General features: G+C 43.9%; 1 protein-coding gene across 1 annotated transcript; it reads left to right on the forward strand.

Moving 5' to 3' along the window:
- Window positions 1-29943: 29943 nt before the first annotated feature.
- LOC311004474 (uncharacterized protein) lies at window positions 29944-33295 on the forward strand. The gene is made up of 4 exons (XM_083996547.1): window positions 29944-30307; window positions 30880-31045; window positions 31134-31249; window positions 31949-33295. Exons 1-4 carry the CDS (start codon window positions 30155-30157, stop codon window positions 32762-32764), a joined length of 1251 nt encoding a protein of 416 aa, XP_083852673.1. The 5' UTR covers window positions 29944-30154; the 3' UTR covers window positions 32765-33295.
- Window positions 33296-72089: the final 38794 nt, after the last annotated feature.

Below are 72089 nucleotides of genomic sequence, written 5' to 3' on the forward strand. Positions count from 1 at the left end.
CTGCTAATACTCCAAGAGCCCACGTAAAAACCAGTGCGCGCTCAAAGGAAGAGTCGTACTATCCGCCAAAATACATACTACGTCCCCTCACCCGTGCAAATTATCTTTAATTAATAGTTCATTTAATTATCCAACCCTAGTAAAGGTAAAGGGTAAAGGTACTTTATTTGTCACATACTGTATACAGCTAGTACAGTGAAATTATTTCTCTGCATTTAACCCATCCCTGAGGAGCAGGTAGTCCATAGTGTTAGGGCCATATGTGGCACCCTGGTCATTTGAATCAGTTTATTTATTTATGTAGACGGACACACACACACCTGATTCAGGCTGGACTAAAACAACCACCTTACGCCAGTAGATGGCGGTTGGTTGCTGCGGGCCCCCATTGTGGCAACAGTGTATCAGCTGAGAGGAAGTCCAGCCGCGACCCGCAACAGAGTAACATAGTAGATTGAGCTACAACTAAGTGTATGTGTCGATCTGTTTGTCTTTTCAGGTGAGTCTAACGTTAGTCTACACAAGCACCCATATGTTTAGATGTTTTCTGTGTATTCGCTATTTTCTGTTTAATCGCGGTTGTGTTCGTTACTGTGTTTACTCGTTAAATGTGTTAAATGTAGTGAGAGTTCGGTAGCGGCGGTTAGCGACCGTTGTTATGTTGTTAGTATGTTGTCAATATGTCGACACAGTAAATGTATAGTCTTTACGTGCTAACATAATATTGTGTTTATTGTTTACACAGTTGTTTTGTACATGGTCGCTGCCGCTGCTGCCGGGCTGCTGCCGTTGTCGTGGCAACAGTGTATCAGCTGAGAGGAAGTCCAGCTGCAACCCGCAACAGAGTAGCCTAGTACTGAGCTACAACTAAGTGTAGGCTATGTGTCTATCTGTTTTCTTTTCAGACTGCTGTAAATAATAAATACAGAGTGTGTTACACATACCAGGGAAAGTACACTCTACTCACTGTAGAGCAGTGGTTTCCAACCTTTTCTGGCTCGTGACCCCTTTTTGACATCACAAATTTCTGGCGACCCCATCGATCAAGATGCACCAGCTCAGATATTTCTATATGCTGCAACTAGATTTAAATTCGAGAAAGTGAAAGTATAGAATACAGTTGTTTAGGATTGTGTGTGGTGTTTTAATCATAATTTTAAAAAGAATAATTAGTTTAAAAAATATTTTTATCAATTACTAGACATTTCAGGCGACCCCATTTGAATTCCAGGCGACCCCAAGGTTGAAAAACACTGCTGTAGAGTAAGGACACCTCTCATGAAGAGTGATCCCACCATGTATGACACCCACACATTGCTGTACAGAGTAAGGATGAGAAAATAGCACCTGACATGTGGTTTCTGTGTAATTAAATAATAAAAAATATTTAATAACTCTTTCACTTAGTCATTATTGTCCATTTAAATATGTAGGCCCTACATTAGGCCTATTACATTACTGCATTATTTGTGTTTTGTCCTGGGATGACACTATGTACAAGATTTCCATGGATGCGCATTTGAAAGAGGTAGGCTTTGTTTGTATTCCAGCCAGACTGTTATGAGCCAATTAGATCAATTTCTCAAAATATTCTTCTTCCAAATCCAAACCATAAAGCTTGCCTGCTGACACGTAGCCTACACAAGACTCTCACAACTGCAAAGAGCTTAAAGCATTTGTTTATTTGGCACAGTACAACACTTAAAAAAAAGAAAAGAGGAAGAAAACAGACAGCTGTTGCTATCATTTATTTTGTTTAAATGGGCGAATGCTCAGCTGTCAGAAATGAAAAGCTTGCCTCATTGTCATATTTGGCTGTGATCACTTTTTTGTAGGCTATTCCTCACAGCTCTCCATTAAATCAACCTGCTCCTCCCGACTGAAATGAAGTGATCACAGGCGCAGCTCATCACCGCCATGACACCAGTTGGGTCTGTCTGGGGATTTAGTTTTTGTTGAGCCGCATCATGAACACAGAACCTGGCTGTGTTGGCCATCATCCGCCGTGGTAGCACTGAGGTCTACTATTCATGTAAAAACTGCACCACCCTGTGGCTAAACAACTGCACTTAAGTCATAAGTTCTCATTTTCAAAATCATTCAAGACAGTCTGGCTGCAGACCTGCACTGTCAGGACACCTAGTCTTGACTCACTGGGTGATGGGAACTTCTGCTGGTGACTTCTTAATTTAGGCAGGGAACGTAAAGCCTTGCTAATAGTAACGTTTTTCCACAGTAAGTGCATTCACACACTCGGCTAAAATTATAATTATAGGCCTAACACGTTCTTCCAAACAACCAGCGGTTTTAGTTTCACAGAAGTAAAAAAAATGTGAACCATATGGTGCAGAAAGAGGACGGTAGTCTATAATATACGCTAAGAAGTTAGCACCAGCACGCTAAACTATTATTTTGACGGTTTTACACTTCACTTCCGCTTCCGGTCTGGCCGCCGTCATATCATAGCCTATTCATTAAAAAAAAGAAACGAAAAACGAAAAACTAATTTGCAAAAACCAAATTTCGGCCGTTATTTGGTTTTGTTTTTTCCGTTTTCTCGTCTTTTGATGCTGGCCACACACACGACACACACCGACCATGGAGGAGTCTGGAGAAGTCTCGGTTTACATTTTATCACCGTGGCATTAATTAAACCGTAAAATAAATTAACGTTGACGTTGTGAACGGAGCAACAGGTGTTGGACATCAGCCGCGATGAGACACTGTTGACAGACACACACACATACAGCATAAACATAGGCGGCGCCAGGGGGGGGGCTAGCAGGTGCTATAGCTCCCCCTAGTGGTGGCATAGCACCCCCACAGCACCCCCATGAAATCAAATAAAAATTAATTAAATACAATATATTTTTAAGACATTTTATCCCATGTGCTTTGTATCTAATTTCTGCCTGAAAACGAATAAAATAAAATAAATTGTAAATAAATTATATTGTGTCAGGAGTCACGTATTTCCGTCAGCACCATTTTACGACAATGCCATGTTTGGCTAGTAGCTATAGCTTGATATGTCGGCTGAAAAATGAAGCGTTTCCTGATCCCAAACAAAAGAATTCGGGCTAGTTCGCCAATAAGTGGCCCCAGAGAAATTAATAATAACATACCGGACCAGCCTCTCGACAGCAACAACTTTGTGGAATCCGACGGCACCGCGATATCAGATGGCCCTTCTGCTCGTCCGCCTAGCTTGGAGGATCCAGTTACCGCGGCGGCGGTTACTGATGTGGAGAAAGACACCGTCATGGATTTGAGCGGCAGCGGTGAGTCGGAGGGGGAGTCGTCTACCGCTGGTCCCAGCTCGGCGCCCGGGTTGCCACCGCTGGGGGACGGGGACCCACCGCTGGGGGACGGAGAGCCACCACCGGGGGACGGGGAGCTAACGCCGGCGGCCGGGAAGCTAACGCCGGCGGCCGGGAAGCTAACGCCCGGAGGCGGGGAGCTTATGCCCGCTGATGCTGACAGCACGGCTTGTGGACTGCATGATCTCAGCCAAAATCCGGATGAAGGACCGCGACGCCCTGTACGCAGGTTCCCAAAACAGACATTTGGTACTCAGCGAAGGAGTTTTAATCGTGCATGGTATGAACAATATGGCTGGATTGAGTATTCAGTTACGAAGGACGCAGCGTTCTGCTTCTCTTGCCGGCACTTCCTCCCGGCGGCAAGTGGATTTCGTTCAGAAACTGCTTTTACTGCGTCTGGTTTCCAGAATTGGCGCAAAGCACATGAGTGTTTCAAAGCCCATAACGTAAGTGCTGCACATAAAAATTCAATGCAGGCATGGTCTGAGTTTAAACAGAGGAAGCAGGATGGCTCCAAAATCACCAAAATGTTGGGTGAAGAGCATTCAAAACTGGTACAAGAAAACCGGGAGTATATGAAGGCAGTGGTGGAAAGCTTACGATACACAGCATGCCAGGGTATTGCTCAAAGAGGCCACAGGGAGGATGATCAGGCTGATAACAAAGGCAACTTTCTTGAACTCCTCAATGTTATTGCTATGTTTGACAAAAAAGTTGCAAATAAGATATCAAAAAACCCATTAAATGCAAAATATACCCACCATGAAATACAAAACGAGATATTTAATATCATGGCTGACATGGTGAGGAAGCAAATTAGTGACGAAATAAAAGAGGCGGGGCATTTTGCCATAATGGTGGATGAGAGCAAGGATATTAGCAAGAAGGAGCAAATATCTGTAGTTATTCGCTATCTGCACAACGAAACTGTGCTTGAGGAGTTTCTTCATTTTACACCAGCAGACGGGTTGGACCAGCAGACTCCCTCCTGACAAGTATTAAAATGACACTTAGCCAATGCAACATTGATGTAAATAGCTGCATTGGTCAGTGCTACGATGGAGCAGCTGTGATGGCGCCGGCGGGGTGTAACAACGGGGTGCAAGAAAAGTTCAGAAAGGAGGTGCCACAAGCTCTATATGTTCACTGCCACGCACACCGGTTAAATTTGGTCCTGGTTGATTGTGTGAGAAATGTGCAGCCTGCAGCTGAGTTTTTTGACATAGTGCAAATGTTATACAATTTTTTTTCTGGCTCAGTGGTACATGACATGTTCTTAAAAAAGCAGAAAGAACTTGATCCATCGGGACATGTTGAGTTGAAAAAACTATCTGAAACACGATGGGCTTGTCAGTACTCCGCATTGTGTGCTATTAAAAAGACGCTCCCAGCAATCCAGGCTACACTTCAGAAGGTCATAGCCCAGACAAATGCGAAAAGAAAGGCTGAGGCCAGGGCTTTGCACGGGCTAATAGATGAACAGTTTGTGTTAAACCTCACTTTATTTGAAGATGTGTTCCGGGTGACCAAGTTTGCCTCAGACCAGTTACAAGCACCCAACCTTGATATCTCATCTGCAAGAGATCTGGTTCAGTCAGTCATTACAACGCTCCTGGAAAAACGGTCGGAAGAGGTGTGGGGCAACATAAAAGACAAGGCAAAACATCTGTGCGAAAAGGCTGACATAGCACTGCAGAGCCGTCTACCATACAGGAGAGGTGATCGGCAACAATCCAGCCGTTTAATGGACTTTGTGGTTGAGGCCCCCATAAACCGTGGAAGTACATCAGATGGGTTACGCACAAACTTTTTTTATCCTGTAATTGACAGGCTGGTCAATGAACTGAGGAAACGCTTCTCCACAGATGCGGGCGACGTGCTGTCAGGGGTCTCGGCTCTAAACCCAAAGCACAGATCTTTTTTGGACCAGCGGTGCTTATTGACTATGGCGCAGAACTATGGCATCACTGAGGATAACTTAAATGCAGAGTTGCATCAAGTCCGACGTCTTCTCGAAAGGAAATCAGAACAGGGACACTCTGTTACCACCACTTTGGAACTTTTAACACTCATGGCACCATACAAGGATGCGTTTCCGGACTTGTACAAACTCCTCTGTATATCCCTGACGCTTCCCGTTACATCTGCTTCCTGTGAGCGATCGTTCTCCTGTCTCCGCCGTTTAAAAACCTATCTGAGGAGCACTAGCGGAGATGCTCGAAGCAGCAACCTTGGGCTTTTGGCAATCAACATTAAAAGGGCACGAGCCCTGAACATTGATAAGATCATCGACACATTTGCTCTTGGACATAACAACCGTCGCATTGTACTCCTGTAAATGAAAGTGTTTTGTTTTTTTTATTCCCATGGCGATGAGTTGCCTGTTGTGAATGATTAAGCATGTCATGTATTGGGTTTACATTTACAAGTTTTTATCTCTCATGGTGGCACAATGGTTTTGACCATTATTTGATGGACCCATATGGTTGTGTAAAGAGTAAAAAGCGGAAGTAGATAATAAGGGGAGACTGTTTGATTCCAGTTCCATTTTGGGAAGTGATGGAAGATAACACAGGTTTAATGTCTAGTGGTGGTAATCTAGATTTATTCTGTGGACAGACACACACACACACACACACACACACACACACACACACACACACACACACACACACACACACACACACACACACACACACACACACATAATAAATGCAGGTTCCATCTGTTAGCATGGTATTGATTGTGCAAGAGATATAGGGTGAACATGTATCTAGACTACACACACATCTGACCTTATCTGGCAGGACATAGTTCTTCCTCCAATACAACAGCAAATTGATTGTTTTGATGTTTCATTCTTAAAAGTTAAACATTGTTTTTATATTGCTGCAATATGGATGATATCAGATCAAATAAGATCTAAATCAACACTACTGTAATATTCAATTGATATATGTTTTTTCCCAGGTTGGATGGTTAATTATTTTCATACTGATGCCAGAAAATAGGACATACACAACCCATGTGAATAGATAAAGTGATGATGATGATGATTATTTGATGGACCCATATGGTTGTGTTCACACTGTCCTGCAGTTGTGTTTTAAGATAGTGGTCAATGCCTCATTCTGCGTGTTCTGTTACATGTGAAAAAAATATGAGTTACTTTTTCATGTGCATGTCAAGTGTCTTTCTCATCTGATGGTGGCTGACTAAATCGTTTTTTTCTGGTTGTGCTAACCTATAGCCTTTGAATCCAATCTGACAGATTGAACAGCAATATTTCTTTTCAATAAAAAAGAATGTAATTGAAATCCTGTTGTTTCTCGATCTGTGCATAAAAGGTTTGGCTTTTGTATTGAGTGAATGTCAGACAGTGGCATAGCAATACAGTTCTGGAACAAATTTAAATAATTTTAACGTTGCATATCCACTACTGTTTATGTGTGTGCAAATACTGTATTTCTAGGAGCACCCCCAGTCAATGTTTGAGCACACCCATAGCACCTGCAGTCAAATTTTTCTGGTGCCGCCCCTGAGCATAAATTATGTATCAAGCTTAAATTACTGAAAAATATGAGTTTTACAGGAGTAGTAATGTAAAACAGTCCGGTTTCACGTCAGTAAATGCAGTCATTACGAGGCGATCTCATCAATTAAAATGTTACGTTTAAGAATACGAGTTGACAAGAGACTAACAGACATTAAATATCATAAAGTTAAATTAACTCGATGTGACCAAACGAAACTCACCTTTGAGCGGTGTTTTCCACTTTTCTGAGTGATTTTTGCGCCGGACAGCGTCTCATTAGTTTCAGGCATCCTCGGTCCCGAGACACACACGACCGCGCACTGCGAGTGCACGGACAGCTGTGACGTCACGGTTTTTCTGGCCGTTAGAAAACATTTTGACGGATAAAAAGTCCATGACTTAAAAATATGGAATACAAAGATTAGTAATTAATGGTGGTTACAGCTGCAGGTGTCCTGTGAACAGTTTTACAGGCTTCTCTTTTCTCTTTTTGGGCCCCATGCGATTTTTTGTTGCAATACCACGAGTGGCCACTGGGAAAAATCGGCGTGCCTGCTGAGAGCATAGACAGGGGGCCTGCAACTGCTCCCTTGGGTAACTTATGGCGCATTTCCACTAGCACGGTTCGGCTCGGTACGGCACGGCTCGGCACGGCTCGGCTCGGTTTGGTTGTGTTTCCATTACAACTGAGTATCACTAGTGCCGCCGTGACGTCATTTACACGGCGCCGAGCAACGCTCCAAACTCTGTAAATATATAACTTTAGCAACATTTGAATCATTTTCAGGCGAGAAAGTAGTCGTTTAGATCCCCAACATGTTGAAAATCTGACAAAATACCAGCTGTTTACAATTTTGTTTCAACGAAGTCGGCGTTACTAAAGCTAGCCGTAGTGAGCAACGCACTTCCGGTTATTTTCACAAAATAAAATACCCGTTGCCTTTTATCATAAGGAAAGCCATTACGATAGAATTGGTGCTTTTACTTTGTAAACAGGAAGTGAACCTACCCTCGCTGTAGCTAGCTTTAAACCGCCGTTTTGACTGCTCTCGTCCCGTTGACGGCATTTTAACCGTTCAATATGCCTTACCGGAGAGTCTTGCCAGCTCTGAGTTCATTGTAAAACATTTATTTATTGATGTAAATGTGGTGTTTTCTGTGCGTTCAGACCCCAAGGCAGTGCTGCTCTTCTTTCTAACCACAAACAAACTGCTGCTACAGCCACAATTGTTAGATTTCATCAATGAGACCAACATTTAAGAGTTTAACCGGCCGGTGGTAAACCTCTAAAAGCCATCGGGTAAGTTAATTAGCGGTCGTTTTCTCCTCGGGGTGACGGTGGTAGGCTGGCCGGCGGAGCACGTCAGGAGCCGGGCTGCTGCCTCTGTGATGTCGCGGTCGCTGCTCGGACCTGGAGCTTCACTTCTCCGAAAAACATCGGGGCAAACTTCTAAACAGCCGTCGTTTGGATAAACTAACCGCACATGGGGATCTAAACAGTTACTTTCTCGCATGAAAAAATATTAAAACTTAATAAAGTCACGTAATAACAGAGCCAGTCTCAATAAATTCTCTGGTAATAACAGGCTTCAGGCTTCAGCAGGAACATTTCTGTTGTCGGTCGTCGCTTCCAGTGACGACACTCATCGGCCAATCAGTGGAAGGCAGTCGGCTGACGTCACGTTTTAGTAACGCTTCGGCTCGCTTGGAACCAGGGCTGAGGTGATACCAAAAATGTACCCGGTTGCAGGTACTGCGTGCTAGTGGAAACACGCAATAGCGCGCCGAGCCGTGCCGTACCGAGCCGAACCGTGCTAGTGGAAATGCGCCATTAGTCACCAGGTAACAAATCGTGCGAGATTTGGACGGACCAGGAAGAGGAGCTTCCGCTGCAAACAAGCTTGAAATATAGACTTACTTAATTTTTTTCGGAACAATTTCGCATTTCGGGGCTTCAATACAAGACGGACATTACATATGAGCACTATGGAGGTATTTGGATGTTTTTTGGTGTGTCTTTTTGTTAGAAAAGTGGTATCCATTTGCAACCGTTAGCCTATATGGACATGCGCTGCTGCACGGAGGACTCTGAAACTTCTCTCAGCCCTTATTCGACATGAGGGTGAGTAGATAATGAGTGAAATTTCAATTTTGAGTGAACTATCCCTTTCACCACTGCGCCACGTACCGCCCCCCTGATCATGCAGGTTTGGTTTTCAGCAACAATGTGGAAGGCAGAGAGCCTCCACTCTTTCTGCAACAAGTTACAAGTCATTTACGTATCTGACATCACAATTAGTCCGGGGTCTGGCTGCAGACCTCCACTGTCAGGACGCTTCCTTGCAGACCTCCACTGTGAGGCCACCTCCACTGTGGGGACGGAAGTGATTCGAAGCTTTTCAAAATAAAAGCGAATAAACCGGAAGCATGTATTTGTGAAGTTTTTTTTTTATTTAAACATGAAGAATAGGAGAAAGTGGTCAATAATGGCAGGGTTTCCTCTACATGTAATTGATCGTGGCCCTCCGCCACGGCAAAATAAAAGCCGCCACACCTTCAGAATGATGATTTTTATTTTATTTTTTATGTTAAAACAATGTAAAGCAGGGTTTCCACAACCAGTTACCATTTCCTACTTTGCACCCCTTCCCACTACACAGTTACAACTTTCGACTCATGCTTTTCAATCACAGTTGAGTTCTTTATTTCCTCCTCATTAAAAACGAAACTTATCAACGAGCGCATCCAGCGTTATACCATTAATTAACGACTCTGTGGCGGCCGGGGGACAAGCGCTTTGCCCCTCAGCTGTGTGTGTGTGTTCATCTCTCGCGCTCGGTTTCGATTAATAAACACAAATAGGCTACAAACGTACACACATTGGCCTCATGTGTTTGTCATTCCCGGTGTTTTATTTTGAAAATTGACTGGATTCTCTCGTGTTCCCCCCCCCCCCCCGAACAGACTACCCTCGCCTGATGGGCTGTGTGTGTGTGTGTGTGTGTGTGTGTGTGTGTGTGTGTGTGTGTGTGTGTGTGTGTGTGTGTGTGTGTGTGTGTGTGTGTGTGTGTGACGGAGGTCCGCGGGTGGTTAGTACTCGAGTTAAACTCACTCACCCTTAAAATACGTGGTAACAATATGCAGAGTGCCCGTTGAGCTTTTGGCGAAATGGTTAGCATCGTCGCGGTTCGAAACCCGTTCAGGGCAAGGCACAGAACAATTGATATATACTTCATTTTTTGGGGCTATAATGTACCGTAGGTAAATATAATTTAAAAGCGAGTATACCAGGAGGAACCTGTATATTTTCTAGTTTCCCACATACTTTATGGGGCTTAATAATGTAATATGATTTATGTGTTCAATCAACTTCCGTCCCCACAGTGGAGGTGGCCTTGTCAGTGCCCGATCCGTACCCGGAACACGATCCGTTCCAGGACATGCGCACTCCCCCCTTCTTTTAGTTTACGGCAGACACCGCGGATATGGATGAAAACAGAGACGTTCTATGAGGAAAAACACAAGCACGTCGCAACGAATTCCCCTCTGTTCTATTTCTGATTAAATTAAATGTAATGTAGACCGATCAGTTAATTGTAAAACATTTATTTATTGATGTAAATGTGGTGATTTCTGCACATACAGACAGCAGCAAGTCAGCACTGCTCCTCTGACCAGCTCCTCCTGAAGCTTCACTTTTCATTTACACAAACTAATCAATGAGACCATAAATTAATCTGCTCGCTTTCTCCACCGGCATGACGACGTCTGGGTGACCGGTCAATCACCTCAGCCGGCCGGCTGCTGCCATCTGAGATGAGCCGAGCAGAGAGCTAACGTTAGCTCCCGGTGGCTACTCCCAGCTATGCTCCCAGCTCTGCTCCCAGCTAGCTCTGCACTTCTCCCAAAACCGGAGAAAACTTCCAAACAGACGTCAGTTGGATAAACTGACCACAGATTAGGACTCTAAACTGTGACTTTCTCGCATGAAAAAATATTTAAAATTAATAAAGTGACGTTTTAACAACGCTACGGCTGACTTTTAGCTGCTCTACTGCTAGGCTATTGTAACCAATTTTAGGAGTGTAAAAGTGAATTACAGTATAATAAGAAGTTGGACTAACGATAAGACCTGGACCAGAATCAGAAAAGACTAAATTCGAGAGGAGCCACTGTATTGAGCAACAATAATGAGGCAGACACAAGAGTAACAATTGAGTAGCCACTCTTATATTTTTACAGTGGGCAAAGTGATTGGTTTGGTTTGTACAGAATACCAAAATATTAACCCAAACAGTAAGAAAAATAAAAAAGTAGTGTGCACACTAAAACCAAAAATTGTCCGTTGGGGCCCTTAAAATAAAAAAGGAGTTGTTGCAGGTTTATTGTTGTAGAGTTTTTGCAAGTTCACCTGATTCCAAGGTTCCTAAGTGTATTATTTGTGTGAATGAGTGTGTACGTGGATATCTCCTCGGTGCTGATCCTTCTTCAGGGTAGTTGGCTCGCCATCTGTTACAGCAGGAAGTTGTCCTGAACCTCAGACTCTTCAGTCCTCCTATAAAAAACCTGACCTGTAGACAGTAGGGCTGTCAATCTTCCCCCCAAATCAGGTTCGAATTTCTAACCCATCTTATGTTAAATATTCGACTAACATTCGAATTTTTAATATGTTTTTTTTTATTTATTTTTAACCTCATTATAGAGGGGGGGGGGGGGGCAGCGATGACGGTGGCGACAACGACACAGCAGAACGCAGAACAATCCTGCATTGGAGCTGTCCATGGTTACTTAACCAAAAGTCTCTTGAAGTGTTAAACAAAGAGAACTATGGACTGTGGAAGTTTGAATAGCAAAAATACATAAGTTATCTTGACGTGAACCATATGTTGCGGTATATATTTAAAAAAAAAAAAAAAAAAAAGGATAGTTGATTCGGTGGAAACCCGGCTTCACAGGCGGGGGCGGCGTCCCCCCACTCCCCCCTCCTCGCGGGGGCTGCAGGGAGGGCACAGAGTAGTGGTGCAACAGATCACAGCTGATCCGTGATCAGCACACAAGTCCGCGGATCGATCGATTTAAAAAAAAAATGTGTGCGTGTAGTGTGGGGACACATACGCGCACCGTGGCGGCCGAATGAACGGGCAATTTAAAAAACTCTGCTCGTATATTTGAAGCTGCAGCTTTACCTTGTGCACAACAACAACTGCATTTTGTTTTATCAACATGTGTACTACTCTGAACGTCGCGACGCACCACGTTAATTTGCCTCGTTAACGTTCGAACGTCAGTTTCCACCTTCGAATGTTCTCATTTTGACTAACATTCGAATTGTATTCGAATAGCGAAGTTCGTTCTGACAGCCCTAGTAGACAGGGTCACACAATACATTCAACACTATCCATTCACAGATGCATCATTAGGGATATCAGATGTTAAAAGATGCACACCATTACATCTAGTAAATCTGACATAAATCTTCATCTCTATTCAATTCTCAAATCTCTATCTTAGTTTTTGTTGTACAACGTTCAATCTTAAGTGTATCATTTATGAGAACTAAATATTAAAGTGCTCACACATTTACCTGTTCATGTGAACAGTTTCAATAATACTTATGGTAAGTAACCATTAACATACAAAATACCATTAATCATAACCATATCAGAACCATGTGCAAATAACATAACAGTAGGCTACACATTTTGAGTTAGACTCAGAGGTATTAAAAATTGTGCTTAGTTTACTCTTACACTATAGGCCTATTCATGTCCGAGATCTGCACCAAAAATTACCCTCTCGTTGCTTTAAACTCAGTTGGAATAACATAAATGTCTTCAATAAATTGCATAGTACAAAATAAACTATTGTTCTACATTAATCACATTCACAACATATCAAATTACTCTTTTTTCCCTTTTTAAATTGGCATAAGGAAAATAAAACACTTCCCCTTTAATTATATTCACATCAGCATAAAATAATAACCACAATGTGCATATATGTTCAGAACTATTGCACCATTATTCATTTCAATTTACTCTTATAATCTTAATATCACCACTGCTTTCTTTCAGCACACGGAAAAACAAGAGGGAAATAGCACCAGAGCAGCTAGAAAGCACATTTCTCACCGTTGCTCTGTGTATCAAGGTGGAGCACGCCGATGCCGAACCTCGTAGCAGCTCTCCGGATGAAAGGCAAGCAGTTAGCCTGTTAAGCACAGAGCTAGCATTAGCATGGACGACGACGGTAAGCATCAACAAGCTGTTTTCTCATTGGATAATTAACTCGTCTTACCGACGTAACTCTCCTTCGTTCAGTCACTTGGCTCCGGACCTCCACTGGGTAAGTGCTCTGACTCTCTCTTTTTCCTTTTTCACAGGTAAACTCCGGGTTTTTCTCCTGTTTTTCTCTTCTCCTCTTCTCCTTAGCACGCAGCTGCCCTCTCTTCTCTGGCTGGGATCCGAAAAGACTGGAAGAGCAACGCGACTGCACTTCCTCTCCGAGCCGACAGGCTGAGCGTGGCCTGCGTAGCCTCTGATTGGCTGCTGAGAACTAGGTACCCCACGTGGGAACATGCGAGTTGAGCGGTGCATTCAAATGCAGTAGGAAAATTAACACTTTGCCGATGCAAAATAAATAAAGATAATTAAAATAAACAGTCTCTCTTCTTTTATTGTACTAAGTTAACTGTGTGTTTCTTACACCTGGTTACACCCTCCCCTCCTGAACTTATGCACGTCCCTGTACATAGTAGACAGTTAAAGGATAATTATTCGAGGGGTCAGGGCAGGGGGTTGGACAGATTCTTCTCTTATGACTTCTTCCCAAGCTGTGGACAGTCATTGAAAGAATGATTTCACTGCTGTGATCAAAGGGCTTCCTAGCTCTGTATAATCAAGCCGTCGTGGTGGTTGACGGTTTCTCTCCGATCTCCTGACAGAATCATTTGTATCTGTGTTCTCCTCTGTATCCATTGGGATTGTTCCATCCTTTTCACCTGTTTCTTCCTTTCTTTCCTCAGGTTCTGCTCCTTTAAGATAATCCTCCTCAACTGGAAGTTGCTCTCCTTGGATTCCTGGATTATCATCCTCAGGTAAGTGATTTTGAAGCAAGGTTGGTTCATCGGCTTGTTCGGTTGGTGTGACTCTATCGGTGGGTAAGTACTCAGTATCACTCTGATTAGAGTTGAACTCGATGAACATCAAAGGACCATCTGAAGTACTATTGGACATATCAGGTAAGTTGTCAAAATCGGGTTGGGTGTCAAGATCGGTTGGATTGTCAAGTTCAGGTGGATTGTCAAAATCAAGTAAATTGTCAACATCTGGTGGGTTGTCATCATTTTGAGCATTTACAGGACTCTCGACAGGACAAGGGCCTGGAGGTTCAGTATGCTGAGTGTCTTGGACATCGGGCATGGGCAGATCCGGGTGCACAGGAATCTCACTGACCATGGGGACAGGGGAACTTAACCAAACAGGAATGAGTACATCATCCTCTTCATCTGAGGAATTCTCTTCCTCTACCGCAGGGTTTGCACGAGTTCCTGGCCTGCGTGGTACCGGCTTTGGTACAGGCTCACTGTTTTCCTCCACAGGTAGGTACCCGCGCGGCAGCAACAGGTCCCTGTGTAGCGTCCTTAGGGGACCATCGCTGTTTTCAGGTTTAACAGTGTAGACAGGGAGAGTGCCTGCTCTTCTCACCACCACATGGACAGTGGGTTCCCATTTGTCTGAGATCTTGTGTTTTCCCCGGATGCGGACATTCCTGACTAATACTCGATCTCCAGGTTCCAGGTCTGAGGCGGTAACATGTTTATCAAACCTTGTTTTGTTCTTGAGAGCGATCTTTGCAGCCTTCTCCGTGGCTATCTTGTAGCTCTCTTTGAGACGTGACTTGAGGTTTTGCACATAGTCAGAGTGGGATGAGTGTTGACCCTCTGGTACTGGCAACTTGAAAGCAAGGTCAACTGGCAGGCGAGGTTGGCGCCCGGACATCAGTTCGTACGGGGTGAAACCAGTTACCTCGTTCCTGGTGCAATTGTAGGCGTGGACCAGGGGTCTCACATGATCACGCCAACTGGACTTGTCTTGATTTTGGAGAGTGCCCAACATATCAAGCAGGGTACGATTAAATCGTTCCACGGGGTTGCCCCTAGGATGGTATGGGGTCGTCCTCACCTTGTGGATTCCAGCCACCTGACAGAGTTCCCTGATCGTGCGGGACTCGAAGTCTGGACCCTGGTCACTATGTAACTTCTCCGGGATACCATAGTGTACCATAAAGTTTTCCCACAGACACTTTGCTACTGTGCGGGCCTTTTGATTCGGTGTTGGGATGGCAACCGCAAATTTAGTGAAGTGATCTGTGATCACCAGTATATCCTTGGTTCCACTTTTGTCAGCCTCCAGGGACAGGTAGTCCATACAGAGGAGCTCAAGAGGTCGAGTGGTCCTAATGTTGACCAAGGGGGCTGCTCTTTCAGGTCGTGACTTCCTCCGCACGCACCTGCCACAGGTCCTCACTTTCCTTTCCACATCCATGACCATCTTCGGCCAATAGAATCTGGTCCTTACAAGGTCCAGTGTCTGGTCGACTCCCATGTGGCCCATATGGTCGTGCAGACTGGTGAGGACTGTGTCGCGGAGCTCAGCTGGAAGAACAAGCTGGTAAGTTGTCTGTGGCCCCACTTGGCGTCGCCGAAACAGGATGTCGTTATGGAGCTCGCGACGATTGAGTTCTCGGAGGAGGAGTGGGAGATCAGGAAGTTGGGTGCGCAAGGTGGGAGGTGGTGTGTCCCCATGTTCGATCTGGGCGATGACATGCTTTATGCATTGGTCAGCTCTTTGTTTAGCTGCTATCTCGGCTTCAGTGAGATGGGGGACGGTTGGAAGACCTCCAAACTGTTCTTCTTGTCCATAGCTGTCGGGCACCGCACTGGGAGACATGGCAAGAACCTCCACTAAAGCAACACGATCTGTATCTCCCTCTCTCTCACCATCAGGACTGACACTGTAGGTGAGCTGTCTCTCGCAGATTGCTTTCACAACAGACTGATCAACTGCATTGATGTTGTTTGGATCCGAGAGGTGATCTTGTGTAAACTGCTGTATACGTTCTCTCTCTTTTTGTGATTTCAGATCGTCTGCTAGCATCCCATGTGGTCTGCGTGATAATCCATCCGCATCTCCGTTCTGCCGTCCTGGACGATAGAGGAGTTTGAAGGAGAATGTGGACAGCGCTGCTAGCCACCGATAGCTGGTCGCGTCAAGTTTGGCCGTTGTCAGGATGTAAGTCAGCGGATTGCTATCCGTTACAACGGTGAAGTGGTTGCCGTACAGATAGTCGCTGAACTTTTCGGTGACCGACCACTTGAGCGCCAGGAACTCTAGCTTGTGCGCTGGATAGCGGCTCTCACTTCTTGACAGCCCTCTACTGGCGTAGCCTATGACTCTGAGCTGGCTCTCTTGCTCCTGATATAACACAGCACCGAGCCCGGTGGTACTGGCGTCGGTGTGCAGTATATAGGGTTTCTGGGGGTCAGCAAAGGCTAGTACAGGGGCTGTAGTGAGGCTCTGGATGACTGCCTCGAAGGCTTGCTGGCAAGCTGGCGTCCAGCGCCCCCCGAAGGGCTCTTTTGGGTCATGGTATTGGTTTGTTTTCTGTCTTATGTCTGTTAGTTTCACTTTCGATTTCTTGTGGAGAGGTGGGTAGCCGGAGGTTAAGCTGTGGAGGGGCTTTACGATGCTGGAGTAACCCTTAACGAACCTCCTGTAGTACCCAGCGAAACCGAGGAAGGATTTCAGCTCCCGTAGGGTCTGGGGGACAGGCCATGTCTTCAGGGCTGAAATCTTTTCAGGATCTGTCTGAACGCCACTTCTGGAGACTACATGACCCAGATAACGGACTGATGTCTGGAAGAAGACACATTTTTCTGGGGATAACTTCAACCCAAACTCTTTGAGACGAGTTAGCACTCTCATGAGTCTTTCTTCGTGCTCCTCAAGGGTTCTGGAGAAAACTATGACGTCATCAAGGAAGACCAACGCATCTTTCAAATGCATATCCCCCATGCACCGTTCCATTAACCTTTGGAACGTGCTGGGGGCATTCGTCACTCCTTGAGGCATTCTGTTGAACTCCCAGAATCCGAGCGGACACACGAAGGCCGTCTTCGGTTTGTCTGCCTCTTCAACCTCGATCTGGTAGTACCCCGACTTAAGGTCGAGAACTGAGAACCACTGAGAACCATTGAGGGTTGTAGGCGTCCTTTATAGTCTGGAGGTTTAGACGCCTATAATCGATGCACAACCGGACTTGGCCGTTCTTTTTCCGGACTACCACTATGGGTGATGCAAATGGTGACTCTGACTCCCTGATAACTCCCGTATCTCTTTAATGTGCCTGCGGACAGCTTCAATGTCCTGTGGGTGGATTGGTCGGGCACGCAATTTGAAGGGACTTTCATCTGAGAGTTTTATGTGGTGTCGCACCTGGTCCGTCCGGCCAAAATCCAGGTCATGATGTGCAAACACGTCAGCCATGTTGTTGAGCTGCTGAGTGATGCGTTGCTTCCATTTGAGTGGGACTGGGGAATCAGCGAAATTGTAATTCAAGGTAGGTTCTTGAGATGACTGGGTCTCTGGAGGTCTCTGGAGAGATTCTGATTGCTTGGCTATGCTGTGTTCCTTTAATAGGATGGTCTGATAAGCACTAACCTCTGCAATAGTACACTTAGCAGGAATGACGATGTCATGGTCAGACTCATTGCTTATGACGACTGGCAGCTTATGGGGTCGTAGCTGGGGGAAATCAACTAGACCAGCTTTTACTAGCAGGCCACCTGGCAAGGGGGATGATGATGGGTACTCAATGACAACGGATTTCTCATCCCGAAGACTGCTGACAAGAGCGACTCCCTCCACCACTACAGTTTCGCCAGCTGGAATGACTTGAGGCGTCTTGTCTTGCATCTTTACTACCCCCTGGTGGTTGTTGCTTGCCTGCTTCCGTCTTAACTCAATGACCTTGAAAACTACTTTGTAGCCATGTGGGAGGGGCTGGCGATTGGTTAAGTCAGTCTCTGAGTAAATGTCAAACAGTACGTCTAAGGTGTTTGTACCTATGAGCATGAGGGACTGTGAAGTGTCAGGAACTACTAAGGCAAGTGTGTTTACATCTATTGGAGCTCCTATGAAGTCTTTTGGAAAGGTTATGGTCATTTCTATATAGCCAAAGTAAGGCACTAGCTGGCCATTTGCGCCTTCCACTTCTAAGAGGTCATGAAGCGGCTTAATCTTCTGCTCTGAAAGGTGCTGCTTGTAAAATGACTCAGGTACGGTGGTAACTTGTGAGCCTGAGTCAAGAAGACAGTTGACCTCTTCACCTCTCACAGTCACTTGGGCTGTGCTCTTGATACCAACCAGCCGTTTGGGGAGTCGAAACGGTTGGTCATGCTTTGAATGATGTAAGCTGGAACATGTTTGAGCTTTAATGTTCTCTGTATGTGTAATGTCTTTGTTGATTTCAACGGGAGGTTTGTCTTCATTTTTTACGTCTGAGGGACGTTGTTGACTCTCCTCAGCCCCTGTTTGTCCCACAACAGGAACTGTTAGTCGTTTAAAGGTAAGTCTGAATCATTTTGTGCTTCCCACTGGCGCTGTTTTTTCTCCAACTGCTTCTTCTTTTCTGCCACTAGGTTGGGGTTTGCGGGGTCGGTGCAGCAGGGGGCGATGTGCCCGTCTTCGCCGCAGTTAAAACAGTACCAGGGCTTGGGTTTGTATGTCTGTTTCTTTTTGGTTTGTCTTTGCATGTCTGTATCATTTGGCTTCGACATCCTGCTCTGTTGCTTCCCTACAGATCCCTTGCTGCTAGCTCCTTTGGTGTTTTTCTGTGACATGAATGTAGTTAGTTGACTTTGCAGACTCACCACTTGCTTTCTCAGATCCTCAATAGCACTGATGCTGCTCTCATCTTTCTCCTCTGGTTCACAAACATATGCGCCGTGGAACTGCACCTGAGCTCTTTGCTTTGTGATGCCAATATGTTTTTTCATACGACAGGATTTTGCTTGCTGTCGGTCTTCTTCGGAGCGAATCATTAGCAAGAGGTCTGAGAATTGGGGTGGGCTGCTCTTCTTTTGCTCCAGTTGCAGGGCGCTGAGCAAGGTGTTATCCCAACATCCCCTGCAGAACTGCTTAATAAGATGTTTGTCTACTTCTTCATGTGTAACTCCCCCCCTTTTTGTTGCTCTGTTTAAGGTTAACTGGAGCCGATGAAGATAAGTGGATGATTTCTCACCTGGGTCTTGGAGGGTGTTCAGGAATTGAGCGAAGAGCTCCTCTCCATCTTCCACAGTACCGAAGGCTAAGTTAACTGTGTGTTTCTTACACCTGGTTACACTATCAGTTAGCATAGCTTTGAAGCTAATGCCGTAAAACGGCGCATGCGCAGAAGCGCTGGAACGGATTGTGTTCCGGGTACGGATCGGGCACCAGCCCCCCTGTAATCCTCTCAGCAGACACGCCGATTTTTCCCAGTGGCCACCCGTGGTACTGCAACAAAAAATCCCATGTGGCCCAGAAAGGATTTTTCCTATAGACCGCAATAGTAAAAGAGAAGCCTGTAAAACTGTTCACAGGACACTTCCAGATGTAACCTCCGTTAATTACTTGTATTCTATATTTTTAAGTCATGGACTTTTTATCCGTCAAAATGTTTTCTAACGGCCAGAAAAGCCACAGAAAAGTCTCATTTCTGGCTGTGACGTCACGGCTGTGTCCGTGCACCAGCAGTGCGCGGTCGTGTGTGTCTCGGGACCGAGGATGCCTGAAACTAATTAGACGCTGTCCGGCGCTAAAATCACTCAGAAGAGTGGAAAACACGGCTCAAAGGTGAGTTTTTGTTTGGTCACATCGAGTTAATTTAACTTTATGATAGTTAATGTCTGTTATTATTCTCGTCAACTCGTATTTTTAAACGTAACGTTTTAATTGATGAGATCGCCTCGTAATGACTGCATTTACTGACGTGAAACCGGACTGTTTTACATTACTTTCCCTGTAAAACCCATATTTTTCAGTAATTTTAGCTTGATACATAATTTATGCTGTATGTGTTTGTGTGTGTCTCATCGCGGCTGATCAACACCTGTTGCTCTGTTCACAACGTCCACATTCATTTATTTTTACGGCTTAAAGCAGAAGTGAGTGATCCGGTCGTTTTCGCTAATGCTGCGTTCCAGGCAGGCTTTTGAAATCGTAAATTACAGCTTCAAGCAGGCCAGCTGACAGTCTTGGCTGGGCCCGGGACAAGATAATGTTAGATGGGCCCCCCCCCCTCTCCATCTCGCCTCCTTTCCTCCGGCTCCTTTCCTTCCTCTCCTCCTGCTCTGTCTTCCTCTCCTCTGTTTCCCTCTCCTGTCTTCCTCTGATTTCTCCCTCCCCTCTTCCTCTCCTCTGTCTTCATCTCCTGTCTTCTTCTCCTCTTCAAAAGAAAACAGCAAACATGGTAGGCAAAATAAGGCCTTTTTTGAGCTGCTATATGTTAACCAGTCCCTATCATTTTTTTCCCGTCCATTGTGGGATGTGGAATATGTCAAATATTTTGGAAATTCCCTGCCCTCTGCATCTGCCGGCAATTCCTTTGCCCTCTCTGAAAAAGGTGTTCATTTTGCCATCACACGTACGACGTTTACTCTATCAGAGTCGGTCATTGTAGTTGGCCATAATGCAGGATCGCTGAAATTGTGTGACTGACGATCAGTCTTTGATCCCTGCTCAGCGGGCCCCTCCCGCTCTCTCTCTTCTCTGTCACCTGTAGCCTCACTCCGCCGCTCCGCTTCACCACCGTGACACACCCCCTCTCTCTCTTCTCTGTCACCGCCGGTAAAGTTAGCCTGCCGCTCCGCTCCACCATGACACTGACACACACACCCTCTCTCTTCTCTGTCACCTGTAGCCTCACTCTGCCGCTCCGCTCCATCGTTACACTGACACACCATCTCTCTCTCCTCATCCGTAGCCTGACTCCTGACACCTGACTGCTGCTTGACCTCCCTCCTCTCTGTTTCTGTCAAAGATAACATGTTTTGTCAGGCTTTTGCACAAGCTAGGCTAATTAACGTTCGTCAGTTAGGTTACGTTACCAGGTTGGCCGCACTACTTACCTTGCTCTATTTTACTTGTCCCAGCTTCACCGTCACTACATTTTTTTTAAATATTTGTTTAGAGCATTTCTCAACCCTTTGTTTTCCTCTTCTCTTTTTCTCTTTTCTTTTCTTTTCTGGGCACCGGACTTGTGCTGACCAGACATTTTGAGTGTAGGCCTTCTGAACTAATAATAACGTCAATAACAAATTCGATCACGGGCCAAACCATTTTTGTGTTTGGGGTGGGGGGTGGGGGTTCTTGACCACCACTATTTTAAAGGAAAATTAGGAAGAAAACAAATAAGAAAGACTTAAATGTATTAAACATATCTTTTTCCACATAGGACTAATTTGACAATAATAATTAAAAAAAAGTCCACAAAAAAAAGTCCACAATTTAATGAGGGCCCAGTTGTGGGCCCCCCCTCTTTCCTGGGCCCGGGACAGCAGACCCGTTTGTCCCCCCCTATCGGCGGGCCTGGCTTCAAGTCACAACTTACGACTTTGTAGCGTTCCAGGCAACCCACTCGTGTTTTTCCGACCTGTTTTACCGGTGAAAGTCACTATAACGGCCACTCGTAACTTCCGACCGGTGAACTCGTACCAGATCGAACTGGTACCACTTCACGGTCGGAAAAATACGAGTTTCCTTGAACGCACCATAACAGTCCTCTTCGCTACGTCACCACATTCACGGCGTTCCTTGGCTGCACACACAGCCCTGCATGCCGTTCTCTCTCCTCATTGGATAAAAACTGTAGGATACGATAAATGTTTTCTCTTCGGCTCAGAGCAGAGCAGAGGGACTGAGAGACCCGTGTTTCAGTCCAAACACTCTATGTAAGTGATTGCTGTCGGAAGATATAACTATTTAAGACTTATATTAACACAAATATATCACTCACTTCTGCTTTAATTAATGCCACGGTGGTAAAATGTAAACCGAGACTTGTCCAGACTCCTCCATGGTCAGTGTGTGTCGTGTGTGTGTCCTGACGGTGCAGCTGCTCCCCGTCTTCCACCGGGGCCGGAGGAAGAACCGTGGACGTCCTCCTCCTCGTCCTCACCGTCGTCAGTGTGTGTTTGTTCAGTGTCAGTATGCTAAATGATCACTTAAACTCATATTCATATTATTAAATTGTTCGGAAAAAAACAAACATGCTTGTGACTTTTTTCGGTAGCACTACATAATACGGCCCGCGACTTACAGCGTACCTACCGCTCTCTTGCCGTGTAGGTTGCCGCTTATTTCACACAAGTACTGAGTAACTGCAGCTCACTTTCCCCCCTGTTTCCCCCGTGCATTTACAGTGTAACTAGGCTGCGTCTTGGCGCGTAATTTACATCCTGCTTCACACCAACTTCCACAGAAGTACAGAGTAACTCTCGCTGTTTTACAGTTTAACTAGGCTGCGTCTTGGCACGTAACTCCTGTCCTACTTTACACCAAATTACACAGTAACTCTCGCTCACTCCGCCACTAATTACCCCGCATTTTACAGTATAACTAGGCTGTGTCTTAGAGCGTAACTCCCGTACAATTACGTCCTACTTTCCCCGGACTTACAGTGTAACTCCTGCCAGGTACATTAGAAATTAAATAGTCTACTGTACAATATGAGCACAGTTGCAATCCATGTTTTCCAAAAGTGTCAGCAGCGACATTTCACCTCTATTTCAGAGATTTATTATTCATTATTTAATTGTATGGTTTGGAATAGGTGAGAAATGGGTATAGAGTGTGGACATTTTCCAATACAGTAACAGGCTGGCTGGTAGTAAACTTACCTCTCTAAAATGCACATCTATGAAAGTCTAGTTCTGTCATCCAAGGGCAAAACACAAACTATACAGTAATACATCCACAATAATGAGTCATTCGGAGAGTTAGAAAATGTTTTTATTATTTATTAACCAGAAAACACATGACACATCCACATCCATGATCATTCATAAACTTTAAGTACAGTAAGTAGCCTACTGTAAGTGAGCACTGTTACTCCCTCCTTAGTCTGCACCTATACAGTAGCTGTCATGCACCTACACACTACTTGTCTTAGAGTTACCCAGTAAGTAGAGGGTAACGGGCTGTATTATAAAGTAATGGCTGTTACTCCCTCCTTACGCTGCACCTATACAGTAGCTGTCATGCACCTACACACTACTTGTCTTAGAGTTACCCACTAAGTAGAGGGTAACGGGCTGTATTATAAAGTAATGGCTGTTACTCCCTCCTTACGCTGCACCTATACAGTAGCTGTCATGCACCTACACACTACTTGTCTTAGAGTTACCCAGTAAGTAGAGGGTAACGGGCTGTATTATAAAGTAATGGCTGTTACTCCCTCCTTAGTCTGCACCTATACAGTAGCTGTCATGCACCTATACACTACTTGTCTTAGAGTTACCCACTAAGTAGAGGGTAACGGGCTGTATTATAAAGTAATGGCTGTTACTCCCTCCTTACGCTGCACCTATACACTACTTGTCTTAGAGTTACCCAGTAAGTAGAGGGTAACGGGCTGTATTATAAAGTAATGGCTGTTACTCCCTCCTTACGCTGCACCTATACAGTAGCTGTCATGCACCTACACACTACTTGTCTTAGAGTTACCCAGTAAGTAGAGGGTAACGGGCTGTATTATAAAGTAATGGCTGTTACTCCCTCCTTACGCTGCACCTATACAGTAGCTGTCATGCACCTATACACTACTTGTCTTAGAGTTACCCACTAAGTAGAGGGTAACGGGCTGTATTATAAAGTAATGGCTGTTACTCCCTCCTTACGCTGCACCTATACAGTAGCTGTCATGCACCTACACACTACTTGTCTTAGAGTTACCCAGTAAGTAGAGGGTAACGGGCTGTATTATAAAGTAATGGCTGTTACTCCCTCCTTACGCTGCACCTATACAGTAGCTGTCATGCACCTACACACTACTTGTCTTAGAGTTACCCAGTAAGTAGAGGGTAACGGGCTGTATTATAAAGTAATGGCTGTTACTCCCTCCTTAGTCTGCACCTATACAGTAGCTGTCATGCACCTATACACTACTTGTCTTAGAGTTACCCACTAAGTAGAGGGTAACGGGCTGTATTATAAAGTAATGGCTGTTACTCCCTCCTTACGCTGCACCTATACACTACTTGTCTTAGAGTTACCCAGTAAGTAGAGGGTAACGGGCTGTATTATAAAGTAATGGCTGTTACTCCCTCCTTACGCTGCACCTATACAGTAGCTGTCATGCACCTACACACTACTTGTCTTAGAGTTACCCACTAAGTAGAGGGTAACGGGCTGTATTATAAAGTAATGGCTGTTACTCCCTCCTTAGTCTGCACCTATACAGTAGCTGTCATGCACCTATACACTACTTGTCTTAGAGTTACCCAGTAAGTAGAGGGTAACGGGCTGTATTATAAAGTAATGGCTGTTACCCCTCCTTACGCTGCACCTATACAGTAGCTGTCATGCACCTATACACTACTTGTCTTAGAGTTACCCACTAAGTAGAGGGTAACGGGCTGTATTATAAAGTAATGGCTGTTACTCCCTCCTTACGCTGCACCTATACAGTAGCTGTCATGCACCTACACACTACTTGTCTTAGAGTTACCCACTAAGTAGAGGGTAACGGGCTGTATTATAAAGTAATGGCTGTTACTCCCTCCTTACGCTGCACCTATACAGTAGCTGTCATGCACCTACACACTACTTGTCTTAGAGTTACCCAGTAAGTAGAGGGTAACGGGCTGTATTTACGCTGCACCTACAGTCTAATATCACTGTAATTACTGTCCAAGTAGAGCCAGTGAGTTAAAACACAGTCAGCCTACTTAAATGTGTCACGAGATAACATCATCTGAAAGTACAGTAATATAAAGACAAAACTAACTTCAGTGTCCCTGAAAACATTAAATAACAGATTTCTAATGGCTGTTGTTGTTAACATTTATGTTCAGTGTTGAACCTTTATTGAGATCCGTTTGGTCCTTCTAAGTCTAAAATAATCAGTGAAGTCAGTTTCATTTGACAAATGTGCTTTCTAAGTTAGAAGTCAAGTGGAAAAGATCATTGTGATACTACTATCACACTAGATTGTGACACCCAGTGATGGAGATGGAAGAATGTATGGGCTCCTCCGGTTAAAAGGTTATCTTGATCCAAGTCCTTGGGTCAAGGCTGAGATGAGGGTCATGGGTGGCTCGCCATCTCCCTCGTCAGGTAGAAACTCAAATCGTAATTTTCCACAGGATCTCCAAAAGAAAATCATCACCTGTGCAGAAAGAGAGGTATTATTATGTAGCATCATCAACTGCATTTTCTTTGTGTGGTCATTATCATTATCATTATCACGTGAATACATCGCAGTAACAAAAAGTGAGATTCAAGCCCTAACAAGTGAATTGTATTGATACTACCGGTAGGCTATTTAATTTTAAACTACAAAGTTATTGTTTTTAAACATTCTTAACTTTTTGACTATGGATAACAAAACATATTTCGAAAATGTAGGCTACACAGTGTTACACTTGGCTATTCATTGTCAAATAACAGTCATGACCCAACTATAATGATGCTATGTAATACAGTACAGGGTTTCCGCTACATGTAATTGATCGTGGCGCACCGCCACGGCAAAATAAAAGCCGCCACACCTTCAGAATGATGATTTTTTTTATTTTTTTTTTTTATGTTAAAACAATGTAAAGCAGGGTTTTCCACTAGGGGTTGCACAGACTAGTCCCCTGCTCCACAATGACGTTTTGAGCTTGACGTCGACTAGTCGCTGATCATGTAACAGTAGGCTACAAGAGCAGCGGCTTGAAACAACAGCTGAGTGCCCTGAATGAAAAAAATACGAGCGCCGTTAAGCTGGATAGAACGAGCGCGTACCAGACAGGAAGTCGGGCACAGAAAAGGCGAGAGAATCCGGTCAATTTTCAAAATAAAATAAATGATGATTAAGTTTGTTTGTCCGTCTATAAATATTTGTCAGTTGCGTCTGCACACAAGACACAGGCTACATACAGCGCTAGAGACAGACGTGTGTGTGGAAAACCGAGTAGCTACAGACGGGTCGATGTTTGACCGGCGTGGAGAGAGAGAGCAGGAGAAACTGCCGCTTCCGCGGCCAGTGTGTCCGGGCTGCCGGCAATTAAAAAAAACAAAAAAAACAAACTCCGGACAGCTTTACGTCGCGCACAACAACAGCAACAACCAACCAGGAAAAACAAAAACTGTGAGTGAAACTGTGACTGAGCAGGACTGTGATGGTGACGAGGCCTGTGTGTCGTTTTCTTCCCTAATTGTTTAATGAACAGTACAGTATTTTCTTTTGCACCTGTATATGTTACAAAAAAACAAGCTGATTTACAGTTTGTTGTTTATAAAGCTGCTGTTCTGTGGACTAATTTCTGTGCGTGAGCTGTCAGTCAGTGAATACAGATTGTTGCAGAGCATTTCCCTCCTCCTGGGATTTTAGTTATGATGGCAAAAATATGAATGACGTCATCAGCGACTAGTCGCGACCCCCCCCCCCCCTGATCAGACCACCCTCGCCGCCACTCTTTTAAAAAATCCTGGAGGAAACACTGCAGTACACTCACACAAATACAAAATACAAGGGGCCTTGAGACGAAACAAATGCAGCACGTAGGTTACGGGTAGGTGGTGAACCGAACAGTAACCAATGCCAAGTGTAGCCTATGGGAAACACACACACACGACTGGCGTCTTCTGGAGCACAAGCTAACATCGCTAGCAGCGTTAGCATCAACTCACCACGACGTTGATAAACGAACTCAGGTCCTCGGTCCCTCCCTCGCGTCCCCTGCGAGTTTAAATGGGAGTGTTATCTTTGTGTTTACAGCTTTAGTCCTCAACGTAGACATTGTGTAACGTTAATTTCACTTGTTTCCCTCCGTAGTCTAAGCGGCGGCTGCGCCTCAGCTGCTCTATGATCCACGGGCCACGGCCTCGCCAAGGGGTGGTACTTCCTGGCTTAACCAATGTGAAATGTGCACCCACTGTTTGACCAATGACTGCTGGTCTAAGCAGAGCGGCAGTGACTGACACCTTGTTTGATCAATGACACTATCCAGAGCGATCTAGTGCTTGACAGTTAAAAACGTAAAGACAAACACTGCAGTGAAGTTAGTTTGAAGTTGGATATTTGACAGACATTCGCTCACTCACTCGCTTCTCAATACATTATCCATATAAAATATAAGATGTGTTCAAATGCAATAAAAACAGGTGTGTGTCATCGAGGAGGCTCACCTCTGCCATTCTGTGTTGATTTTGAGCCAACAGGTCACATGAATTTTTTATATATTTTATACAGTAAATATGGGCGTTAGAGCTCAATAACTCCCAGGTCATGTGACCTGTTGGCTCAAAATCAACACAGGACAGAAGATCTAAGTCTCCTCTATGACACACACCTGTTTTAATAGCATTTAAACACAAATAATATTTTTTATGAATTTTTAATATATTTTATACAGTAAATATGAGCATTATAGCTCAATAACTTCTAGGTCATGTGACCTGTTGGCTCAAAATCAACACAGGATGGTAGGGCTAAGCCTCCTCTATGAGACACACCTGTTTTTATTGCATTTGAACACATCTTATATTTTATATGGATTTTTAATGTATTGAGAAGCGAGTGAGTGAGCGAATGTCTGTCAAATATCCAACTTCAAACTAACTTCACTGCAGTGTTTGTCTTTACGTTTTTAACTGTCAAGCACTAGATCGCTCTGGATAGTGTCATTGATCAAACAAGGTGTCAGTCACTGCCGCTCTGCTTAGACCAGCAGTCATTGGTCAAACAGTGGGTGCACATTTCACATTGGTTAAGCCAGGAAGTACCACCCCTTGGCGAGGCCGTGGCCCGTGGATCATAGAGCAGCTGAGGCGCAGCCGCCGCTTAGACTACGGAGGGAAACAAGTGAAATTAACGTTACACAATGTCTACGTTGAGGACTAAAGCTGTAAACACAAAGATAACACTCTCATTTAAACTCGCAGGGGACGCGAGGGAGGGACCGAGGACCTGAGTTCGTTTATCAACGTCGTGGTGAGTTGATGCTAACGCTGCTAGCGATGTTAGCTTGTGCTCCAGAAGACGCCAGTCGTGTGTGTGTGTTTCCCATAGGCTACACTTGGCATTGGTTACTGTTCGGTTCACCACCTACCCGTAACCTACGTGCTGCATTTGTTTCGTCTCAAGGCCCCTTGTATTTTGTATTTGTGTGAGTGTACTGTATTACATAGCATCATTATAGTTGGGTCATGACTGTTATTTGACAATGAATAGCCAAGTGTAACACTGTGTAGCCTACATTTTCGAAATATGTTTTGTTATCCATAGTCAAAAAGTTAAGAATGTTTAAAAACAATAACTTTGTAGTTTAAAATTAAAGGGACAACGAGGAGTTTTGGAAAAGCGAAGCGTTTTCACACTACATTTATGAGCCTCCGCGCGCACCGTAGAATTCTTCGACCGGCGCAAGACAGACTCATGTTTTCATTCATCAAGAATTAAAGTCAGAGGTTCAAAGAGGTTCACATACCGTCGTAGTTCCGACCATAAACGGCGATTCAGCGGCGTTATTCTCATGACTCGTTGCGAAACCGAAAGTAAAAAACGCTGGTCGGCTCGACCAGCATCTCCACCACCACTAATAATAACAAAATAACGATAGAGACAGAACGATATATTTATCTAAAATGGACCATTAACAAGTGTGGGTAGCGGAGATTCATCCACATTAACGTGAGACTTTTTTATAACCGAATAGAAACTCCTCGTTGTCCCTTTAAATAGCCTACCGGTAGTATCAATACAATTCACTTGTTAGGGCTTGAATCTCACTTTTTGTTACTGCGATGTATTCACGTGATAATGATAATGATAATGACCACACAAAGAAAATGCAGTTGATGATGCTACATAATAATACCTCTCTTTCTGCACAGGTGATGATTTTCTTTTGGAGATCCTGTGGAAAATTACGACTTGAGTTTCTACCTGACGAGGGAGATGGCGAGCCACCCATGACCCTCATCTCAGCCTTGACCCAAGGACTTGGATCAAGATAACCTTTTAACCGGAGGAGCCCATACATTCTTCCATCTCCATCACTGGGTGTCACAATCTAGTGTGATAGTAGTATCACAATGATCTTTTCCACTTGACTTCTAACTTAGAAAGCACATTTGTCAAATGAAACTGACTTCACTGATTATTTTAGACTTAGAAGGACCAAACGGATCTCAATAAAGGTTCAACACTGAACATAAATGTTAATAACAACAGCCATTAGAAATCTGTTATTTAATGTTTTCAGGGACACTGAAGTTAGTTTTGTCTTTATATTACTGTACTTTCAGATGATGTTATCTCGTGACACATTTAAGTAGGCTGACTGTGTTTTAACTCACTGGCTCTACTTGGACAGTAATTACAGTGATATTAGACTGTAGGTGCAGACTAAGGAGGGAGTAACAGCCATTACTTTATAATACAGCCCGTTACCCTTTACTTAGTGGGTAACTCTAAGACAAGTAGTGTGTAGGTGCATGACAGCTACTGTATAGGTGCAGCGTAAGGAGGGAGTAACAGCCATTACTTTATAATACAGCCCGTTACCCTCTACTTACTGGGTAACTCTAAGACAAGTAGTGTGTAGGTGCATGACAGCTACTGTATAGGTGCAGCGTAAGGAGGGAGTAACAGCCATTACTTTATAATACAGCCCGTTACCCTCTACTTACTGGGTAACTCTAAGACAAGTAGTGTATAGGTGCATGACAGCTACTGTATAGGTGCAGACTAAGGAGGGAGTAACAGCCATTACTTTATAATACAGCCCGTTACCCTCTACTTAGTGGGTAACTCTAAAGCCGGGCTTACACTGCACGACTATTCGTCTGTTCACATCTCAAACTGCACGAGCGTCCCTCTTCAGTCCTACGTCTCAGATCAGTCTCAGACCCCCACTAATTGCACGTCGTTCTACGATTGCTCCCCACCACGATTACCCTGCGATGCCGCTGAGATTTGTGCTGCTCTATAATTGCTCGATTGTAAACATCAAATTGACATTGGTTCCTGATGTTGGTTCCGGAGAATGGCTGACGAACGGCAAGTCGCGCTTTTTGTTGGTGCTTTTCTGTGCGCTGAAAAGGAAAAAGCCAAAACGCGCAGACGGAGATTGTGGGCCAGAAGTTGGTTGCAGAAGCGTGGCATATATGGACTTTCAATCCTGCAGCAGGAATTGGAGGTAAAGTCATAAATTATCCAGCTAGCTATTTCGGTGTGTGTGTGTGTGTGTGTGTGTGTGTGTGTGTGTGTGTGTGTGTGTGTGTGTGTGTGTGTGTGTGTGTGTGTGTGTGTGTGTGTGTGTGTGTGTGTGTGTGTGTGTGTGTGTGTGTGTGTGTGCGCGCGTGCGTGCGTGTTCATCGTTATGAGTCACGTCTTTCACATCACAGAGTCATTTATTATTAGCCTAGATATACTTTATTGATTCAAGCTGGGAAATTACAGTGTAGCAGCAGCATTACACAGACACACAGTGACGATACAGTGATGATAACAACATAGTAGAAGTATAGTAGAATATAAAGAAGAAACTATACATAATAAAATAGCAAGATCTAAAGAACAAACTATAACAATAAAATAGCAAAGTAGCAATAGCAAATAAAATAAAATGTAATGTACAAAAGTATATACAACAGATTGGCAATGTTGATTTGTGTGTGTGAGCGCGTGCAAGTGTAAGTTGTTGAATAAAGTTACTAGGAGCTGTTGACACACCATTATGCAAAACACTTTATAAAGCATTTCTTACAGGATGAGGACATGAAGGGCTTCAAGGAGCTGCTGAGGATGAGTCCGGAGGAGTTCCATATTCTCCTGGAGAAGGTAGCCCCACTCATCTCCAAGCAAGACACGCAGTTCAGAAAATCTATTTCTGCAAATGTCAGGCTGTCAGTCACGCTCCGTTTTCTGGCTACAGGTACAGTAGATCCACATTGTCTTTTATAGGCTACTGAGGTGCATTATCGTCGGTTGTTTTCATGGCTTTTTCTAAATTTTCTTTTCAGGGGAGACCTACAACTCCTTGAGACTGCAGTACAGGATTGGAGCCACAACCATCAGCAAAATAGTGATGGAGACGTGTGATGCCCTGCATAGGGTATTAAAAGACGACTTCTTGAAGGTAAAATTCTTGTAGAATGTGATTTTAAATGCATAACTGTTTTGCATAACAATATCTTCAGGTTGTCTGATTTATTGCTTTACTATTTTTTAGAAATGCTGTAGCTGTCCTTTTCTATAAGAGCCAATGACCCATATAACTATTTGGATTATTTGTGATCATGGAATATTATTTAATTGTTAAACAAGAAAAAGAAAGCAAACAGTCAATTCAAATATTCAGTTCAAACAATGTCTAGGGAACAACGTCATAGTTAGACTATCCATAGGGGGGCTGTATCACAACCAATTAAAAGGCTAGATAACAAAACAGCTAACAGCCTCCATCTACTGGACAGGTGAAGGTAGGCTACTACATTTGTGAATCAACAGCACAGAACATAAGCTCCCTCACCAAGAAGCCTCAGCAGAGGCTGTACTTCTAGCGGCAGCTAAAGAAGTTTCACCTCCCTGTGAAGATGCTGGTGAACTTCTACACTGCCACCATTGAATCCATCCTCACATCCTCCATGTCAGTCTGGTGTGCTGCAGCTACGGCCAGATACAAGGCCAAACTGCAGCGTGTCTCCAAATTCTTATTCTATTCTATTTTTGGTACTTTTATGTTTGCACCTGACACCAAGACAAGTTCCTTGTGATTCTGATACTGATTCTGATTCTGAATATATTTATTAATATCGGTATAAAAATTGTTTTTCAGACACCAACATCAGAAGAGGCCTGGAGAGCAATCGCCAACGGCTTCTGGATGAAGTGGCAATTTCCAAATTGTCTCGGCGCAATGGATGGCAAGCACATCTTCATTCAGCCACCTGCAAATTCTGGCAGCACATTCCGAGACTACAAGGGAAGGTTCTCTGTCCTGCTGATGGCAGTGGTTGATGCCACTTACCAATTCACTTATGTGAATGTGGGTGTCCAGGGTAGGGTAGGGGATGCCGGGTTGTTTGCAGCATCTGACCTCCGAGGCGCCATGGACCGCAACCTCCTGCACATACCTCCTCCTGAGCCACTGCCAAACACTGATGTGGAGATGCCCTTCATGTTTATAGGGGATGAAGCTTACCCCTTGCGGAAAGACCTAATGAAGCCATTCCCTCACCGTCACCTCTCCAAAGAGCAGCGCATTTACAACTACAGGCTCTCTCGGGCACGCCGTATTGTGGAAAATGCCTTTGGAATTTTGGCAAATCGCTGGAGAGTCTTCCGCAGCACCATCTGCCTGGAGCCGGACAGAGTTGTGAAAATCACCATGGCCGCCCTCTGCCTCCACAACTTCTTGCGGTCAAGAAGGTCTGTCCCATATGTGCAACCTGGCTACGTGGACTGGGAGGATCAGGGCCATCAGCTTGTTCTGGGAACATGGAGGCAGGAGGGAGAGATGCGGTCAGTGGGCACAGAGATGGGACGAGCCAGGAACCCAACGGTCTTAGCGAAACAGCAGCGGGACCAACTCAAGGAGTACTTTCTGTCCACAGCTGGCAGTGTGCCCTGGCAAGAACAAATGGTCGGATAACAGGAGCATAGAGTAGTCTATGGGTTTTGTTTTGCATTATGTTTGAGATTCCCAATTAAATTACAAAAGTAGATTGGACAACTGTTTTGTGTTAATGAACCTTTATTTTCCCAGTCAAATATTGACATGTTCATTTTTCTCAGTCAAATATTGACATTTTGAAACACAAAGTTCAAAAAAATAAAGATATATATATAAAGCAAACAGGGTTATTTGTTACTTCCTTTCTTGTATAGACTTTCTGTAAACTGCAAACAGCAATTGCAAAAAAAAGATGCTAAATATATTTTAAAAAACGGGTAACTCCTCCTGTATGCTATAAAAAACGGAATATCACCTGACACTTCTGCATTTAAAAAGAAATGTACCTAAATTTACCAAAACAAACAAGGCCTGAGAACTCTCAAAGGACTAACTTACTGTAGGTGAAATACAGTCTGCAAGTTGTAATGTACTGTAGTATAGCCTACTAAATTTAGCATACTGTACTACATAGAAGTTAACTCGTATCCAATTCGGATAAACCCAATAACAAACAAATTTTGGTAACGCTTTACATTAACTACACACACATAATGCATACATAAATGCCTTATGTAGTTTCCATTACTCCATCACTCATTCATAACCTGTACATGGGACTCATGACACATTCATAACATATCCATTGTGTAGTGCAGGATAACGTCGTATCCAATGCATGTTATGATTGTGTCCTGAGTTCTGTGTATAGGTTATGAATGAGTTACGGTTAAGTCATGGATGTGTTATGGATGCATTATGTGCATGTAGTTAATGTAAAGCGTTACCTTTTTTCTTTTTTTTTTTTACATGAATGCTGTATTGCTGATTTTAGTCATCATCTTCTTCTAGCAATGCCATGAAGCCCTGGGTATCAGTGTGGGTTGACGCTGAGGGGCCATAACCTTGAGACTGGCTTTGTGTGTAGGAGGCTGAGGGGCTACAACCCTGAGGCTGGCTTTGTGTGTAGGAGGCTGAGGGGCTACAACCCTGAGGCTGGCTTTGTGTGTGGGAGGCTGAGGGGCTATAACCCTGCAAAGGATGGCTTTGTGTTGGTCTAAGTGTGGAGGCATAAGCATGAGGGGGCAATGCGGGGGCATAACCTTGAGGAGGAGGTGGTAGGAGGTAAGATGAGTGTGGCACATGTAATGGAGGAGCAGAAAACATGGGTGATTGATCTCTCTGTCTTGAAGTGGATGGGCCTCCTGCGGCATACTGTGGCATGAAGCCTCTCTGGTCTGCCTCCTGGGCATCATATAACAAGGACATGATGCTCCTTTTTGCCCTCATCTTTATCGCCCTATCTTTGATCTGCCTCAACTCGCTTGAAACTTGTTTACCAAATGTTTCCTCGTCATCTGGAGGTTTGCAAGAAGAAGACATTTTTTTAAGTATTTCTAGTTTCTGGAGCTCGACTCCATCAGCAGCTGCAGCTCTCCTCCTTTTCTCCTTCCGGCGCTGAGGTGCTGGGGCTGGCGTTTCATCACTGTCATCTACATCCACTGAAGGGAAAAAATAATGAACTATAGAAGTGCAAGTATAGGTGTAGAGATATTTTAAAAGTACTATAGCCCATGATGCTAAACTCAAAAGGTACAGTGTCTGGTGGGGTGCATGTTCTGGAGCAATACCTTGCTCCTCCAGTTGGTTATCCACAACCTCCAGTTGGGTCTCTGGGTCCTCCTGCCTCTCCTCTGCCTGACTGTCCTCCACTGAGGATTCATCCTCTTCAAGATCCAACTAGAGAAGGGTAAAAGTCAGTCTATTCTACAGGCTGAGATTTATAATGAGAAGTATTGTATTTAAATAGTACTGTAGACTAATCTTACATCTATGGCAAATTTGGAAAGACTTTGTCATTATGACAACATTATGTATGAGTTATATGAAGTTATTATTGTAGTTATTTTAACAGTTATTGCTAAAGAGCTGGCAAGTATAAGAGCAACCGATACAAGCTCATATAGCACAGATGTCAAATGACAGTTTTCACCTCTGGGACATAAAAGTTTATTCTGATTATGATATACCGTAGCCTAACTTTTTGTACTGTTATACACAAACCAGTGATGACACATTATTAAAGTGGGAACAGGGATATGCATGTGTGGCTATGTTTACTTACACTGGATTGACTCTGCCGGTGAATGACATATGGCCTTAAAAACTCTAGATGCCTAAGGATCCAGGTTTGCCTTGGTGTCAGGGCCTTTTGAGCGCTCCCGCTTGGCTTTGGCCTCAGAAGCTTCCCAAACTGGGTGCGCAGAGAAGCTGTCCTCCTCTCGATTTCACTGACTGCAATTACAATAATAGCAACAAACATGAACGGACCTATTGGGCAACTCTATTGCAAACTTATATTCAGAGATGGACAGAGTACTCAACCCCAGTACTTGAGTAAGAGTACAAATACTACTGTATTTCTTTTAGTTATACTAATGTTCATTAATATGCACTGTCCCTATTCAAATAAATGCTATTATTATTATTATTACTGGTCAAAATGTACTCCGTTACAAGTAAAAGTAGCTCAGTCGACATGTTACTCAAATAAGAGTAAAAAAGTACTTGCTTTTAAAGGTACTTAAGTATCCAAAAGTACATGCTTTTAAAATTACTTTAAGTCAAAGTAAGAGTCAGAGTAAATGTATTATTTTTCACATCAATGAATGACTCAAATTTTTTCTAAATGAATTTAAGGAGCTTTTAACTCTTGTTAGTGAGAATGAACTCTTTGAAAGCAGCTGCACTGATGTGCTGCTTTTAGGGGTTAGGGTTTCCTTCTTTGACAAACACAGCTTGTGTCCAATAGTATTTTAGAAGAAAAAAAAAGAGCAGACCTGAAAGTAACAAATATTTTTACTTAGTTAATTTCTAGAAATTAAAGTAAAAATATTTGTCTTGGAAATATATTCAAGAGTAATAAGTAGGCTACCAAAGAAATATAATAAAGTACAAATCCTCTGGATATGTACTTAAGTACAGTACTCAAGTAAATTTACTGTCCACCACTGCTTATATTATTATCACAGTGAAAAACATCGATGTCAACAAAGCTGGAGACATGTGAATAGGCTATAGCTAATCATATCCTACCAGGTAGACCCAGAGCTGAGGCGATGGCTCTCCAACTATTGTCCCTCACGTTTCTATCGTGGTAGGAAGCAGCGGAGACGTCAAAAAGACACTCGTGCTCCCTCCACAGCTCCACTAATCTCTCCTCCTTCTCCTCGGACCACTGCGTGCGCGCAGCGGGAGCTCGACCTCGACCTCTGGTAGTCATATTTGAGCTGTGTTTGTGTTTTTGTGTGGAGATTTGGGGCAAAAACGTGTCGTATGTGCAGAATCGTGACGTAGGACCCCATACATTGTCCGTCACGACGAGAAATTTTCTGGCATGTCAGAAATTAATCGGGAGGTCGGCGACTCGTCTTTAGGACGTCGGGACGTGACGCAGAGCCTCACTAACCATACGTCCCGATTATGCTCACGACCCCGCGATCCCTCTAAGATTATGCAAATTAGGCTGCGACTCGTCTGGGACGACAAAATCGTGGCAAAATCGTGCAGTGTAAGCCCGCCTTAAGACAAGGGGCTCTAATTTCGTGAACTAGGTGCAGGCGAGGCGCATCTGCCCTGCGCCTCGCCTTCGCTTCGCCAACGGGGAGTGGCCAGGAGCAGATTGCGATTTTGCTTCGAGACGCAGCGGAGCGCATCCCGCCTACTTCCCTCCCACCGGCGCAAATGGCATAGAGGGAGGAGAGAAGGCGTGGAGTGGGTTTGACACAGCCGAGTCAGATCTTCACCAATCAAATGAGCTCCTCTCCTCGCCTTTAAATCCGCCGCGCGCGAGTCGTATTGCAAATTTCATTTCACCATGGATGAAGACAGCAGCGTAAGAAGGCCAAACTTCTCCCAGGAAGAAACTGATGTTCTGGTCCGGGAGGTCCAGGTTCGCAACGTCCGAATATATGGTCGCGCGAACAGACCTCCACGGGCCGATGATGCAAAAGTAGCCTGGGAGGAGGTCACAGCTCTTGTGAACAATGTTTGCCCTGATACACTGAGAACCGTTGCCCAGTGCAAAAAACGGTTCAATGATGTAAGAAGAAGGGCCAAGCAAAAGCTATCCGAGCACCGGAGGCAGACGGTGGCCACTGGGGGCGGCCCCTCCACCAGCGTGACATTGAGCTCAGCGGAGGATATAGCGTCTTCCACCCTCTCAACTATAAGCATCGAGGGCTTTGGTGGGATTGAAGTTGGCGCTACTGGTAAGGCAAACATATAATTCCACTAATAAAAACAGTCCGTTCAATAAATTTGACTAATGTGCACAACAAATATACCATGCGTAACGACATAATCAGAAGCACCTGTGCGTAAAAGACGCATGTGGGTGGTCTGGCCTTTGTCATGTGAAATAAACTTGTTTTACCCAATATAATTATGATATATATAATATTTATATATAATATATAATATAATATAATATATAATTACTCTGGATTACACAAATGTGGACACGTTTGATTAACTGTGCATTTACACTCATCTTTATTATATTTATTCATGTAGAGCCAGTGGCAACCCAGGAGGAGGAGGAGGAGGAGGAGGAGGTGGAGGAGGAGGAGGAGGAGGTGGGCGAGCTGGGGGGGGAGGAAGTGAGCGAGCCGGGGACACAGGAGGTGCGGGCCTCGCGGCGCCCCACGGGAAGACGCGGGCAGGAACGGGCCCGCGTTCAGGACCAGGATCAGCCCTTCCTGGACGTTCAGCAGGGGGGATTCGGGATGCTGGAGAGGGCGCTGGGGACCATGAACTCCCGGCTCCAGGGGCTGGAAACCCGGCTCCAGGGGCTGGAGCACCACCTCGCCATACTTCCCTCAATAGACGCCAGTCTGAGAAGGCTGGCGGATGCCGCCGAGCGCCTGGCCTCGAGAGAGGGGACACCCGCGCCCCCCGCCTCCCCCGCTCCTCCAAGGTGGCCGTTGAGGCCACGCGTTAGGGGAGGACGGCTTTCCCCGGGTTCCCCTCCGCCAACGACCAGCGCGCGAGGAAGAGGAGGGAGAGGAGGAAGAGGAGGAAGCAGGGGTACCCAGGGTTCCCCTCTGCCAGCGTCCAGCGCACAGCATCCCCGCGCGCGAGGAAGAGGAGGGAGAGGAGGGAGAGGAGGAAGCAGGGGCGAATAATTAATAAAAAAATATATGAATAACAGCATTTGTTTCATGAGTGATTTTGTTTCTTTAATGTGATTGAGTAAATTGTGGCCAAGAATGTATGAACGGAAATACTCACATTTAAGGACAGAGCTGTGCAGCCAGGTGGTCTCTCTTCTCCCGTGCGCTCTGCTGCTCTCCCTGCTGATACGGCACATGCAGTTCGGCCTCTCTCTGTCTTAAGTCCTGTAATGTCTCCTCCGTGAGGTCAAAGTGGCATCCATGGCGAAGGGCTATGTTGTGTAGCACGCAACATGTCACAAAGAATGCACTGACACTCTGGGGGCTGTATGATAATGAACCACCCGTACGGTCCAGACATCTGAAACGCATTTTGAGTATTCCAAAAGTACGCTCAATGACTGACCTGGCACTACTGAAAACACGGTTAAAACCACGCTGCCTTCTTGTTGTGGGTGTAATGTATGGCGTTATCAACCACGTTTTAAGTGGATATCCATTGTCACCTAGCAGCCACCCATCCAGAGGGGTGTCCCCCTGAAAGACTGTAGGGATGACAGAATTCGCCAAGATGAATGAGTCGTGCGCAGACCCAGGGAAATTGGCATACACGTGTGTCACCAGGCAATTTGAGTCACAAATCACCTGGATATTAATGGAGTGTACTCCCTTACGGTTCACATAAGTGATGGCTTGGGTAACTGGTGCGCGCAACTGCACATGTGTGCAGTCGATGGCTCCCAGTACCCCAGGGAATCCACATTTCAACAAGAAGCCTCGCTTCGTTTCCAGCTGGCTCTCAGGTGTTGATGGAAAAATGATGTGCTCACTTGCATGTCGGACTAGACTTGAAGACACTGCATGTATAGCCGAGCTGACAGCGGCCTGACTTATCCCCGCCACCGAGGCCACGGTGTGCTGAAAAGACCCGGTGGCGAAGAAGGCCAGAGCCGCTGTCACCTTTACAGCAACTGGGAGAGCGCACGGGCCACCGGGATGCGCATCAGAGGCCACGATGCGTGTCACTATGTCGACCACCTCGCGGGACAGATGTAATTTGTTCTTGTTCCTGTTACATGAATAGAGTACACAATTAAGTGACAATTACATTTGACTGCAGGCTATTTAATGCATCATTCGTGTGGTCCACCTGCATTCCTGCTCTGTCATGCCCAAATAGGTGGATCTTTGGTGATATATTCGCTCCCTGTACCTCCTCCTCCTCCTCCTCCTTGCAACAATGTACTCCATCTTTGTAGATCACGTTAAGGATACAAATTAAATTAAGGGGTAATCACATGAAACAGGTAAATCCTTAAGGCACCGAACGTGACTTACATTTTCGTAGTGGCGTCTCTCTCTTTTTTTTTCTTTTGAATTTTCTTTGAAGATGAGATATGTAGAATATATACTCACTATCTGAAGGCGTGTCTGTTTGTGGTTGGCTGAGAGGTAGTTTGCGCCACAGTTTCAGCTGTGTTAATTAAGTCAGGCTGAGTTTCCATTACGCAAGCCTTTGATCTGCCATCAGTGTGACGGGACAATCTATATAGATATAGGTGTATGTGCTGATTCAGATACAATAAATAGGGGTTATTGTGATGATGATGATGATTATTATTATTATTATTATTATTATTATTATTATTATTATTATTATTATTATTATTAATTGCATTTAAATGTGCCTGGAACTGTGGAAATCTGCCTGTGAGGTCTTGGTGACGTGTCTGCACTGCGCGCTGGGCAGTCAAATTGCCACTGCGCTGGCTGCGCTTCGCCTTGCGCTGAGACTAGACCAGGTTGGAGCTGGCGAGCTTTCGGCGCACTCTCCGCGCGGTCTATCGGCAACAAATTGTCACTGCGCCACGGCGAATCTGTCGACACCTCCCCCTGCTGCGCGACCACTCCCATCTCGGCGCACAGCAGTCTGCCAATTTACCGAATCCGCTGCGCACCTTGTTGCACTGGACGAAAATACCACTTCGCCAGCTGCGTCAGGGCTCGCTTCGCTGCGCCACCCTGAGTTGCGCCAAGAAATTAGGGCCCAAGTAGTGTATAGGTGCATGACAGCTACTGTATAGGTGCAGCGTAAGGAGGGAGTAACAGCCATTACTTTATAATACAGCCCGTTACCCTCTACTTAGTGGGTAACTCTAAGACAAGTAGTGTATAGGTGCATGACAGCTACTGTATAGGTGCAGACTAAGGAGGGGTAACAGTGCTCACTTACAGTAGGCTACTTACTGTACTTAAAGTTTATGAATGATCATGGATGTGGATGTGTCATGTGTTTTCTGTTTAATAAATAATAAAAACATTTTCTAACTCTCCGAATGACTCATTATTGTGGATGTATTACTGTATAGTTTGTGTTTTGCCCTTGGATGACAGAACTAGACTTTCATAGATGTGCATTTTAGAGAGGTAAGTTTACTACCAGCCAGCCTGTTACTGTATTGGAAAATGTCCACACTCTATACCCATTTCTCACCTATTCCAAACCATACAATTAAATAATGAATAATAAATCTCTGAAGTAGAGGTGAAATGTCGCTGCTGACACTTTTGGAAAACATGGATTGCAACTGTGCTCATATTGTACAGTAGACTATTTAATTTCTAATGTACCTGGCAGGAGTTACACTGTAAGTCCGGGGAAAGTAGGACGTAATTGTACGGGAGTTACGCTCTAAGACACAGCCTAGTTATACTGTAAAATGCGGGGTAATTAGTGGCGGAGTGAGCGAGAGTTACTGTGTAATTTGGTGTAAAGTAGGACAGGAGTTACGTGCCAAGACGCAGCCTAGTTAAACTGTAAAACAGCGAGAGTTACTCTGTACTTCTGTGGAAGTTGGTGTGAAGCAGGATGTAAATTACGCGCCAAGACGCAGCCTAGTTACACTGTAAATGCACGGGGGAAACAGGGGGGAAAGTGAGCTGCAGTTACTCAGTACTTGTGTGAAATAAGCGGCAACCTACGCGGCAAGAGAGCGGTAGGTACGCTGTAAGTCGCGGGCCGTATTATGTAGTGCTACCCTTTTTTCTTCTTCTACCAAATCCAACATCTGCAACTGTGTCTGGGGCATCGTGTTTAATTAAAATGTCTGGTTCTGTAACAGCTGTATTAGTGGACACTGATATTCTGCGTGTTGTGGAAATATTGTAAGGCTAAACTGTTGAATTACAAAGAGTCTCATCCACCTGAAGGCTTAATGATGAAACTATGAACACAGCCAGTACAGACAAATTTAAAAGGAAGATGCATTTGCCAAAGAGCTCTAACTTTCTTTAATCACAGCTGTGGTTGATAAAAACAAAACACGTGTGACTATAATAGGCCTACCTCCACCAACATCCTGTAAATACAACTGGTGAACTGTGCAGCAAGTTAAATATACTATTCAATATAAAAAAAGGTAAGAGTAAAGCCTCATTACATTATTCGAGGTGTTCTGGGGTCATCTCTGTCATGTTTAACAAAAATACAGTTAATTATGATTTATTTCCCATTGTGATTTAAGCTTACAGGTTCGGACTAACTCATTTTCAGTGTAACATCGTATATTAATTAACTGTCAAAACGATTTAACGATCATATAAACGACCGTAGTAAACCTACGACCGGCCGTCTTACTTTTTAAATCATTATCTTTGTTTTAAAGTCCGTATGAGTCCTGTAAAAGTCTAATACTCATTCCTTAAATCCACAAGTAGGCTAACACATACATGAACGCGCAGCGCCAAAACTAGAACGGCGGTTGCTCGTTCTCATTGCCCCAGAGCATGATGGGAGGCCGCAGAGCATTATGGGGGGTGACTCAACTGCGCATGCTCAATGGGCCGCATAACGCGGAAGTAAACCCGGAAGTCAGAAACTTTTTCGGCGTATGCGCCAGGCGAGCAACTTCCATTGAAATGAACGGCGGCCATTTTCCGGTCCGGTATCCAGTTAAAGCAGAAGTGAGTGATCCGGTCGTTTTCGCTAATGCTGCGTTCCAGGCAGGCTTTTGAAATCGTAAATTACAGCTTCAAGTCACAACTTACGACTTTGTAGCGTTTTAGGCAACCCACTCGTGTTTTTCCGACCTGTTTTACCGGTGAAAGTCACTATAACGGCCACTCGTAACTTCCGACCGGTGAACTCGTACCAGATCGAACTGGTAGCCTACCACTTCACGGTCGGAAAAATACGAGTTTCCTTGAACGCACCATAACAGTCCTCGTCGCTACGTCACCACATTCACGGCGTTCCTTGGCTGCACACACAGCCCTGCATGCCGTTCTCTCTCCTCATTGGATAAAAACTGTAGGATACGATAAATGTTTTCTCTTCGGCTCAGAGCAGAGCAGAGGGACTGAGAGACCCGTGTTTCAGTCTAAACACTCTATGTAAGTGATTGCTGTCGGAAGATATAACTATTTAAGACTTATATTAACACAAATATATCACTCACTTCTGCTTTAATATAATACATCCATGTCGGGCACTGACAGGCCTCACAGTGGAGGTCTGCAAGGAAGCGTCCTGACAGTGGAGGTCTGCAGCCAGACCCTCTTGAAATATCCTGCATAGTTCTTCTCCTCTGTGTCCTCTGATCTGACCCCCCCCCCCCCCCCCCCCTTTTTTTTTTTCTTCCAAAATTTTTCCCTTCCTGTTTCTACCTGGATAAATTTCTTTCAAGCCTCTTAAACCCCACAGAAAAGGAAGAGTGAAGAAAGCCCTGTAAGACTGTCCAGTAGAGGGCAGTGATGCGCCTCGACGAGTGTCGGCTACACTTCCGGAAACAACAAGGAGGAAGCAGGAGGAGGAAGAGGAGGAGCAGCAACGCGGGTCTCGCATACATCCATGGGGTCTCGTTGGAGAACAGATACCGAAATATCTGCAGATACCACAATGTCCTGTGGTTGAATAAGTGTTTGTTGAAGTTGTCGCGGTTTCTAGGATGATATCTGTGTACGTACCTAGAGTCGCGGTTGAGGAAACAATAGAGTCATTTGGCGGGAACAACCGAGAGTTTGAGTGGTCGAGGATCCGAGAGGATTCGTTACCGAGAGACTCACCGCCGTCTCCCAGGAAACCTTAGCGGCCGTGGACAGAGTCGTAGCCGGGAACGAGGCGGAGGCTCCGGGCTTCAGACAGGAGATCGAGCAGCAGAGGAACATGGTGGATGTTCGCCTGCAGCCTCGGGTCGTCCTCCACAAAATCGGTTGGTGATTCAGTTTTAAACCCATGAACCTCAAAATCCTGCTTTGTAGAGAAAGTTGACACATTTAACTTTTATAGTTTCACTTTTTTTTGTGGGTATCAACAATTGTATCGGAAATTAACTAAGCTTATGTCTTTGTTGAGGCGACTTTAAAGACCCCCTAAAGAGGCATTTTAAAATTTGTAAAAATGCTCTGCTATGATTATTCTTTGATTAAAATCGCTTACCTGCACAAAGTTGTTTAAAATAACTCTCCAAGACACTAAAAACACGTCCATTATTTCCCCCTCATTGAAAAATTCATCTTCTATTAAAGCAGAAGTGAGTGATATATTTGTGTTAATATAAGTCTTAAATAGTTATATCTTCCGACAGCAATCACTTACATAGAGTGTTTGGACCGAAACACGGGTCTCCCAGTCACTCTGCTCTGCTCTGAGCCGAGGAGAAAACATTTATCGTATCCTACAGTTTTTATCCAATGAGGAGAGAGAACGGCATGCAGGGCTGTGTGTGCAGCCAAGGGACGCCGTGAATGTGGCGACGTAGGGACGAGGACTGTTATGGTGCGTTCAAGGAAACTCGTTTTTTTTCGACCTGTGAAGTCGTACCAGTTCGATCTGGTACATAGACTGTACAAAAAGACGTACTGGTACGATTTCACGGGTCGGAAGTTACGAGTGGCCGTTATAGTGACTTTCACCGGTAAAACAGGTCGGAAAAACATGAGTGGGTTGCCTGGAACGCTACAAAGTCGTAAATTGTGACTTGAAGTTGTAATTTATGATTTCAAAAGCCTGCCTGGAACGCAGCATTAGCGAAAACGACCGGATCACTCACTTCTGCTTTAATATGCATGACTGCCTGGTCAGGGTTGCTAGGTAACGGCGGTGCGCGTCAGTGGCAAGGGAGACAGAAAGGTGATGTCAAAACACGTAGCTCACGTCAGGTTTCACGTGCAAGCTTGTGTTTCCTCCGGCGAGTAAATGTAAATTTGAATGTAAACCGAAATGTGAATAAAGTTTATAACAAAGAAAAAGAAAAAAAAAACCACACCGGGACTCCTGTTTACTCGGCGGCGACGCTGCCGCTCAGCCACCGCAACTAAGTGCTTTCACACACTGCATCTAGATATGAAGTGTCACTGTCACGGTGAACTACAGCAAACAACGGCTGCAGAGAGCCGCCGCTGCTGTGAATTATAGAGTTCTTTAGGTGCTCGCATCCAGGGGCCATGCCCAGAGTCTCTGAGTTGCTCGTTAACAGGCTGGTATCACTGTCCTTAACCGCTCCTCACCCGAACACAGAGCAACGCCGCCGTCATCACTGTTTAACGTACGTTACTCCCGCTTTGTACCCTGTTCATATTTTATGTAATGAGATGGGGGAAAATCGACAGGATTGGTTGCTATTCATGGGTTGCAGTGACGTCACGTCGAAGGGACCGCCGCCATATTTGTGTCCGATTTGACAGGTCCCCTCATATGACAGCATGCAAACCGCAGGATGTCATATGACAGTTTCTTGGCAAAATGACAGGGTTTCATACATCCTGTCTGGGTTTATATCTCTATAACAACAGACAAACTCTATATTATCCCACTTATTACACAGTTTATGAATTAATTAATTAATTTGAGACGTAATGTTGATCAAAGTCCTTAGTCCGGTCACTTCTCCGCTGTTTGCTCCTCACCCTCCCCCCGGTCGACTCGTCACGTGTGTAGTTGTTTTCAATGGGCTTTTGATAATCAATCAGTAGATTGATGAATTATCATGTAAATGTTACGATGTGCGCATTTATGTCGTCCTGTCTGTCATAAGAGATGACGGTTACGGGACACGTTTGTGTCACGGACTTGCGGTGGCACAGACATAGCTGGTCACAGCTGTGACAGCGCTGGGTCCGCTCTGTCCGCTCTGATCGCAGGTTTGGTTTCCAGCAGCGGTGAGGGAGGCAGAGAGCCTCCACTCTACCTCTAACAAGCTACAAGTCATTTCTCTAACATCACAATTAGTCTGAAGCTGGTAAAAATGAAACACAAGGTAAACAGTGTTTCCCCCAGAAAATGTGTTAGTTAAGGTGGTGTCTGTCCTGTTGGGGGGGGGGTGCGCGAGCGGATCGAATCGATCGATCGATCGTCCGGGGGGGGGGGGGGGGGGGGGGGGGGGGGGGTTTCGGCGCGCCGTATTAAGTTTCACCACGCGCGCTGCTGTTATGCATGCGCGCTTCTCTGTGGTGTGTATGTGTGTGTGAGGATGCGGAGATGAATGAAGGCGCTCGTCGGGCGGGGGGGGGGGGGCGGCGAATATCGCTACATTTTAATTTTTTTAAGACGTTAGTTTAGGCAGCAGCTCTTTGTTGTTAAGGCGGCCGCCTTAACAGGAAAGCGCTGCGGGAAACCCTGGTAAAAATCCTTGATAGTTCTTCTGCCCTGCTCCGCTGATCAGAGCGGCGTCCCTAGCAACGGCCCGTTTTCCTTAGCAACGGTCTGTTATACAGAAATAAAAGACCCTAAATGCAGAATCAGTGAGTAATTAAGAAGAAAGTAATCAAAATGCAGAATTCAATATATCCATGTTATTAAAAAAAAAAGTGAATCCCCTATTTTTGTGAGACTTGTCACAGCCCATGCTGCCACTGATAGACTGCCTGCAGTCAACTATTTATTCCGCCTATAACTTTACGTCTTTTGGGATGGAAGAAAACTGCAGTCCGGGTTTTTTTTGGCGACTGCTATCACAGCCAACAGCACAATATAATCCTGGCATCTTTCAAATAACGTCAATTTTCGGTCTCTTGCTGATTTCCTCCTACTACTCCACTTGTTCTGGTAACGTGACGCTGTGACCTGTGCCCAGATTGCCCTGATTCGGACACAAATATGGCGGCGCAGAAACACAGTGACGTCATGTGAATCTAATGAATAGTTTTGTGACGCATGAAAACAGACTCCAATTTGAAAAATTGAATCCAGTTTTTTCAGAGTCTGGTATAGACCGAATCGCCTTGTTGTTTACATTCTACTTCCGGGTAGAAAAACAGCACGTAATTTGAATGAGATCAATAGTAACGAACGAGAGTTTAGCTATATATATCATATTTTTCACACAACTATCACCGTTTAGACAAATCTGAAATGATTGTGTGTGTGTGTGTGTGTGTGTGTTTTGTGTTGCTATGTGTTGTAGTTATTCAGTTTTGGGGAATCACGGTGTCTAGAAAGCATCAGTGGCTGCAGCTGACAGGGACAGCTAACGGTAGCTAAGCTAACGGCGGTAGCTAAGCTAACAGCAGGACGTCAGCTGTTAAAACCCTCCCGTTGTGGGACACGACATGAAACTACTCCAGTTAGCTCAGTCATGTTGGAACTCAGATATCCGCTGGAGAAAATATTTTTTCATGGACCGTTTATTGAGTCCATAGACTGTAAAAAAAAATGGACGTAGACTTCCGGTCTGAAAAGTGAAGCCTATGTGGAAGTGACTTTACGTGCAATCCCAGCCGCATCCTGTAGGGGGTGGCTGCAGAAAGCCCTGGTTCCAATCCACTCCCATTCATTTTCAATCATGAAATACTCGCTCAATAATTTTTTTTCTCAACTGATAACGGTCTAAACAGCTAAAGTTCATCATCCTTAAATATGACCTGGTGGTCCTTCTGAAAAAAAATCTATAATTATTTAGATATTAGTCCTTCCTGGTTGGTATAACTGACCAATCACCTTCCAGCACGGAATATGATTGACAGCCTGATGACTGAGACGTCACAGGTCAGACACAGCGGATCAGACACCGAGGATTAACACCGGAGGGGACCTCCCGTCGTTTGCGTATTGTGTTCAGTCAGTTTTAATTTAATTTCTGATATTTTGTCGATATGTGTGGATGATAGATAGCACAGGTGCAGTGCTGGCAGTTAATTAATTTCAGCCAGTTTTCGTTTCACCTTGTCCGACGGTGCTAACAGACCCGGAGGGAGCTGATATCACGGTTCGGTGAGTATTTTTTTCTTTTTCTGAACGCATAAAAATTATATTTAATTTGTTGTATATTCCAGAAGACCACTGATTACTTTCCCGTGTGTTCTCCTGTGTGTTCTGACCGGAGAACATGAGACTGTCACCGCCCAAGACAAGTTAATTTATAGCTAATGTGAATAATCGAGTCACACGGCTAACGTTAGCTCCGTGTTAGCTCCGCGTTAGCTCCGTGTTAGCTCCATGTTAGCCATGCTAACCGTAGCTCATCTCCGACTTTTACCGGACCGGGATAAATGCGGTTTAACATTTAACGACCACGGCGTCATGTTTAGCAGAACAGTGATCGGTAGGATCGGTCTACAAGCTGCAAAGCCCCCAGGTTTATCCATCAACTTGCTATCTTGCTGGTGTCATACTGTACTGATAAATACAATATATAGAGGTGGGGGTTTGTCATTTACTGCTGTACATTCACTCACAAATGTCTTTAATTGAAGCAGACAGTCATGCACCTGCCATGTTTTAATTTAAGTTCTTGTGTTTTACTGTGATTCTAAGGAGCCACAGTGAGAGCTGAGTGACCGGTGCCAACACAAGGACATCATGCGAAGTTGTGGAGCTGTGATGATGATGACCAGAAACCAGAAAACCTCTAATGAGGGAACAGACCAACTGTTTGTTTATTATTCTATGTCCACATTTGACCTCACACTTTTTAGGGTGAACTTAAAATTGACAGTGAAGATTTGGAAGCAGCTATTTTCATAGTCCAGTTAATACAAATGCTTAATTCAGTCGATGATTATAATTGAAAATGTAATAATAAAGAAAGTTACTGTGATTAAATTGTAGTATTTCTTTTACATTTACCATAACCTCATGGTCAATGTAATGTGACACTTTGGTGAATTATTGTTTTCAGTATCATAGATTAGTTGACAAGACACATCAGGAAAGCACAAGCTCTGATATTCATCTCTGGATGCTTTATTATCATTTCAAGGAGGGTAACAAGATTAAACATTTGTATTTTTCTTGTGTGTAGTGACAGCATACATAGAAATAGTCCTGGAAAGTTTTTCCTGAATTTATTATTGATTACAGCAGTGTGGTGTTCATGTTACTGTAAAGGCCCATTAAAAATCAGTAAAGCAAATCTTAGTAAATAAATTAATTTCATGTTTAAACTGCACTAGTACTTTCAGCATTTCACAGCATTGAAAACGTTTTATAAGCTGTGGATGATGTAAAAGTGAGCCATACTGTCAAAAGACAAGCTTGTATTGTATTAGCTGAATTTCCAGTACATCATCATGTAACCTGCAAAAAAGATGTGCATATATATATAATAGGAATGTAAAATAATAGCTAATAGCTGGGTGAATGCTGTAACGTGGTCGACAGGTCGGAGCTCCAGCAGCCGATCATCGGTGATGCAGGTGAGGTACATCAAGTCCAGGAGCCGTAACCCACCAGTCAGTCCATGACAGTTTAATGTGTTGCAGCTTCACAGTTTGAGACAACTAGTCTCCCGTTTCTGTAAAACAATTTAAAACAATATCCAAATATGTTTCACAGCTTTACATTAGCTTATTAATGCTAACATCGGCTACAATAACGTGACACATTACTCCTCATGGGATCTATGTATATGTAGTTCAAACATGGACATGTATTTAATAAACTTCTGAGACTACTTTCACCGTTAAATATAAAGTTTACCTCGAGTTGTAGATGCTAACGGTGTTAGCAGCGTAGCCGCTCGGCAGTTAGCCGGTGTTGCTGGGTAAATTAGCAGCCTCGCAGACACGGGTCCGACCCGCCCCTCGACCTCCATAGCCCCGCCCCCTCGTCCAAATATGGTTTCTTCTGGCTCCAAAAATCAAAAATGGCGGCGCCCTGAAAGCCAATCTCCGGGCTTCACAAACGGCCCTTCACAAACCAATGGGTGACGTCACGGAGGGTTGCCACTTGATTGAGTCACTGAGTTATTAAAGTTAAACAGGTAGCTAACCGTTAGCCCGGCTAATCTATGATGACTAATTACAAAAACTTGCACACATAAATACTTAATGTTTGTCCAATCATTGGTTTTATAGACTTTACAAACATCAGATTAGTCTAAACGGTGATATAGTGACATGAAAAATTAGATATATATAGCGAAACTCTCGTCCGTCACTATTGTTCTCATGCTGGTTTTCTACCCGGAAGTAGTTGTAAACAACAAGGAGATTCGTTCTATTGAAACTGCATTTTCAAGTCTAAAATGCTCAGTTATGGCGTGGATTAGCAATTTTGCCCCTGAAATTCCTTATAACAGAGCCCACACACTAAATTGACATGTTAATCATTTAAAAAAGTGCATTTTTTGTTTAGGGGGTCTTTAAATCGACTTTGTTTTCTACTTGGAAAATATTTTAAACTGGAATTGGGCAGCAGGTATGATATGAGGTTATCACTTGACATAGCTATAGGCCAGGATGGGGTACTTGTTTGATCCAAAACAAAAAGTTTCAGCCCTAAACCCTATATTAACTTAACCAAGTATAACATTTTTTTTTAGACCTGTCCACAAAATAAATAAATAAATAAATAAATAAAACACTTGTATTAGTCTCTTAATCATGGATGCAAACAGCGCGCCGAAAAGCGAAACTCGCTTTTTTCATGACCAATTAGGTGACTTGTGTGAATCGTTCAGATCCGAAGAGTTTTTGTTTTTAGGAGGAGGGGGGGTCTCAGCGTCTCAGCTGGGGTCAGTAGAATGTTTTTCTAACAGGCTGACAGTGACAATCACGTGAAACTGAGGCGAACTCATTCATGGTTGTCTCTGATTATACTGATAACAGCCGACCTCCAATGTAGACGCGCGACATGCGCGCTCATTAAAGCGGCGCGTATCCGCGTACATCGGTGCGACGGCGACGCCGTTTTTCCCCCCGTGCATGTGGAGCTGTGCGCCGCGGACATGCACGGTTCCCTACGTTGCTGTGTCTGTGCTGTGTTTCCACGGAGCTCTGCCCCGTTTCAGAGGTGAAGGAAGCCCTGAGTGGAAAGACGTCGCCTCCGTGATGTAGAATGTGTTCAATTAAAGTGAAACTAACACATTATATAGGCCTATATGTCCATTACACACTGAATGACACATCCCATGTCTTTATTTATTCAGTTTATTTTAATAGTAATAATTATGACTAACATTCAGTGAAGACCTAAAAATCAGTATCTCCAAAATGGAAATATTGCAAAGGTTTTTTTTTTTTTTTAAGCATTTTTAATATAGAAATGTAAAAGCCTTCTGAAAACTATGTCTATCTATATGCACTCAATACTTGGTTGGGGTTGAACTACTGGAAATTGCCTTTCCGTGATATTGTAATGTACTTATTTGTTAATGGTGAGCACCCCCCTCCCCGGGAAATTCCTCTCTTTTTTGGTCCTGACCCGTTTGCATCCCTGCTTAATTATCCAGGGATACAAAAAATAAACATTTGTCTTAAGACCAGTCTACATTGTCTAAATAAATAAAATAAAAACTTACTATATAAGATATAACAAAAATAAATAAGTAAATAAATCTTTCAAAAGAGTAATACATTTGCATGACAAAACCATTGTCCACGACAACGTCAGACCTCATAATGGCGAGGCACTATTTTCTCCGTATCACTGTGCTGCAGCGTGTCGACAGCTGTGCACGTTTTCCATCACCTGTTTCACGCTGTTTACTGCTCGGGTAGTTAATGTAAGCATGTCTGACATTCAAGTCTTCAAGTAAAAAAACTTCTTGGTACATGTTTGAGTCGCCATCTGACGTTGTCTGTGGAAAAAAAATGTGGCTTTGAGGGATGTAAACAGCCTATGCAGTGGAACTTGCATCCGCCCCCATTCATCACTGCCGTGGCGATGCGGGGACAGACACAACTACCGCAAAACAGGAGCAATTAAACTGAAAATCTTCAGATTCTTTCTTTTAGACCTAAAATGTTAGGAAAATACAGCCCGAATTGAATTTGCCCGGAATTGTCCTTTAATCGGGAGGAAAATAATCGTTTGGGACAGCCCTAGGCAGTATGAAGACAATGTTGTTCATGATGTGTGTTTCATTGTTTCTGCAGGTGATCATCACCTGTTGATGATAAAAGCAGAGGATCCTCCTGAGTTGACCACTAGTCTGGATCAGGAGAACCCAGAGAGTCTACATATTAAAGAAGAAAAGGAAGAACTACTGACCACTCCAGAGTTCCCCCTCACTTCTGTTCATGTGAAGAGTGAGGATGAAGAGGAGAAACCTCAGTCCCTACAACCTCATCAAAGACAAACTGAGACAGAGCCTCTATCCAGCAGCTCAGCTGAACAGATAGAGGTAAAGATAGAGGCTGATGGAGACGACTGTGGAGGATCTGAACCAGCCAGGAACTCAGATCAACCTGAAGATCTTCAACCAGATACAGATGATGAGGTCTCAGAGTCGTCCTCTGAAGCTGAAGACAGTGATGATGACTGGAGAGAAACCAGAGCATCTGAGTCCAGTTTGAACAGTGAAGCTGCTCCTGTAAGTGATGAAGAATGTAACAGTGGTGAGAAGTCTCGCTGTAAGAAGTCTTGCCGCTGCTCAGAGTGTGGGAAAACATTTAACCACCCATCGGCTGTGAAGAGACACATGACAGTCCATACAGGAGATAAACCATTTGACTGTGATACCTGTGGTAAGAAATTTAGACGTAAAAATCATCTTAAAGAACATACAAGACTCCATACAGGGGAGAAACCGTTTGTCTGTGCTACCTGTGGTGAAAATTTTAGATACAAAAGGAGTCTTAAAGAACATACTATAAGACTCCATACAGAGGAGGAGAAACCATTTCAATGTGCCACCTGTGGTAAAAAATTTAGACTTAAAAGTCATCTTAAAAAACATAAAGGACTCCACACAGGGGAGAAACCATTTGACTGTGCTACATGTGGTAAGAAATTTAGATTTAAAAGTTATCTTAAAGAACATATAAGACTCCATACAGGGGAGAAACCATTTGACTGTGCTACATGTGGTAAAAAATTTAGACATAGAACTCAACTTAAAAGACATACAAGACAACATACAGGGGAGAAACCATATGACTGTGCTACATGTGGTAAAACATTTACACAAAAACATACTCTTAATAAACATGTAAGACTCCATACAGGGGAGAAACCGTTTGTCTGTGCTACCTGTGGTGAAAATTTTAGATACAAAAGGAGTCTTAAAGAACATACTATAAGACTCCATACAGAGGAGGAGAAACCATTTCAATGTGCCACCTGTGGTAAAAAATTTAGACGTAAAAGTAATCTTAAAAAACATAAAGGACTCCACACAGGGGAGAAACCATTTGACTGTGCTACATGTGGTAAGAAATTTAGATTTAAAAGTTATCTTAAAGAACATATAAGACTCCATACAGGGGAGAAACCATTTGACTGTGCTACATGTGGTAAAAAATTTAGACATAGAACTCAACTTAAAAGACATATAAGACTCCATACCGGGGAGAAACCATATGACTGTGCTACATGTGGTAAAACATTTACACACAAACAGACTCTTAATAAACATGTAAGACTCCATACAGGGGAGAAACCGTTTGACTGTACATTCTGTGGTAAAAAATGTAGATCTAAATGTGATCTTAGAGAACATATAAGAGTCCATACAGATGACAAACCAATTGGTTGTGCTATTTGTGGACAAAGATTTGCCCATCTGATAGATTGTTTCTATCACACACGTGTCCATTCAAAAGTGAAGCCATTTGGTTGCAGTGTTTGTGGGAAAACCTTCATGGACCTGGGGAATTTTGGTTTGCACCTGAAATCCTATAAAAGATGGAAAGTATATGATTGTAATGATTGTGGGGAAATGTTTTTCAAGCATAGTTCCCTTAAGCGCCACATGGAAGTTCACACAAGAGAGAAAGCATTTGATGATGCACATGATGATCTTGAGAAGCACAAGCAAGTCCACGCAGAAGTGGAACTATTTGTTTGTAATGTGTGTGGGAGTACATTTTCGAAAGCATGGAATCTCAGAAGACACATGAAATCCCATTAACTCATTGAGTGCCGCGCTCCTTTCCAAAGTTTTAGTCAAGTGTACCGGCAATTTAGACCATTTTTGACGATTTTTGTAGAGCCACAGTGTATTCTATATTATTGCCACCAACACATACTGTGGCTCGTGTAAGATTAATATATACAACAATTGTTGTTCTATTCACAAAACCACCATCAGGGGCGGGGGGGGCGCCACTAAACAACAATAACACAGACACACCGTGCCGTGTCACAGCCTCTCGCCGCGGAATGTGATGGTCTCTGGGCCAAAGCAGGTCGGGAACACCGGCCCCACCGGTGGTCGCGGTCCTTCTGTGGTACGGGTCGGTGGTGCCGGCGGCCCGCTTTGGCCCAGAGACCATCACATTTTACCGCGGGACGACACGGTGTTGCTCCAGATGAAGACCGGGCGGGACTGTCGGCTGAGAGCTTCCTGTTTCGGCTCCGAGCTGCTGGAGCCTCGCGGGTGAGAGCGGAGCAGCTGCGCTGCATCCACATGCAGAACTCCGTTTGCAAAAGCCGAGTTATGATAAAAACTTCCAGATCATGAGCTGTCAAGAGTTTTTGATCGTCATCTATTTCAGTTCTGCTCGTCATAGAGTCCCCAAATTTACATATAAAGGTGTGTTAAAGTGTCTATTTTCATAATTTAAAAAAAAGCAAAAAATGTAAAATCTCGTTTTTGGCACTCAACGCATGGGAGCGAAAAACAAGAAATTACGTGGTTGGCACTCAATGAGTTAAAGAGAGAAATCATTTGTATGCAGTGTCTATGGGAAAAGATTTCTTCAAAAGAAATATCTTCAGACACATATAGGAAAAAAACGTACAGTAGCAGTTTTTGTAGCTGGAAATTCTCTGATATTTCTGGCAAGAGGAAACGTATGAGTGTATGTAAACTCAGTAATGTTACTGAAGGCAGCAGCAGTTGTGAGGCTGCAGTTATTGAGCTGTAACAGCTCTTCACGACCCAGTGAAAATGAGTTTCACTTGTACGATTTTAAAATGGTATAAAACAGTGTGTTCATGGAATTAATGCTACAAATACATGTTACAAATCTGTTGTACATGGAAACGTGTATGTTATTGAGGCAGCATTAGACTATATGGATGCAGAGTTGTTGGTTGAGCTGAACTGAGACAGCTTATTACAATACAATTAAATGATTTGCATGTGTTGTATTTTTATTGTTGTAGGTTGTATGAAAGAATTTCATTCTGAAAAGTCTCTTTCTGGTATAATTATATTTGGTGGAAAAATCTTTTGTTTTGTTACTAAATAAAAATCTCATTGAGTCCCTGCTTGCTTGAGTTTGCTTGCGCTCACTTAATTCCCATGAGGAATAACGAACCCTGGTGGACCAAACCATTTTTTAAGAAGAAGCCAAGGGGGGTAATTGAAATGATCAAAATTAAAATATTGTGTGACTTTGTGGCTTTGTTTTAGTTCGGATTCATTAGTATGAATATATATTAGTTAAGTCTATGTATAATAATTTAGTCATAGAGGCTGCTGGGGGCTGTGAGTGGGCTGTGGGCCCTTAGAATTGTCATCACCTTTCCCCAGCTTTCCCCCCTGCCCCTAGATAGCGCCAAATCATATATGCTATCAATGATTTTTTCACATGTTGCATACTGCATAACTGGAAAAATAACACTTGCTCCACTACAAACGCTCTATAAACAAACTCTCAAGGTATTAGACAAAAAGCCATCAAGTCATCATCACTGCAATATCATTCAAGAGCACAAACTCTTGACTTTTGAAAATTTTGTGTGTGTTCGCCCAATAATTTCCCCTGGGACCACCCCTGGGACAGTTTTAATCCCAGGTCTCTTCTTTATAGCCATATGAAGCATATACAGGAGGTTGTCCACTTATGTATTTGTCATCAACACTGTTTGCTGCTCTATCCACCCTTCTCCTCCCCAATATGGACAGCACCCCTGTCTTTTTTGTGGTGGTGGGTGTACTGCTGCACCTTTGATGTAGTCTTTGGATGTTTTTGGCTGGCAGATGTTGCAGATTCCACAAGACGCTTTTTCGGTGGAGGAGGAGGGGAGTTGATGTACTTGGACTTTCTTTTTCGAGTAGGTCGCTTCTTCCATTTCTCCTCTTGTGAGCCTGGACCATCAATTTTCTCTCCATCTTCATTGTTGCTCGGCTGTTTCTGTTTTTTGAGTACTGTTCCTGTTATTCTTCCCTTAACAAACTCATGCTGGAGCTGCAGAAAATCTCCTGCTCTTCTATGCAGCTTTGATGCCAGAACAACATTTTTTGTTGTGCGGAACCAATTTTCAACAATGGCATTACTGTCTCTTGTTTTGCCAAGATGTTTTAGCATAACCCCTGACCAAAGGGGAACTGTACCTGCATAATCTAAAAGAATGCCCAACACATACTCACAGAAATGGGTATTTTTTTGTGGTGCACCCTCGGCTTCATCTTCCTTTCTGACTTCATCATTTGTGTCCTTTACCACTGCTTCTATGGGAGCAAAGAAAGGTGATGACTTCCTAATTGATTTATGCTGGTCTTCAGAGAGACTTGGTTCTTCATCATCGCCAGCATTTATTAGGTTGATCTTGTCTGTCCTCTGTGTCTGTATGGCTTCCTGCAGTCTTGACAGATGTTCCTGACACATTTTTGTCTCAGTCCTTGATGAAAAAACACACACTAAGGACTTTATAATTGACAAGATGAAAGAAAAATCTGTGGCATTTTGGAGAAGGGCAAAGCTGTACAGGAAAAGATTTTTTGTTTCTTTTTTGCACTGCACCTTGCTCAATTTCATGCTTACCAGTTTAAGCATGTGAGCAGCACAGAGGTGTAGAGCACTGTCTGCTGCTCTTGGCACACCTGAAAACAAAGTCGCAAGTATTGCTGGATTGAAGTAGTGTTGAATGCTTTTATGACCGCGTGGATCATGGATGGCCCAACTGAAAATAAGGAAAACATTTTGTGGCTTCAAGTCTTTTAGGGACATCTTGAAATAATCCCAACGCAGGCAAGTCAACCAGTGGATAACTGTTGCAGTGGTTCGGTCAGATGTCAGCATTTCTGCCACTGGAACCACAATTTGGGTTGTGGACTGACATGATATGCAGAGTGCATAATACAGTACTGACTGGCTGGAGGGGTGAGGTTTAGCAACTACACCAGTTGCATCCATATATAACAGACAATCATTATTCTTCTGTTGTTTGTGTAAAATATACAATTGTGATTCCGAATGATTGTGAATTCCAAAGGGTGACACTGCAACATACTGAATGGCACTGTGTTTTAACTTGGAGCTTGTTTTTTCCACGTCCTGCTTTTCCTGAATTTTAAAACACTCCGTGGAAGCATCACTGTCTAAACGATTCTCAAGATTTTTTTCACTTGATATCTTTTGCAAGACTGGGACAGACTTAACATTATTAAGATTTCCAGCAAGAATTTTCTCCTCATCCGCGGATGCCAGTTGTTTTGTGTGAACCAACATGGGAGAACATTCACCAAGTTGTCCTCTGAGTATGCGGCATTCAGGTTGGTGGCAATGTCTGCAATGTTGTTTATGGCAACTGTGATGAATTTTTCCCTGGGCCTTTACATTGACAGACTGTATATCACCTTCAGTATCAGTTGGGTCTTCCTCCAAAGATAGAAAGTAAGTTGTGCAACCAGCAAATTTTCATACAGCCTGACCTCTCCAATACACATTTTTATTTTTTTTGACTTTGACTGCTTTTTATTTTGTTAGACTTAAGAGAAATAACGCAAAATTTGTTTACAGATCCTATTTTGCGGCCCAGAAGATCCGTCCAGCCTTTCTTCAAGACCCTGTACCCCGTTTGCAGACCTCATACAGACTACTGTCCACTGGAGCAGTATCTGATGCGCTAGGGGGTCTGGACTGTTGGACAGGAAATGTGGAATCACCCTCCTCTTCCTCCATTTCGTCCATGTCGAGGAGGTCAGAGTTGGCATCGCCCTCTGCGTCCTCACCGCCAGGCTCCCCTTCGAGGAGGTCCTCGAATAAGGGAGGCATTTCTGTGGCCTCATCATCCATCATGTCGACCCAGCCCTTAGCTGGTGTGTGATGGTTGCTGTCTGTGGGGTGGCTCCTGCCAGGCACGGGTCCTGGTTGTTAGCCACCGCCACTCTCAGCCTTCTTTCCTTTTCTGGCATTGACGCACAGTGGGGACACGACTGGGAATCGGCCAGCGATGCTTGGGCGTGTTTAGTGCACTGCCCATGCACGCGATGCACATGCGATGAGGGTCCCGGCCCGAGATGGACGCTCCGCATGACGTGGGGCACGGACGGGATGCAGCCTCCTTCCCCTTCGGTGCCGACCCTTTGGCGGGGGCCGCGGCCGAAGACATGGTGTCTGGAAAGGGAGATGTAGGTGAGTATACAGCCATACAAGGCGCGCCGTAACGCGGTAGCCCGTCAGTGTTACCACCTGGGGTTTTAGCCCAAACCGCGTACCGTGAAGTTCTTTTCGTCGTAACACGCTAGCAGAGCTCCCGGTACTCAGTTCAGCCTACAAAAACAGTGCTAGCAAAAACCCGGTTGACTTGCCGTAACACGTTAGTCAGCAGGTATTGAGCTGCACTGTAGCCGGCTACACCAGTGAGCTAACACGGTGTAGCCAGGTAGTGGCTCACCTTGACGCGTGCTAAGTAAACACAGTCGGCTACTCCGGTAACTTAATGCTGGGTTGCATGCCCACATCGAAAATGAACCCCTCTACACTTTGTTTACTATTTTGGACCCAAGGTGAGAAAATAAGTCTAATAAATAAGTCAAATAAATATAATTAAGAATTTAAGTTATTTAACACCACAATTTAGTGTGACAAATGCTCTTTTTAGCTTCTATTAGCTTGCGCCTTATATTACACACTAAAAAAAGTCAGTGTTGACTGTTAACTCTGTCAAGTGTATAAAATAGAACCTGAAATGTTACATACATATATGTATCATACAGCATAGACTATGAAACTTAATGGCAATGAATGCAATGCTAACATATCACTTTGTTTGTTGTTTTATTTTGTTTTAAATAAAAAAGGTTCAAGGACAGATGTTTTTCTGAAGAGCTGAAGATAAAAACACAGAAACAGCTTTTGGATCTGGTAACCAGACATGCAGGGCCAGACCCAGCCCCACACCAACAACCCAGTGCTGCAAGTGAGCCAGCTGCAAAGGTGCCACGACTTGGTTCCTTGTCATCAATGTTTGGTGAAATCATGGAAGAAACCCCACAGCCCCATGGTGACATCACAGTGGCTACACAGATGAATCTCTACCTCTCAGAGCCACCCATCCCACAGAGTGCAAAGCTTCTGGAGTACTGGAAAACCTCCAAGCATCGCTTCCCTGCCCTTGTCCCTGTCGCAAGAGCTTACCTCTCTGCACCCAGCACGAGTGTGGATAGTGAGCGCTTGTTCAGTGCTGCTGCCAACATCCTGAATGAGCGCAGGAACAGACTCTCTGCCGAAAAGACAGAGAAGCTGCTCCTTATCAAAAAGAACCTGCCAGAAATGATTAGAAAGAAAGAGTAGGCCTTCAGCTGCCACCTAAAAATACTAAGTCTGCTTAGTTTTTCCAGTTCTGTAAAGCAAAAATATGCACTTATATTTTTATTTTGCACTTCTTTCAGAACCAGCCACTATACTGCCAATGTTGAGTCTGGCATTTTGAGTTTGTTTAGCCTGTTATATAGGCTCAATTTATATTTTATTTTTTTATACTATGTATGCAACAATACAGCCATTTAAATGGCTAATATCAATAAATGACTGAACTTTCAACCATCCGCTCTTCTTGACTGCCCTCTAGAGGCCATTTTGGCATATTGTTTTCCACAGTGCCACTGTTGCTATGAAGGAATATTGTTACTGTTATGCAATAAATAAAGGTAATCTAGTAGTATAAATAAATAATTACAAGGTTAACATAAATGAAAGACTATAGGCCTTTGCATGAGTGGATTAATTAATGGGGAAAAAGAGTAAAATAATATAAATATTAATAATATTGTTCCTCGTGATCGATTGGTTCTGATCGGTAATCGGATCGGTGAGGCTTTAGGTGATCGGTATCGGTCCCAAAAAACCTGATCGGACCATCTCTAGTTTTTATCTTCTATTTTTTTTTATCAAGAAGTGTCACAAAAAACAGACAATCAGTGTACAAACGAATTGGAAGCTGGTGAATCGGAAGCTAACTTCCGCGTCGTGCTCGATCTCCTGTCTGAAGCCCGAAGCCTCTGCCTCTTACTCGGCTCCGACTCTGTCCACGGCCGCTAAGATTTCCTGGGAGGCGGCGGCGGCGAGTCTCTCGGTAACATCTCTCTTGTCTCCTCCTCTTCCTCCTTCTGCTTACAGGACTTTCTTCACTCTTCTGTGGGGTTTAAAGCAACATTGCGGAGTTTATCGGCCTTAAAATAATGTTTCCAGACTCATTGCAATGGTAGAAAAATGGTTAATAGGATGAATGGTGCTGCACCTTGAGCCGGGTCGCGCCGGCTGAAACTGCACTATGTAACTTCCCTGCGCGTGTTCGGATCACCGCCCCTCTTAGCCAATAAATATTGGCACCTCAGTCTGACAGAGCAGCATAGCAACATAGCCAGGCTTTGTAAAACCTCAAGCCCTGGTCAGAGTTAACACAGTACTAAGGTGGTTATCAACTTGGTTTGTTCAGTCCGGCTCTCAGCTTTGTGATCTGTGCGCGTCAAAGGAGGCGTTTGGTGTCATATAATTCTAATTCCGCAAAAAATGGACCGACCACGGCTGCTAATTTCAGCCAAGAAGAGCAGGTTGTTCTAATGCAGCGACACAAAATAGCGTGATCACAGCCTGAAGCAACACTGTTGTTGCAAATATGACGAGAAGAGGCTGCTTTTAATTTCTGACAGCTGAACATTGGACTACTTTTAAATACGAAGCTTTATCCATTTCAACAAAATAAACTAGAGCAACGACTGTCATTTTTAAATTGTGTTTTATAAGAACAAGATATTCCAATTTATGAATGAATGAACCCACAATTTGTTAAGTAACAAAACAAAATATGTTTTCACCAAGTACAAAAATACCATAAAGAGATTATATAGAGTTTATTACACAAAAAAACAAAAAAAACACAGGCAGTCCATTTTTTTATCATGTTGTCATGACCTGTTACAGTTCAGTTGAATCAACAACTCTGCAGCCTCACTTACACGTATAACTTAATACAATAACATGTATTTGAGGTAGTAATTTCATGAACAAGCCGTTGTATAGAAACAATTTCAGAACTCATACGAACTTTAAATGTTTTACATGTGAAATTCATTTTCACTATATTCAGTCCCTCCAGGAATTCGCGATGTTGCGATCGCAACAATTAACGCAAATTCAGCCAATCCCCGCGAATTTTTGCGATCTTGCAATTTTGTACAATCACCGCAACTTTTCCGCAAATTGGACCAATTGTCGGTGCTTTCCGCGAGTCTGGACGGAGCGCTGGTTGAAAGTGAGTCCACGGAGGAACAGCGTGGCTGGGCTGACGGCAAGAAACTTGATAGAACGTGCACAAAGTGATAAGTAAAGGAACACAAGCTGAGTTGAACGTGTTGAGTGTGTGAGTTGTCCTGGTTGACCACCCGAGGCTGTCCCCCCCCCCCGCAGCACTCGCCGAGGGGGAATCCAGTGAGTGCGCCACTGCAGGGCCGGAGCGGAGCAGCCGGCGGCCAGGTGCCCCTTCCCCCATCCTGAGGCCCTGGCCCTGGACTTGAGTAGCCACCCTCCCCTTTTTATTCAAAGACTGGACTGTTTTAATAAAACAGTTCTTTTACCACGATTTTTAAACAGACATTTTAATTAAGTAAAACAACTTTCAACTCTATATAATTTTCCTGTGCCTTTCTTAACAAGTGGAAAATTGCTGGTATAACATGACATCACATTAATTTGTGACATTTCAAAATTTTCCTTTGATTTTTAATTATTCAGAACAAAACTGCAACTTTTTTTTGCAACTTTCGCTGTCTCCCGCAATTTAATCACAACAAAAGGGCTTAAAACATCGCAACATGCACCGCAATTTTTTCAAAATGTGGCCGCAAATTCAGGCATTTTAGGCCGCAACAATCACAAAAAAAAGCCCGCGAAATCCTGGAGGGACTGTATATTGTGATGCACTGTTACAGCTCAATAACTGCAGCCTCACACACTGCTGCTGTCTTCAGTAACATTCCTGAGTTTACATGCACTCATATGTCTCTTCTGGCAAGAAGAATCTGAGAACTGACGGCTACAAAAACTACAACTAAATGGTTTCTCTTCTGTATGGGTCCTCATATGTTCAGTAAGATGCTGTTGTCGTCTAAATTTTTTACCACAGGTAGCACACTCAAATGGTCTCTCTCCTGTATGGACTCTCATGTGGCGTTGAAGATTTGCTCTTCGACTAAATTTTATACCACAGGTAGCACAGTTAAATGGTTTCTCTCCTGTATGGGATTTCATGTGTCTCATGAGATTCCCTAGTATGGAATACGTATTCCCACACACACTGCAATCAAAGGGTTTAACGTCTGTGTGAACTTCCATGTGCTTCTCTAGATCATCATGTTGGCAAAACATTTTCCCACAATCATTACAACCGAATAGTTTTGCTCCTCTATGGCATTCCATGTGTGACACAAAATCCACTGGCTCCATAAAGGTTTTTCCACAAACACTGCAACCAAATGGCTTCACTTTTGAATGGACACTTGTGTGTTGTAAACAATGTTTCTGCCGGGTAAATCTTTGTCCACAAATAGCACAGTCAAATGGTTTCTGCCCTGTATGGACTCTCATATGGCCACTAAGACTATTTGAATGGCTAAATGTTTTACCACATGAAGCACATTCAAATGGTTTATCTCCTGTATGGACTCTCATGTGATCCGTAAGACGCTGTCGTTGTCTAAATTTTTTACCACAGGTAGCACAGTCAAATGGTTTCTCTCCTGTATGGATTCTCATATGGGCGCTAAGATACGTTTTATGACTAAATTTTTTACCACATGAAGCACATTCAAATGGTTTTTCTCCTGTATGGATTCTCATATGCCCAGTAAGAGCCCCTTGTTGTCTAAATGTTTTACCACAGGTAGCACAGTCAAATGGTTTCTCTCCTGTATGGACTCTTATGTGTTTCTTTAAATCTGAGGTTGTTTTAAACATTTTCCCACACTCTGAGCAGCAGTGAGACTTTTTACCAGTCTTACATTCATCACTCACATGAACAGCTTCACTGTTCAAACCGGACTCAGATGCTCTGGTTTCTCCCCAGTCATCATTCTCAGAGGACGACTCTGAGACCTCATCATCTGTATCTGGTTGAAGATCTTCATGTTGATCTGAGTTCCTGGCTGGTTCAGATCCTCCACAGTCGTCTCCATCAGCCTCTATCTTTACCTCTATCTGTTCAGCTGAGCTGCTGGATGGAGGCTCTGCCTCAGTTTGTCTTTGATGAAGTTGTAGGGACTGAGGTTTCTCCTCCTCATCCTCACTCTTCACATGAACAGAAGTGAGGGGGAACTCTGGAGTGGTCAGTAGTTCTTCCTTTTCTTCTTTAATATGTAGACTCTCTGGGTTCTCCTGATCCAGACTAGTGGTCAACTCAGGAGGATCCTCTGCTTTTATCATCAACAGGTGATGATCACCTGCAGAAACAATGAAACACACATCATGAACAACTAGGCCTGGGACGATAATCAATAAATCAATTAATCGCACGATAAATGAAAATGAACTCGATAGTTTTTCCGGCCTCGATAAATCGCCATGTGCGCACGTATTTGTTTTCCTGGTCTCTGGCCTCCAACCAGGCTGGATGACAAGAGGCTTCACTCTGTGCATCGGTCTCAGCACCTGGGCCGTTTGTTTTGCAGAATGAACGGAGTGAACCCTCTTTTCAGTCATCCGGGATCTTTGTTTCCCAGAATGCATTTGGCAGCAACCGGCAGCGCTAGCTGTAAAGCTAAGCAGCTACAAAGATAGACAAGCAATCCTTTCAAAAGCTTACTATCTAAAAGACTTTGCGTTTTTGGTGCACATAATCAGTAAAGAACTGCTACCTGAGATGAGAGCTGCAAGAGCAAGGTGAGAATGGGCCTATCTGAAATATGACAGACTCATTGTGCAGCCCTGGAGAGAACCAGGGGTAGACAATAAGGGAAATTTGCCACTGGCCCTCCGGGATAAAGATAAAGCTCAAATTTAGGCTATGACAGTGCACGTTTCATCAGTGAAGTTGTTGGGTGTCTACATCAATGAAAAACTTTGCTTTAAGAATCATTGTGAATTTGTTTGTAAGAAGGTTTCAAAAATCTTTAGGCATTATAAAAAGGGTTTTATTTGAAAACTTCTAACCTTGTATTACAGTTTAATCTATTCTCACATCTCATACTTTAATAAATATAATTTGGGCCAGCATCTACTCTTCTTGTTTTACAAGCAATCCATAGATGTCAGAAATCCTTTGTAAGAATTGCCACCAACTCTTCTTATCTAACCCCAACGAAGCCACTATTTAAACAATTACAACTTCTTACAACTTATGAGGTGAATAAATATCAAACAGGAGTTCTTATGTATTTTAATTTGCCTTCCTGCATCTTTCTCTACCTATTTTTTTTTCAGAGTTACTTAGAGTTCAACTCTGATTATCATGTACATTTTACAAGAAAGAATGATTTACACATTCCTTTCTGTAGGACCTCTGTTGCTAAATTCTCATTTGTCTATCAAGGTGCGGTGCTGTGTATAATAAAACATTTTTTTAAATCATGTTTCTCTTTAAATACATTTAAAACCAAGCTCAAACAATACTTACAGATCTCGTCACTTTTGCATCATTGGGTTTTTGTGTGTATTTTATCTTCATTTTGCTATACTATTATTAAACGTTGTATATCTATATCTGTATGAGATTAAGATACACACTTGTGTGCTTAATTGTGCATGTGTGATTGAGGAGGGGGGAGTAAAGTCTTCAGAAAAGTTATTCATTTTTTTTACTGATATTTTTTAATGACTGTATGTCTGTCAGTGCAAACAATAAAATAAATACTCAAATGTTCCCTTTCTGTATGTGGTGAAGGCACGATCAAACATCTGAACCTAAAACACTGGAGTCTTACTGTAAATTCGACCTTAAAATTCACCACAAGGAGAAAAAACATGTGGGGAAAATAACCATTCACTGTCGATTTAGGTGATTTACAGAGCCGCACTAGGAACATAGGCATGAAGTAAACTAACTCGCTTGTTGATTATGACGAAGACTATTGAAAGCCCAAGTCGCCCTAATAAAATAATAATAATATTAATCATATTTTCCTGTTTTTTGTAGACTCACTGGTGTATTTGCTGTTAGCCAACATGTCCTCTTTCTCTGCAAACCGGGACTCTACATGTTCATGGATTTAAAACTGAATCACTAACCTTTATTGAGAGCGACCCCAGGCTGCAGGAGAACATCCAGCATGTTCCTCTGCCGCTCGATCTCCTGTCTGAAGCCCGAAGCCTCCGCCTCGAACCCGGCTACGACTCTGTCCACGGCCGCTAAGATTTCCTGGGAGACGGCGGTGAGTCTCTCGGTAACGAATCCTCTCAGATCCTCGACCTCAGACATTTTACTCAAACTCTCGGTTGTTCCCGTCGAACGATTCTATTTGTCTCCCCAACCGCGACTCTCTTCCGGTTTGGGTACGTGCACAAATCCGGGTAGAAACTGCGACAACTTCAATAATGTTCAATAAACACTTGTCAACCACAGACTCGGGTTGTGAGCTCTGTTCGGGGCGCCATGATATCTCTCGTCTGCTCCAACGAGACCCTCCTCCTTCTCTTTGTTGTTTCCGGAAGTGTAGACGCGTCCAGACTATAGAGTATCTTTGGTATTACTGCCCTCTACTGGACAGTCTTAGGACTTTCTTCACTCTTCTTGTTCTTCTGTGGGGTTTAAAGAGCAATGCAAGATTTCCACCTTAACTCCCTACGGTGACAAATAAATTACTAATAACTCTGCTCCATTTTTACCACACGGTAATTAAAAAGCTTCAGAGTAATTGTGATTTGATTAGATTAGATTAGAAAACTTTATTGATCCCCAAGGGAAACTGCTTTGCCACCCAATAAAAACACATACATCCACTTAACATTTCCATACCATTGCACAAAACTTATCAACATGATTGGATACTTCATGATTGGATGATTGGATACTTCATACGACAGAGTAGGCTGCTCAAAGCAAGTGATTTAAATTAATATTAATATAGGCAAGGATAAATAAATAAGTATACACCTCCAGAAGATAAAAACAACAACCGGTTACCGTTAAATGAATGACTTACAGGGAGAATGAAGCTCAGTGCCTTCCATAAATATCAGTCTGGTCTCGGCGGCAAAGCAACACAAACACAAACCTTATCCCGTATGTTTTGTTATGACAGATAAGACTACACATGGTAACGTTGTGTTGTTTCAAAGTTGTTGGAGCTTCTTAAAAACTGACGATCACTGCCGTTTCTCATTCAAGCCGATCATATTTACTGATTTAAACACGGAAACACTGTTACAAGCGAGGAAAACAAACAACGGCGACATAACATACTAGGAGGAAATTGCAGATTCGTTACTTAGCAACAGCAACATTCTTTTGTAGCAACTAACGTCTAAACGCTATTACTTAGCAACAGTAACATTCTGAACTAACGTCTAAAAGCTACACTGGCGGAAGACAACATAACACATTCTTATTTCAAATAAAAGCATTTGTTATTGTAACCTATTATCCTAATGTCATAGAAAATATTTACAACATCCTCCCGCCCGATGAACAGTTGTTCATCACTATCATTTTCATCACATCACATTGCAATTAATTAATTAATCTCTAAAGGATAGATTAGCTGAACAGGTCTTCTTAATAAACTGCCTGTGGATGTATGAACTATACAGGAGCGTACAAGTCCATCTCTCCCTGGAAACAGTTCGGTTATCCTGCCTATTTTCCAGGTCTGTCGGGGTGCGTTGTCCTCACCGACCAGGATGACATCTCCCACTTTCAGCTCAGTGGGTGTAGGTGTCTCACATTTGTGAGCTGATTTCAAGTCCATCAGGTAATCCTTTCGCCAGCTGTTCCAAAAGCTGGTCAGGAGTCTCTGTCTGTATCTCCATCTCTTGCCCATGTCCTCTCTACTCACTGTTGTTATCTGAGAAGGGGGAAGCAGAGTCTTTGGTGGTAGAGAGGTTAGTCTTTTACCAACCAGGAAATGAGCAGGTGTGAGTGGCTGGGGTTCAGAGGCATCTTCATGAACATATGAGAGGGGCCTGGAGTTCAACACAGCTTCCACCTCCGTAAGTATGGTTGTTAACTCCTCAAAACTTAAAGATGCTTTCCCCAGGATCTTCCTTAAGCATGTTTTTACAGACCTCACAAGTCTCTCCCAGAAGCCACCCCACCAAGCTGCTCTCTCGGCGATGAACTTCCATGTGACTCCTCTATCAGAGAAAAACTCGGTGAGCTCTGATCCTTTCAGTGACTTCCAAAGCTCTCTCAAGTCTTGGTCTGCTCTTTTAAATGTTTTGGCATTGTCTGAATAAATGATCTTACATAGCCCTCGTCTAGCAATAAATCTCTTTAAAGCCAAGAGAAAATTTTCAGTTGTCTGGTCTGACACTAACTCTAAATGCACTGCCCTAGTGACTGCACAAGTGAAAAGTGCAATATATGCTTTCTTAGGCTGTCCACCAGATTTTACATACAGTGGACCTGCAAAATCTACACCAGTTACTTCAAAGGGCGGAGACTCTGTAACTCTGTCTCTGGGTAATGGAGCTGTCACTTGCTGAGCTGGTTTCACCTTTAACCTCCTACAGATGTAACAACGTGATACCAACCGCTTAACTAGCTGTCTCCCTTTTAGAACCCAGTATCTCTCCCTCATCTGAACTAGAGTATCCCTGACTCCAGAATGCATAACTCTCTCATGGCAGTGCTGAACTAGCAGCTCAGAGTATCTGTGGTTTGCAGGTAGCACATATGGGTGTTGCTCTCTAAAGCTGAAATCAGAGTGCTGTAACCTGCCTCCTACGCTAATGAGCCCATTTTCATCTAAGAATGGCTTCAAGTCTTTGATTTTAGAATCTCTGCTGATGTTCTGACCTGATGTCAGCTGACTGATTTCTTGGCTAAAACTCTGCTCTTGAGTCATCTTTACCCAGTACACTTCTGCCACAGTGAGCTCCTGAGAAGTTAGCTCTCCCTGTGTCTTTTGACTGGATCTAGCATTAGCTATGAACCTATTCACCCATGCAGTTATCCTAAGTACTTTCTTTAGTCTGCTGTACTTGTCTAGGTCTAACAGTGGTTCAGCTGGTTCAGTGCTGGTGAGCTGTACTGCAGTCTGATACTTGGACCTGAGCTCAGAGCTCACCTCATCTGCAACAAAGTCCTCATCTATGCTTTCTGCTTCATCAGTTGACAGTAGTGAGGGAGGGCCGCTCCACCACAGCTGGCTCTGGATGAGGTTGTCGACGCTCTGGCCTCTGGTGGGTAAATCAGCAGGGTTGTTTTTCCCGCTGCAGTGGGACCATTGCTCTGGGCTTGTCAGACTCTGTATCTCAGTCACTCGGTTTGACACAAAAGGTTTCCATTTTTGTGCTGTGCTGCGTATCCAATGGAAGACGATCATTGAATCTGTCCACATGTGCAGGTGATTCTTCTCCATGTTTAGTGGCTTGAGTAGGTTATTTGCTAACCTTGCTCCTATCAGTGCACCCATAAGCTCCAGGCGTGGTAAAGTCATTTTCTTTAAGGGTGCTACTTTTGACTTGGATGCCACAAAACATGTTACATTGTCTCCGTCTTTATTTGGTCCTTGCAGGTAGGCAACAGCACTGTACGCCTTCTCACTGGCATCACAAAAGATGTGCAGTTTCAGTGTCTGTGACTTTGGCTGGATTTCAATGTGGTACCATCTTGGAATAGCTACAAGATGTAGCCTTGGTAGCTCTGCACACCACTGATCCCATTTTTCAGCCAAGTCTGTGGGTAACTGTTCATCCCAGCTGATTCCTCTCTCCCACAGTTCTTGAAACAGGCATTTTACCCGTATTGTAAATGGAGTGAGGAATCCTATAGGGTCAAAGATACGTGCTGATGTCTGTAACACACTTCTCTTTGTGTTTTCTTTGCCCTTAACAATGTCCAGTAGTCCCTTCAAGTCAAACACAAACTCATCTTTCTCTGATCTCCACACTAACCCCAGCACTTTCAGCACATTTCCACCAGCGGCTGTCTCTGTTGTGTGCTCCACTCCATGTTGTGTCCACTTGGCTCTCAGATCTGGTGAATTTGTCACCCATTTGCACAGGTTCATGCCAGCATGGGACAGGATCTCTTTTGCTGTGGTGGAAACTGAAAAGGCTTCCTCGACATCACTTGAGCTGGAGATGAAATCATCAACGTAGAGAGACTCCCTCAGTGCCTCCACCACCCTGGGCTGCTGACTTTCGTACTGTTCTATGTGTTTTCTTACAGTGGCAGCTAGCAGAAATGGACTGGGTGACACTCCAAACACTACTCTACTCATTCTCATAATGCGCAGCTCATCTTCACAGTTCTTGTTTGGAGGTCCATGGAGCCACAGGAATCTAACAGCATCTTTATCTTTCTCTGCTAGAGCTATCTGCAAGAATGCCTTAGTGATGTCTGCAGTAAAGGCTATCTGGTGTAATCTGAATTTGATTAGCACATCTAGCAGATTTGGATTAAGGTTTGGCCCAGTCAGTAAACAGTCATTTAGGGAGGGGCAACCTTCCTCATGTGATGATGCATCAAACACTACTCTCAGTTTTGTTGTTGCTTTGTCTTCTCGGAGAACAGCATGATGTGGCATGTAGTATTTCACAGTCTCTGGATGTTCTTCTGCTGCGGTGTTCTCAGTTATATCCTCACAGATGCCTTGCTGTTGATAATCTGTGATGACATCATTGTATCTGGAGTACAGTGTTGCATCCGTCTTTAATCTCCTCTTGAGGCTTTCAAACCGTCTTTTTGCAACTCTGAAGTTGTCTGGGAGTGCTGGTTTGTCATGTCGCCATGGTAACTCAACTTCATAGTGACCATTTTTGTAAGTCACAGTCTGTTCAAAGTTTTTTAGAGCGTCGGTTTCTGCTGGGCTCTGGGTCTTTTCGTTCACTATGCCCAGTGACTCCACCTCCCAGAAGGCATGTAGCTGTTCTGAGATCTTTGTGTCCTCTTCTAGGCTGATGTGCATGCAGGTGGTGTCGGTCACACTGGATGATGAAATAGGCCCCTGCAGAGCCCACCCAAAGCAGCTTTCTATGGCAACAAGTGATTCTGTGATTCTCTGGACTTTGCCGGATACCACTTGCCAGTAATAGTCAGCTCCTATTAGCAGTGACAGTTCTGCATCATCAGAACCATCCAGTGGAAAATCAGCCAGCTGCAGACCCTGTCTCTTTAGCTCCTCTTGGATGGGTTCGCTGGGGACCTTTATCACTGCCGTACACACTTGAGGGGTTTCCACTGCCTCAATCTCTATTTTCTGTTGTGTGTTCCACACGTTTTGCAGTGATACCTTGACAATGTTGCGCTGTACTGTCACAGGAGCAGCAGATCCAAAGGTGTGCAGATGCAGTGTCTCTTTTCCTAGCACTGGTAATCCCAGAGCTTTCACCACACCTTCATGAATGAAGCTTCTTTGGCTGCCTCCATCCAACAGACAGCGTACGATTTTTCTTCCTGCTGGGCCCTCTGTCCACGCTTTCACCGTCTGCAGCAGCACTGTATTCTGTGTGTTAGCCTTTGGTTTTGTTGTGCTGGACACAGAAGATACAACAGCCTCCGTACTACCACTGTTCACACTTGTCTGGGGGTTATTTTGGTCACACACTGACTGGTGATGTCTGCGTCCACATAAAGAGCAAACACTTTTAACTTTGCAGAATTTTGCTATGTGTTTTGGACCCAGGCACACGTAGCATCTTCCCAGCTTCCTTAATTTTTCTTTGCGAGCTAGCACAGAGCTGTCAGGGCAATGTTCTGGTTTGTGACTGGGACTATCACAATAGATACAGGTCTGTGGTGCTATGCTCGCTGTGTGCAGTGCAGTAGCTGAGGGCATACTCCAACTTTTAGGTCTTCTGTCATAAGAGGGTGCTGGTTTACAGACAGGTCTATTATTTGGCGGAATGTCCCTTTGTGTGTTACCTGGTCTGGTCAGTTGAAGTGCTCTTTCTCTGCTTTGAACCTCATTCTGAAGGAAATGAATGAGCTCAGGCACTTTCCATTCAGCATTTGGGTCTGATCTGCGTGTGTAGGCCAATGCAATGTCCTCTGGTATCAGCTGTAATAGTACTGGGCAGAGCAGGCAGCCATATGTGTCACTGTGAACTCCCATGGATTCCAGGCTCCGGATCTGAATTTCACATTCATCATACAGTTGTCTGAGTGCTGCAACATCTGATGATCTTTTCACAGGAGCAAGGTTCAACAGTTTGGACATATGTGCACTAATTACAATGTCTTTTCTTCCAAAACGGCTCTGTAGTAATTCCACTGCTGCATCATAATTCCTATCAGTCATGCTTAGTCCTGTTACAGCTCTTGCTGCTGTTCCAGTCAGATAGGATCTCAGGTAGGTGAACTTCTCCCTCTTACACAGCGCGTCATTCTCATGAATAGCCGTTTCATACTGGGACCAGAATTCTTGCCACTGGCTTACATCTCCGTCGTATTTTTCTATCACCAGCTTCGGCAGTTTAACAGTCTGTCTGCTTTCTGATCTTACTGTGCCAGAGCTTGCGTCACTCATCCGCTCACTCACGGGGTCCCGCGTCGTCCTTATGAGCCTATCGACCCGGGCTTTCAGTGTGATGATGCGGTCCTGGTAGTCCTGAGTGGTCGCGATCTCTGCCTCCAGTTCCTCCGTCGGCGTTTCATCCTCGATGCCGTTGTCCAAGTCCGTTAACGTTCCCTCCTTGATCACCAACACCGACAGCATTTCACGGAGTTTATCACAGTCGGGTCCATCCTCCTTCCTCACCTCCTCTTCCATACGAGTCAAAAGTTTCGTTGTGGAGGTGCGGATCGTCTTTCGTTTCCGTTTCATCCGCTCGTATTGCTCGGCCATCTCCGCTGTTAATGACAGGTTCAACGGTAGCTCCAACTTGACAACGTTCACAGTCTTTCTTCTTGAAATCCCGGGTTTCGGCACCAAAATGTGTTGTTTCAAAGTTGTTGGAGCTTCTTAAAAACTGACGATCACTGCCGTTTCTCATTCAAGCCGATCATATTTACTGATTTAAACACGGAAACACTGTTACAAGCGAGGAAAACAAACAACGGCGACATAACATACTAGGAGGAAATTGCAGATTCGTTACTTAGCAACAGCAACATTCTTTTGTAGCAACTAACGTCTAAACGCTATTACTTAGCAACAGTAACATTCTGAACTAACGTCTAAAAGCTACACTGGCGGAAGACAACATAACACATTCTTATTTCAAATAAAAGCATTTGTTATTGTAACCTATTATCCTAATGTCATAGAAAATATTTACAACAAACGTGGTAGCCCTATATGATAAATAACGTCATCCACAGCTCCATGGATTGCTTTCTCCCCTGCTTTGTTGAAAACAAATGCACATGGCTGAGAAGAGGGTTAAGAACACAGAGGAGAAGAGACTGCACTTGCATAGTTCTCCTGAATTATTCAGGACCGACCATGGCTGCTGATTTCAGCCAGGAAGAGCAGGTTGTT

This window comes from Trachurus trachurus (genome assembly GCF_905171665.1).
Source record: "Trachurus trachurus genome assembly, chromosome: 3".
NCBI lineage: Eukaryota > Metazoa > Chordata > Actinopteri > Carangiformes > Carangidae > Trachurus > Trachurus trachurus.

What these genes read in the sequence shown, in the direction of transcription:
- LOC311004474 (XM_083996547.1), top strand. Translation starts at nt 30,155, where the DNA reads ATGGCTGACGAACGGCAAGTCGCGCTTTTTGTTGGTGCTTTTCTGTGC. An exon ending in GCTCCGTTTTCTGGCTACAG is followed by an intron (nt 31,046 to 31,133) that starts GTACAGTAGATC and finishes TTTTCTTTTCAG; the next exon opens with GGGAGACCTACAACTCCTTG. An exon ending in TAAAAGACGACTTCTTGAAG is followed by an intron (nt 31,250 to 31,948) that starts GTAAAATTCTTG and finishes ATTGTTTTTCAG; the next exon opens with ACACCAACATCAGAAGAGGC.